General features: G+C 38.9%; 4 protein-coding genes across 4 annotated transcripts; 2 read left to right on the plus strand and 2 right to left on the minus strand.

The window, feature by feature from the left end:
• Positions 1-32,025: 32,025 nt before the first annotated feature.
• On the plus strand, positions 32,026-42,817 carry LOC142181075 (uncharacterized). Its single transcript, XM_075253207.1, has 7 exons — positions 32,026-32,100; positions 32,263-32,511; positions 40,049-40,341; positions 40,692-41,178; positions 41,510-42,049; positions 42,386-42,408; positions 42,568-42,817. The coding sequence occupies exons 1-7, from the start codon at positions 32,026-32,028 to the stop codon at positions 42,815-42,817; spliced, it is 1,917 nt and encodes a 638-aa protein (XP_075109308.1).
• A 5,645-nt stretch (positions 42,818-48,462) lies between these two features.
• Positions 48,463-49,776, minus strand: LOC107828764 (akuammiline synthase 1-like). The gene has a single exon (XM_016656135.2). It carries the CDS (start codon positions 49,774-49,776, stop codon positions 48,463-48,465), a length of 1,314 nt encoding a protein of 437 aa, XP_016511621.2.
• Positions 49,777-52,296: 2,520 nt separating this feature from the next.
• On the plus strand, positions 52,297-55,669 carry LOC107828766 (bZIP transcription factor 17). The gene is made up of 2 exons (XM_016656137.2): positions 52,297-54,481; positions 54,905-55,669. Exons 1-2 carry the CDS (start codon positions 52,480-52,482, stop codon positions 55,339-55,341), a joined length of 2,439 nt encoding a protein of 812 aa, XP_016511623.1. The 5' UTR covers positions 52,297-52,479; the 3' UTR covers positions 55,342-55,669.
• Positions 55,670-56,061: 392 nt separating this feature from the next.
• LOC107828765 (cytochrome P450 CYP94D108) lies at positions 56,062-58,520 on the minus strand. The gene is made up of 2 exons (XM_016656136.2): positions 57,982-58,520; positions 56,062-57,286 (listed from the first exon to the last, which is right to left on the minus strand). Exons 1-2 carry the CDS (start codon positions 58,438-58,440, stop codon positions 56,231-56,233), a joined length of 1,515 nt encoding a protein of 504 aa, XP_016511622.1. The 5' UTR covers positions 58,441-58,520; the 3' UTR covers positions 56,062-56,230.
• Between the last annotated feature and the right edge of the window lie 13,569 nt (positions 58,521-72,089).

The raw sequence follows: 72,089 nt of genomic DNA on the forward strand, positions 1-72,089 counted from the left end.
TGGATGCTCCAATAAGTTTTATAGTTCATAAATGTTAGTAACTCAAATAAATCCTAAACCAAAATCAAATCAATACTAATGCTAATAAAAGACTTGGAATTCAATTGTACTATGAATGAAAATAGTGTTGGATATCTTTTTTTAGTTTTTTCATGGTTTAGATAAAACGCATAACCTATTTTTTTTAGTGTTTAGTTATGTAAATAATAGTACTTATTAGTTGTACTTATTTTAGCAACTTAGTAATTTTAAATTATATTTTTTTTATTATAGCTTATTAATAATATTTATTTTATGCAATTTTATTATCTTTATTGTTGAATATTTTAGTACAATGTCATGACTCATCTCATATTTATGTCATTTTATTGAAAAATACCTTATATAGTCCTATCTTACTAGTATTAAAGAAATATTTGGAACACAAATTCTATGTTTTGTGCTATGAAGACTTGATGAGAAAAAATGGAAAAACCCCAAATTTAAAAACAACCCGAGGAAAAGTCGAGATTAAAAAACCCGACTTTTATTGATTTAGTTTGGTCTTTAGATTTAATAACCCGACACAATTGGTTTGATTTGATAATTGGAAAATCCGAACTAACCGACCTATGTACACCTCTAATCAACGCCCTGGCATGACTGTTCCTCGTTTTTTTGGCAATTTACGGTCATAAATTGAATTCCGCCCGATTCTCATATTTTCGTGTGCTATATATTGCGCCTTCCATATGGGCCTGGGACCCCAGACCTGGATCGTCTAAAAAAATTTCAGGCCGTAAAAAAGGATCTAAGAAACCATAGTCACCGCCCTACCATGATCATTCCTTGTTTTGTAGAATTATACGTCCATAAAATTGAAATTCCGTGCGATTTCAAAATTTTCGTGTGTTATAGCTGTTGACATCCAAATCCACTACTAAAAAATAAATGGACACGGTCGCATGTAATATAATTTACCCAACTATGAGTCGGGGTCGAATCGCACAAAGAACAATATATGGGCGATTAGGCGTGTAAGAGAATTATCTCTTGTTATGCTAAGCCAAACACTTAGAATGGTTTTTAGAAAATATTTATAACTAAATGCAAAAATGTAAACTAACCTAGAAAGCAAATAAAATGATCAGTGGCTACAAGCATGGATACACGGGGAATTACACTCAAGTAACGATCCAATATATTTCACGATTTTACAAATATGAGTGAGTTTATATTAATTAGTCTCGGGTAATAATTCTATATTAGCTTCTTCCAAAGACAAACAAGACTTCCTAATTGAATTATCCCTAAAATAATTAAGAGATTAAGCACACCCGAATATGGCTACAAGTAGTTCAATCCTATCCCTAGGTAGAATCTATAAAATGAGGGTTAAAGCCTCAAGTTCTTGTTAATTAATCTTTTCCAAACCCAAATTATCTTTCACAAAATTAATTCGAAGTAAATGGTCAAGTCCTAGGGTTAGTTAATCCCTTTGTAAACATTAAAGAACAAGAATAACTAAAGAAACAATAACTCACTTCATAATAAATAAAAATCGTTCAATACATAAGCACAACAAGATATTTAATCCACACTTTAAATATGAATATTCCTATAAAAAAGATTCAAGTGTTGGAATAAATACTACACACTTAGATATGCAATACAAAGCAAGGAAATGAAGAAATGAACATAAATGGGTAAGAAATTCTCAACCAAAAGCTTCAAATCTTCAAGACCCAAGTGCGTGTGCAAGAACCCTAGCTTCAAAACTTGTGTTCTCTAGTCCAAAGATGTCCAAAGACTGCCAAAGATACCTTTCCAATAAGTTAGGGCATCTATTAAAGGTTTAGGGCCAAAAAGTATGACATTACATAAGTACCCAAAACTGAAGCGCGATCTTCATATTTGCGAACAATGATAATCCTGTTGACCATCACATTTGTGAAGTTGATTGTCTAGTTTGATTTCGCATTTGCGAAGCCTTTTATCGCATTTACAAAGGTTGCTTGCCTGGGTTGACTTCGTATTTGCAAAACCCTTTTTCACTTTTGCGAAGACCGCTTGCCTGGGTTGACTTTGCATTTGCGAAACCCTTTTTCGCATTTGCGATCACTGCTTTCTTCGCATTTCCCACATCTGTGTCGCAATTATGACATCTAAGGCCATTTTCTAGATTTTTTATTTTCAACTTCTTTTTTGACTCTTTTTTACTTGGTTTCTTCATGATCACTTCTAAATGACATAGAACCTATAAAATAGAAGTAAACGATGTTAAACACATGATTTCATCACTCAAACATAGCAAAAATCTAAGCTTAAAGACAAGATACGTTGGTAAAATACCAACTTGTCAAACTCCCCACACTTAAACTATTGCTTGTCCTCAAGGAATAAAAGTGACAAAATCTCCTTCCAAGTATTTAACTCAATATTGCATCAATATAATGCCAAGTCAAAAAGGTCTACTTTAGGCACAAACGCATGACTTCGATTGGTACCTGTTGGTCTAAGTACAGGTGAAGTTTTGAAGACTGACAAAAGAACTCAGACTTAGACCAGGTCCATCTTGTGAAGCACAGTCATGATCAACCCGAACATGTGAGATGCACGTGAAGTAGATAAATCTAACTTATCAGAAGTAATATCTCCTGATCTGATCGAAAAGGTTGCATATTGGATAAAGAGAGAAAGACTTCTTACATTAAGAGAACACAGTTTAGGGAGAAGATAATGTTAGAGTATGAGATCAACTAGAACTCTTCTACGATAGAAGAGTAGTATCTGAATCCCAATCAATCTCTAATTACTAATCCATTAAATATCAGTGTTGTTCTCTTTTACAGGTAATGCACATAAGCAGAAGCTAAACTTAAATTGAGAGCAAAAGAGCAAGGTGATTTTGCAAGCAATTTATATGTGATTCAAGTGTGCAATCCTGAAGCTACTTGAATGAGATAGAAGAACCAGTTCCAAGTGTCTATCTTTTATTCTAGTTCAATTGTAGTAGGTGATTTTATATTGTACCTTTCAGCTTTTATAGAAGCAGTTATATTAGGTACTTAGAGTTTTCAAGTTAGATTTAACTTGAAGTTATCGCAACAGCTGAGGTTGTGTGCCACAACGGGATTAGAGTTAATCCTAGGTTTACAAAAGAGTTTTTGTAAATGCAGTTTTTGGCTCAGTGATTTTAGTGGAAGTTTGGGAAAATCCTACTGAGTAGTAGGTCGTGGTTTTTCACCTTTTGAGCCAGGTGTTTTCCACGTAAAATCTCTGTGTTCTTTATTTTCTTTACTTATTATTTCGCAAACAGTAGTAGTTGGAACACATAGAAAAACCAGGTCCTTCTATAGTTCAGTTAAGCGAAAATTGGGTATCACACAAATCACCCCCCTCTTGTGTGGTATTGAAGTATAAAACATCAATTAGTATCAGAGCGGGTTATCCTTGAAGATGTTAGAACCTTAGGAAAAGATCAAGATGAGTGCACCACCTGGAAACTGGGAAGGGCAATCCACTGCTAGGCCTCCACTCTTTAATGGTCAGTACTATTCTTGGTGGAAGAACAGGATGAGAGATCACATCATAGGAGAAGACTATGAACTCTGGGACATAGTCGTGGATAGTCTCCTGGCTACTACAAAGAAGAATGCTGGAGGAGTGGACGTGCCAAAGACAAAAGCTGATTGCACGCTGAAGATTTAAAGAAATGGAAATATAATGCCAAGGCCAAGAAATGGCTTGTATGTGGACTGGGCCCAGACGAGTACAGTAGGATTCAAAGATGTACCACTGCTAAGGAGATATGGGACAATTTACAAGTGGCTCATGAAGGAACTCCTCAAGTAAAGAGATCAAGAAGAATACTGCTATATTCTCAATATGAGAATTTCACTATGAAGGAAGGAGAAACTATCCAGGAGATGTACACAAGGTTCACAACACTAACAAATGAACTTAAATCTCTTGGGAGAATTATCCTTGAAGAATACAAGGTTGAGAAAATCTTGACAAGGGTCTTACCAGTGACTTGGGAAAGCAAAATCACTGCTATTCAGGAATTAAAGAACATTGCTACTCTCAAGTTGGATGAACTGATTGGAAATCTCACTGCCTATGAACTGAGAAGGCAAACCATAAAAATGGATGCACCTAAGAAGGAAAGGAGTCTGGCTCTCAGAATAGCTGAAGGTGTAGATCTGGAGGATGATGAAATGGTCATGATCACAAGGAATTTCAGAAAGCACCTAATGAGATGAAACGGTTCTTTAAGAGGTACAACCTTCAACAAACCAAGGGCTCCTGAGAAATAGACCAACGAGGGTTGCTACAAATGTGGCAAGACTGATCACATGATCAAGAACTGTCCTCAGTGGGAAATTGAATGGAAGGAGGAAAGGGCTGAATGAAGGAACAAGAAGAAGGAACAGGTTCAACCCAAAAGGAACAAAGAATCAACAAAGGCTATGGTTGTTGCTTGGGGAGAAACATCAGATGAGGATTTAGAAGATGAAGCTGGAGATGAACAAGCACTTATGGCCATCGGAGAATTAGAATGATGAACAAGAGGTAAGTGTGATTCATCTCAAAGATAAGATTAAAGTTTTGTCCAAAGAAAGGTTATCTGAACTATTGCTAGACTTCATCGATGAGTCTGAGATAATTAACAATGAGAAGGAACAACTGTCTATGGAGTGTGTGATCTTAAAAGCCAAGTGCAAAAATCTAGAATCTAGGGCTAATGAGAGTGACAGTAAAAGTGCTGAGTTGAAGAACCAGGTTCTTGAGCTCAACACCAGTTCCTAGAACTTAGGTCTGAAAATTTAAAACTAAAATTAGGAACGGGTAAGAATAAAGTTGATCACACACATATCACCTTAGAAGAAAACCTAGGAAAAATAAAGGATGAGATGTACAAGAAAGATGAGCAGATAAGAGTCTTAAAAGAAGACCTAGGGAAGGTAAAGCATTAACTAGACAGAACTTGCAAATGGATAAGGCTTCTAATGCACTATCCTGGCTACAAGAACATCACATTAGCAACAAGAGAGGACTTGGCTATGGGACCAAAGCACCTAAGTGGGACCCCAAAAGTAAGTACATCACTCTTCCTGAAAATAAAATCTGCACACACTGTGGCAAGACTGGTCATTACAAAAATGAATGTAATCCAAAAAAAAAGGCCAGTCAAAAGAATAAAACTTTTGTTCAAGAGAAAAATAGGCTGTCTGGGTGGGCTAAAAGGAATTTAATTTATCCTTTTGCCTATAGAAAGGGACCCAAACTAGTTTGGGTTCCTAAGACTAACCCCTGATTTCTTTTTGCAGGTCCAAGTCAAGGGAAGTAGCCAAACATGGTACATGGATAGTGGCTGCTCAAAACATATAACTGGAAGCAAGAACCAGTTCATTTCACTTGAGGACCTAAAAGGAGGTAATGTCTCCTTTGGAAATGGGAAGAAAGGTAAGATTATTGGGGTTGGAAAGGTAGGTAAGAGATACTCACATTCCATTGAGAATGTCTACTTGATAGATGGATTAAAATATAGCCTAATCAGTGTATCACAACTGTGTGACAGAGGTAGCCTTGTAGCATTTACCTCTACCAAATGCTTTGCGATTAATCTTACCACTAACAAGATTGTTTTGCAGGGAAAAAGAGTTAACAATATTTACATTGTAGATTTGTCCACTCTTTTAGAAAATAAACTCACTTGCCTGAGTGTATTGGACAAGGGGTGCTCATAAAAATCCGAACCAAACCAAACCGACCAAAAAACCGATACTTTTTGGTTTGGTTTGGTTTTGGTTTTGAAATTTTGAAAACCGATCAAATTTGGTTTGGTTTTGGTTTTAATAAAAAAAATGAACCAAACCGAATATAGGAGTAGCTATTTTAAATTTATTATTACACCTATATATTTGCGTACTTTTATACAAAGTTTTAAAATTTTTATAGTAAATATTAATCGTTTTCACTTTTAGTACAGTTCTTTACCTTTACATTCTAGTTTAATTAGTAGTTTTCTTTTGTTAAATTTAAGAATCTATTTCATGTTAAAAATAATAAATTTTTAATTGAGTCCTTAAATTATTCATCACTATTTGATTCAATTATCATCAATATATCTTGGTAAATAATAGATTTCTCAAAGGGCAATTGATTTGATAGTGTTACGTTAAAACTGTGGTCGCCGAAATGTGTGTTTGGTAGTGTATGTCTTATATTTAAGAAAAAATCGATAAATAACCGAAAAACCCGAAAAACCGACATAAACCGAATCGAGAAAAAACTGATTTAATTGGTTTGGTTTGGTTCTAATATTTGAAAAACCGACTTACTTGGTTTGGTTTCTTTTTAGGGAAAAACCGATCTAAACTGAACCATGAACACCCCTATATTGGACAATGATCACCTCCTATGACACAAAAGACTTGGTCATGCAAGTCTGAATCAACTCAACAAACTAGTCTCCAAGGACCTGGTGATAGGGTTACCTAACATCAAGTTCAAGGAAGACTAAGTTTGTGAAGCATGTGCAAGGGGGAAGCAGGTAAGATCATCCTTTAAAAGCAAGAAAATGGTAAGCACAACCAGGATGATGGAACTGGTTCATATGGATCTCTGTGGTCCAATGAGAACTTGGAGCAGAGGTGGTAAAAAATATGTGATGGTACTTGTTGATGATTACTCTAAGTTTACCAGGGTACTGTTCTTAACATCTAAGGATGAAACATTTGACATGTTTACTGCCTTTGTTAGAAAAACTTAAAAACAACTAGGTAATCAACTTGCATCAATCAGGTCTGATCATGGAACTGAATTTGAAAATGCTAAGTTTGCTGAATTTTGTGATGATCATGGTATAGATCATAATTTTTCTGCTCCTAGGACTTCTCAACAAAATGGAGTAGTTGAAAGAAAGAACATGACTCTTGAAGATATGGCTAGGACTATGCTTCTTTCTAGTAAACTGCCTCATAGCTTCTGGGCAGAGGCTGTAAATACTGCATGTTACATCATTAATAGATGCATGAGTAGACCTCTTGTATAGAAGACTCCGTATGAGTTACTTAAATGGAGAAAACCAAATATATCCCATCATAGGGCATTTGGATGCAAGTGATTTGTGCACAATAATGGAAAGGACTCCCTAGGTAAGTTTGATCCCAGAAGTAATGGGGGAGTATTCTTGGGATATTCCTCACATAGCAAAGCTTATAAAGTGTTCAATAAAAGAACTTTGTGTGTAGAAGAAAGTGTACATGTAGTTTTTGATGAAACTAACATTCTTTCTGAGAGACAGGAATATGAAGATGAAGCAATTGGGCTGGTAAAAGATTTGAGTGAAGTCTCAGCTCAAGCTAAAGTTGCACCAAAAGAAGGAACAGGTGATGGAACAGGTTCTTCCATCCAGGGCAACCTGACAGGGGGAACTGAATAAAGAGTAACTAAAACCAATCCCCTAAAGGAACCGGTTCATGGCCCTGTTCCTCAGCAACATAACATGGGAGAAACATCAAGCAGAAATCAGTTGGTTGTAAAACCTCACAAGTATCAAAGTTCTCATCCCATTGAGAACCTAATCACTGATCCAACCTCTGGAGTTAAAACTAGATCACAATTAAAGAATCTGTGTGCTTTTGATGCTTTCCTATCTCTTATTGAACCTAAAAATGTTGTTGAGGCTTTGCATGCAGACTGGGTAAATGCAATGCAAGATGAACTCAATCAGTTTGAGAGAAGTCAAGTTTGGCATCTAGTTCCAACACCCAAGGACATATCAGTAATTAGCACTAAATGGGTCTTCAAAAACAAGCTTGATGAAGATGGAATAGTTACAATAAACAAGGCACGACTGGTGGTCTAAGGTTATAGCCAAGAGGAGGGTATATATTATGATGAGACCTTTGCTCCAGTTGCAAGACTGGAGGCAATAAGACTCCTCACAGCCTTTGCAGCACACATGGAATTCACTCTTCATCAGATGGATGTAAAAGTGCCTTCCTGAATGGCTACCTAAAAGAAGAAGTGTTTGTTAAACAACCTCTAGGGCTTGAGAGCAAGGAGTGTCCGGAACATGTGTACAAATTAGACAAGGCTCTCTATGGACTCAAGCAGGCTCCTAGAGCATGGTATGAATGATTTTCCAAATTCCTGCTTGAACATGGCTACAAAAGAGTTAAAATTGACAGTACTCTATTTCTGAGGGATAAAAGTAAAGATCTTCTTGTGGTACAAATATATGTTGATGACATAATTTTTTGGGCAACCACTGACAAACTAAGTAAATATTTGCCAAATTAATAGGGAGTGAGTTTGAAATGTGTATGATAGGTGAGCTTAACTTTTTCTTAGGCTTACAGATCAAACACAACCCAAATGGAACCATGATCCATCAATAGAAATATGTAAAAGAGTTGATCAAAAAGTTTAAGATGGACGAATCAAAGGAAACAGACACTTCCTTTGCAACTGCTACTAAATTAGATATAGATGAACCTGGTCCATTTGTTGCTCAGAAGTTGTATAGGGGTATGGTTGGTTCACTTTTTTACCTTACTGCCAACAGACTTGACATAGTTTTTAGTGTAAGGCTTTATGCTCGTTTTCAAGCTAATCCAAAGGAATCTCACTTGACTGCTGTCAAGAGGATATCGAGATAATTGAAAGGTACTACTGATCTGCGTCTTTGGTACCCTAAAGGTAGTAATTTCAATCTAGTAGGGTATGCTGATGCTGACTATGCAGGGTTCCTTATGGATAGGAAGAACACCTCAGGTATGACTCATTTTCTTGGTTCATGTCTTGTATCATGGGCCACTAAAAAGCAGAATTCAGTGGACTTATCCACTGCTGAGGCTGAATATGTTGTTGCTGCCTCTTGTTGTGTTCAATTGCTGTGGATCAAACATCAGGTAATAGATTTTGGCATTGAAGTTGGTTGCATTCCTATCTTCTGTGATAACACTAGTGCTATAAGTATGACAAAGAACCATGTTCATCATAAGAGGACTAAGCACATAGATGTTAGACAACACTTCTTAAGAGATAACTATGAGAAAGGATTGATCACCATAGAATTTTGTGCTATTGATAAACAAATTGCTGACATCTTTAATAAAGCACCGAGTAGAGAAAACTTTAAAAGGAACAAGTTGGAATTAGGGATGATTAAGATCACCTAATGGGACCAGCTCAGAATGCACAAAGAAAAGAAAAAAAATGAAAAAAATTCAAAAAAAAAAATTGGCTAGGAAATCTGAACTTGTGTAAATATCTAGATTAATTTTTACTCAGCTTCATACTATAATTAATATACTCCTCTGACATGTGTTAATATGACTCACTGATCTCTTATAAAATTTTCTCTATTATGGTTAATCGAGGCATGGTCAAGAGACTTCTAAATGAAGAACCTGGTTCATCAGTATTGGTTCATCCGAATGCTAAGGAATGTTTTTTATACTCTGCACAATTAGAAATATAAATATTTAAATCATGAGCAGAAGTCCTACAATTGTTCAACTCCTTAGAAAATTCTATCCGTTCATTTTTTAACCAGTTCCGTTAGCTTTAGAACTCTAAACCACAAAATTTGCCTAAAATAAAGGGAAGCTTAACCGTTCATTCAAACCTGAAATTTCAGGTTGATTAGACCTCTAATTGACCACTGCTAAAGCTGCTGTTATACATTAAATGTGTATTTCTCTTTAAATACGCACCATTACCTCCTGCCATCTTCATAATTCTAAACCGTCAAAAACACTTCTTCACTTTCAATTGCTTTCTTCACCAAAGTTCTAACTCACCAATTCTCTCAAGAAATCAGCGACAATGACAAACCCACAAGACAACCCAGGAACTCCTCCACAGCCCACTCCCTCTGATTCATCTACCCCTCCTCCACCTAGCCTGACTCTCAAACCCAGGCTAAGAAGATTAAAAATGCTTGCTCGCAAAACGGTGATATCTGGTGATCTCTCAAAGAAATCGAATGAGCAATTAAAGGCAAGTCAGGCTCAAAATTCTGATTCTACCTCTGATTCTGAGTCTTACAAATTTGCTAGTAAGCGGGAAGGACCTGGGTCTTCTGAATTTGAGAAGGCTCAAGAATCCCCTTCTAAGGTGAGTTCTTCTTTGACTGAGAATTTAGAAAATAGGTTTATTTTGGTTGGGTCTATTAGGGATGTGGAATTACCTAAGTTACGAAGGAGTGGAGGTAAAAAGAAATTTAAAAAAGAAAAGGAGAGAGAGGGCGAATGTGGTGATGTGAGGGAAAAAGGGAAATGAGTGGCTGATTACTCACCCACTATTGTATTGCTTTTACCTGTTATTTGTGGGGTTGCACAAGACATTGTTGAAGAAAGTGGCAAAAAGTCAGGGGGAAGTGGTTCTGATAAAGCTACTGAAGGGTTAGTTAATCTAAGTTCACAGGGAGATGAACCTGGTTCATCAGTTGTAGAGACCCTAGCAAGCCTTTTGAAAAGGGTAGGTGCAAGTTACGATCCAAAGAAAAGGAGAACTCCCACACCAGAACCCCCTAGTGCTCCTAAACCTTCAAAGAAACAAAAGGCTTCCTCTCCAACACCTACTGAAACTTCCTTGCCAAAGGGAAGAGCCACAAGAAGCAGGGTGAAACAGAGTGAGAGTGATCTACAAAAGGCTCTGGCTAAAAGTAAGAAGAAAAGGATGGCTAAAGGAAAGGGTAAGGTTGCAGAGTCCTCAGAAGCTATTGATATTGAGCAGATGGAACAGGTCCATTAGGAGGAAGTTACAATAGTGGAGGTTCAGACCCCCAAGCCCAAAAAGCCCAAGACTTCTTCCAAGAAGTCTTCCTTTGTGTCTGAGGCTGTTGAACCCTCATTGGCCAAGAGGACAAGGTCTGTAGTAAAAAGTAAACAAGTTAGAGTTTCTGAAGAGGAGGAATGGAGTGGTGAAGAAGAAAGTGAGTCTGATGGTGAACAAGACAAGCTGGCCAAGTTTGGCAAGAGAAAATTTTTGAAGGGTAGATTGCTGAAAGACCTGATGGAACCAAGAATGATTAGACTGGTGGATACCTTAGCTGCTCAAGGCTAGAAGGACATAGTCCTTCAGATGGATGGAAGGCTGGCCAGGAATGAAATCATTGAGTTCATGGCAAATGTAGAGGTTAAGAATGATAGAGTTAGCAGCCTGGTGAAAGGAGTTCAAGTGAACTTTGATGCAAAGAAGCTAGGTGAAATCCTTGACATACCCTCTGAAGGGTATGATGACTATACAAGGCAAAGATGGCCATGTCTGGACTCCCTTCCTACTTCCCTTGAAATTACCAGAAGGTTCTGTGATGCTACAGATGCGAAGGAGGCTAGGGCTGTTCAGAAGAGTGAAATGAGGCCACAACACAAAGTCTTGTTTGAATTTGTCAACAAATGTTTGTTGCCTCGACAGGAGAGGAGACACATTGCTAATTACACGGACTTGGTGCTGATGGAGTGTTTTGAAAGAGCTAGGCAGATCAACTGGCATGCATTCATTATCAAGCTGCTGGGCAGGGTTATCAATGGCTCCAAGGCCCATGCTACTCCTTATGGGTTCATTCTGACTACTGCTCTTGATCGCTGCAAGGTGCCACTGAAGAAGTGGGAAATGGCCTCAAGCAAAGATCACTTTGGAATCAACACTTTGGTTGCCTGTGATTATAAGATCACTGCCATTCCCAATGAACCTGGTTTATCCAAGAAGACACCTATAAACAGCAAAGTCAGAGCCCTAGTGCAGGAGAGTGGAGCAAAAGATGCTAGGATACCTAGGCTAAAGGCTCGCTTAGCAGAGGTTGAACCTGAGAGGGATTCTCTCAGAACTGAGCTCACCAAGGAAAAGAAGAAGAATGATGGGATTCTTCATAATATGTTGACCCTTCTCCAAGCCCACAACCAACCTTCTAGCTCTCCCAAGCCTTAGGAATTCTAGCCTTTATCTCCTGAACCTATCTAGTACCTTCAGTGATCCGGATTAGGGATTTTTCTCTCTTTTTGCTCATGTTTTGAATGTTTTTGCTTTCTGGTTGTGGATTGTGGTAGCAACATATCTTCTATCAATGATATCTACTGTTTTTGCTTTTGTTCAATATTAATCTTTCCTTGATAGTTTTAAATATGTTTGCTTGATTACCGATGATTAATCCATGATTGCACTTGCAGTTGCCCCAGTAGCCATGAGTACTTATTAAATTCTGGGACGCACACTTTGTATGTAACTTTTCGATAATGCCAAAAGGGGGAAGAGATATTATGCTTTACATATTCTGAATATGTGATATTTATAACCTAATTAACCTGGTCCTTGATGATAAGTGAATTTTTTAAACTTTGTATTGATGGTTAAGCTGAGTTCTTATAGGATCCAAGTAAGTAAAAAGCACAGAGTTTGTCATCATCAAAAAGGGAGAATTTATTGGTCCAAGTACAAGTGAAGTTTTGAAGACTGACAAAAGAACTCAGACTTGGACCAGGTTCATCTTGTGAAGCACAGTCATGATCAACCCAAACATGTGAGATGCACGTGAATGAGATAAATCTAACTTATCAGAAGTAATATCTCCTGTTCTGATCGAAAAGGTTGCATATTAGATAAGGAGAGAAAAACTCCTTACATGAAGAGAACACAGTTTAGGAAGAAGATAGTGTTAGAGTATGAGATCAACTAGAACTCTTCTACGATAGAAGAGTAGTATCTGAATCCCAATCAATCTCTAATTACTAACACATTAAATATCAGTGTTGTTCTCTTTTACATGTAATGCACATAAGCAGAAGCTAAACTTAAATTGAGAGCAAAAGAGCAAGGCAATTTTGCAAGCAATTTATGTGTGATTCAAGTATGCAATCCTGAAGCTACTTGAACGAGATAGAAGAATCAGTTCCAAGTGTCTATCTTTTATTCTAGTTCAATTGTAGTAGGTGATTTTACATTGTACCTTTCAACTTTTATAGAAGCAATTGTATTAGGTACTTAGAGTTTTCAAGTTAGAGTTAACTGGAAGTTGTCGCAACAGTTGAGGTTGTGTGCCACAACGGGATTAGAGTTAATCCTAGGTTTACAAAGGAGTTTTTATAAATGCAGTTTTTGGCTCAGTAATTTTAGTGGAAGTTTGGGAAAATCCTACTGAGTAGTAGGTCATGATTTTTTCACCTTTTGAGCCAGGTATTTTCCACGTAAAAATCTCTGTGTTCTTTATTTTCTTTACTTATTATTCCGCAAACAGTAGTAGTTGGAACACATAGAAGAACCAGGTCCTTCTATAGTTCAGTTAAGCGAAAATTGGGTACCACACAAATCACCCCTCCCCATCTTGTGTGGTATTGAAGTATAAAATATCAGTACCAACAATTACTCCAAAGTATATGAAATACCAAAAACTTCTCATGAATTTTATTACAATTCAAGTGCTCAAACACTATATAGATCAAAGCAGGGATCAAATCATAGGAATAGGATTCATCACCGCCAATCGAATGAGAAGAAGGAGGAGGATAAAATAGAGCTAAGGGAGCAAATACAGGTATTGCCATTTGATCCAAATACGGGGGTGCCATATGATATTCTAGCTTTTATTTTTTATGATAAGTATATATCATGTATTAATTGCTCGAATGAGTTGTAAACGGTTGTCTTATTCTTAAATTGATCCTGGATATCTAGTTTGCCCTCCCACTATTATTAACTTGTAATCAACGAGAGATGTGATTTGGATATGTCGATCTGCTAGTTTAATTTTTCTGATCATCAAGCTGCTAATATTAGTAAACAAGCTAGCACGACTGACACGAAAGATTAACTAATTAAATAGCCTATCTAAATGAACAGATCAGATTGTTGGCAGATCATTAATTTTTCTACTTTTATGTTTATAAATCAGCATGTTTATGATCTCACAGATAAATATTCAACACACATATCACACAGCTCTTTCTATAGTGCCATAACACTAAATCGAGATAGAACAAACATCCAGGAGAAGACAAAGGCAGGAATTAAAATGGGAATGCTTAACAGCTTGTTTGGATGGCTACATGTCGTCATTTCATAATGTATCGTATTGTATTGTACTATATTGTATTGTTTGATGAATATAATATTTGGATAAATTGTATCGTTTGTCGTCGTTTCATGATGTCACGCACCAAAAATATAAAGAATAAAATTGTAATATTACTAAGAAAAAATAGAATACGAAGTAGAATCATTATATAAAAATATAGAGTAAAGGTAAAATATGTCTATTTAATAATAAAGAAGGGGAAAATGTGAGAAAATAAACAAGGTAACGAAACGACTGTTTGACCAAAAGATATTGAAACCTTTTTAATTTAAATCAATTAAAGAAGTTGAAGAGGTAAATCTTACTCAAACATAGTAAACTCCAGATCTGTAAACAAACCAGAAAATGATGCGTAAAAATGAAATAGGAGCAATAAATGGCCGAAACCTTTCATTTCTTCTTTCACCAATCGGTGAAGATGACTGTTGTACATAATCAATGGAAGATTGTTTTACTTTCTTTTCACTAAGGAGATTACAGAGGAGAGGGAGAGAAAAAGCCCCCACCCCCCACCCCTTTTAGGAAGGCCCCCTCCCTATATATATAGTCATGGAGTCCTTGCTATATTTTCGGGCCATAGCCCCTTCGTACCGTGCCTGTTTTCATCGTCCTGCGAATACATGGTTTGGAGTAAGTCATGGCGTCTTTCCTTATCCCGTTGTTTGGACGTGGTCCCGATTGGGTCGACCACAGCGGTCAGATTTTGACCAATACAGTTAGTCCCTCCGTCTGCCAGGGTCGTCCCTTGCCGGGCCCAGTAGATGAATGATGATTTTCGCTTATCTAAGAGAAATCTGACTGTCTACCCCTTGGGTATGATTTTCATAACCAAGTAGCATAACAGCACCCTTTCGATATCTCTGAACCTTTGCGGCTGTTTCGGAACCGAAACATCGTTTAACTTGAAAGTTGTTCGTGGTTGCCGCCATTATGACACACGTTCCCAGGGGATTGAACCGTTTCGTGCCCCATCAGCTTCAATTGGCGACTCTTGGGTTTCGTGCTTGGGGAATTTATGTCTCTTATATAGAAGGAATGCAACATTCGAGTGACGAACTTCCTTGCCTTTACTTGAAAGAACTTTGTGAATCTTCCTTTCTTTTGATACTTCGGATTTTTGATTTTCTTCGGTTAGCTAAGAACTTTCATCTTTTCTTTTCTATGCCTCTTTCCTTTATCAAACCGATACAAATGGCTGGTGATTCTACTCGCGCTGACTTCCCCGCCACAATTCCGGCACCGGAAGATGATATTCTGGCCACTTGAGGAGTAGAAGTGGCAGAAGATGAGGAGGTCCCGTCGGTAGCTGAGATCTTGCCTCGCCCTGGGAAAGCATGGACTGATTTCCACAGTGCCGCCGGGGAGAAACCGAGACCTGCTTCCTCCTTCATAAATGAGGAGGGGGTTGCAGACTTGAGGGCTAGGTGGGGAATTCCTCACTATGTCGAAATACCGCCGGCGGTGGAGAACGACAGAGTCCATTTTGACCGCCCAGGGTATTGTGTGTTCTACGCCTACCCCATTATTGTTGGGTACACGCTTCCTCTCCCTCTCTCAGTGATAGATTTTTGCCGCTTTTACGAGGTATGCCCGGCTCAACTTACGTCGTACCTGTATAAATTGTTCCTCATGCTGCTCAAATTTGAGGAGCTTGCCGGTCGTGAGATCACTTTGGGGCATATGCTCAATATCTTCTCCCCTCAACTCATTTGTGGCACAATGATTCACATGCGCCACCTGTCACACCTCCTTTTTACTACCCCGGAAGGGGTATAAAGGAGTTTTTCCAATTTAAGTGACAATCGAAACGGGATTATTTATATTAAATTCAGAGTAGCCACTTGGGATAATTTATGGTGTCCCAAGTCACCGGTTTAAAATTCCGAATCGAGAAAATTGACTCTTATTTATGGTCTGCGAACACAGAAATCTGGGTAAGGAATTATGTTAACCCGGGAGAAGGTGTTAGACATTCCCGAGTTCCGTAGTTTTAGCACGATCGCTTTAATCATACCTGGCTAATTAAATTGTCTGATTACTTATTTTATAACCTATGCACATTTTCCTTTTTACCGCTTTTAATTAAGAAATTAACCCGAAACGAGTCACGCATACGTGTACTCATTTTGTTCGGCGCATCAAGAATCATGTTACGCGTACGTGTACACAATTAATCACACTTTATTAATATTAAGAAAGTTTAGCCGAAGTTGCGCAAACGCATACCTCGATTTATTTTGGGAATCATAATTATATCACACGAACGTGTACATAATCACGATAATAAATTTAAAAAGCTCTCTAACGGTGTTTATTATTCTTCCTAAATGTTGAGATTATTGTGATGTCAAATTTATGAACGAGATATTATTGGGTAGTAAATAGGCTAGCTAGCATGATCTATTACTTGACCCAAATTCCTTAGGGTTCAAGATCCAACTTATGGACCATTCTTATTCCTTGCCAAGAAAAAACAACTTCAATTTCTATCTACCAAATTAAAAGTATTTATTCAAGAACCAAGACTGCATACATCCAAATCGAAATAAAAACTAATTAAAACAATTTAAATTTTAAAAAAAAAAACTAAAACATGATACTCAAAGAACGTAGAATCACAAATCAACCAACACGCGTATCAAGCTATCATAACACAATGAAATGAGAATGATAATTGAGAAATGGACCTTTTATTGGTGAACAATGCTGAAAATTGCAAATCAATCGGACTAAACAAAGCAACAATCCTTGGACTGAGATACCGGAATTACAAATCAAAACCTCGAATCGACACCGAAAAGCTCGAAACCCAAATCGATCTCAGTCAAACGATAAACTAAAACCTTCAACTATCCGACAACAACAAATCCATAACCATTGCAAAGTGACAAATTGCAATTGATAGCACATATCTGAATGCCGAAAAGTATAGCTTCTTCTTAATATTTTCAAATATTGAGTGCACTGTTGCTCTTGCAAATACCAAAATAAAAGGCTCGTGTTTTGAAAGATCACGAATGTCGTTTACAAGGTTTTTGAGGTCGTGCGGATGTGTGAATTCAATTCACGGCGTTACGGGCTGGAGGATGTGATTATGGATGTGGTCGATTAGGAATGATTAAGTTAGAATCTATTAATCATTGATTATTCCCCCAACGAAGAAAATTGGCAACTGGTTGTGCAGAAACAGATTACAAATGCCAAATAAAAGCTAGATAGGGTAGATTCAAGCTAGAATAAGCAGAGATAAATAGGTTCAGGCAGTAACACAGCAACAAACATCTTCCATTCCAAATAAAAACCAGCTTTGGAACCCAAGAAGACAATATGGAAAACCTCTTTCAATAAACAACAAACAACCAATCGATTTGTGTTTTCCAATTCAGTTTTAAAGCTAGAACAATCACAACTCAAAACAAGGGAATTTTGATTTTTTTTCAATCGTAACTTTCAACTTTGCCTGTGAAGAGAATGAAGATGAATTCTCTTTAAAGATGAGACGATGAGAGTCAGAAAAATCAAAGTCAGTGTATGTGAGAATGCCTTCAAGGGTTATGCGGCTGTCCTCTTTTTGAGTATAGGAAATTTTTTGTCTTAGCTAGGTCTAGGTCTAGAAATTGAAAACTTAGGGTAGGCTTTTTATAATTGGGTATTTTATATGGAGGTGAGAAGAGATTATGGCCATTGGATTAGAAGAAAATAGATGGCTAGGATTAAATCTTGCACTTAAATGGGCTAATGGGTTGGGAAGAATGGGCTAAGGGTAATTGGGTTGGACCATATATTTTGTGTTTGAATTTAGGCTACAAAGACCAAATAATACAATGTATCTATAAAAATGTAAATACAACAACAACACAGTATAATCCCACTAGTGGGGTCTAGGGAGGGTAGTGTGTACGCAGACCTTACCCCTACCAGGTTTTTTTTTTATCTATAAAAATGTTAATATCACTCTAAATTAAAATAAACTAATATAAAACTAAATACTACGAGTGAAACTAATTTTTTTGTATTTTCAAAAATTATAATACTATAAATATAAATATACTAATTGACTTTAACCTAAAGATAAAAAATATTTTTTGTATTTTTTTTATTTTTTCATGATAAAAATAAAGTAAAAGAGTCAACACTAATTAGATTAGCGATACTAAACCTAAATTAAATATTTACGCTAAAATGTATAAAATCTTGGGGAGGGTCACAAATTACATGTCTACACCACCGAGGGTGGAAGAGCTTGGTGGTAAAGATGGACGCAGAACCAACCGTCTCTTCACAAGAACTACTTTTATGTGCGGACCGAGCATCTTGTGGCGGATCCTACGGGGTTCCCTGAGAAATGGAACTTTGCACGTAAGTCCTTATACTTTGGGTCAGAATGGTACCCGTCTGCTTTCCTTTGAATAGTACTAAAACTGTTTATGTTTTTGCAACCGCGAAACTGCCTCATGCACCTGTTGATAGTATCCGCGAGTGGGTGAACGTCATCCTTCCTCATACGGCGAGGGTCCGCATATGGTCGTCCTTCTATGAGAAATGTGGACGCAAGCCCCTTACTGGTGAGTAATATCATTTTCGTTCGTTGTTCTTCTTCCTACCCTTTTTACTTTGTTTTTTATGTGATGTTCGTCGATGTCAGGGAGAGTACGGAGAGCGTGGGCTCCTCCACTAGCCTTTCGTCAGCCTACATTGTTTGCTCGCCCTGCTTCAGCATCTACTGTTCGACCTTCGTCGAGGTCCGCCTCAGTTGAATCTACGGCCGTGACTGTACGCATGGAGGCCACCCCTAGAACTAGGGATCTGACCCTTGTCACTTACCCAATGGAGGGATCTACCCGTGCCACAGAAGGGGAGGGGTCGTCAAAGAGACGGCGTGTGGAGTATGAAACAGCTCATGCGGCCGTGATACTTCTAGAGGAAGACCTTCCCCTGACGGGGTCTGAGGCGGGAGTTGATGCCACTCCACCCGTGGAGATAGAGCCAGCCGTGGAGGTCCCGATTGCTATGATTGACTAGCAGCTTGCCGCGATGGGGGGTCAGACTCCCGAGACCGATGTTGCTGCTTTGGACGGGCCGTCATCTTCAATGCAACGTCGTGCTTCCTCATCGGTCGCAGAGAGGGGAAAGGGTGTCGTGGTCGACGACTACGAATCTGAGTCTGACCTTGATCCTGATGATGTTCGGATGTTTGAAGAGGGTCTTACCCGTTCGGTGGTTCATTCGGGAAGCCCGTCCCGTATTCTTGAGATCTTGTCGGATATCAATCCCCTGGGGGACACGGAGGACCTGGTGCCGCAGTTCGACATCTTGTGCTCTGCTGCCGAGAATGCGGCTCTTCGGGAGGTTCCCAATATTTACTTGATGAATGAAGTGGCCGCTATGGGCCTGAGAGTGCGTTACACTTTCTTTTCATGTTCCTTTCGTTTTTCTCGGTGATATGGTCTTAACCCATTTTCTCGTTTTTCAGACGTACATGCTGGAAATTGAGAGTGCTCGCCGGGCTAATATTCGGGCCAAGATTTTCTTGAAGATGTTGGAGAAGTATCGGCGCTATCGTAACCAGTGCCGTGAGATGCACGAGCGGCTGAAGGCGAACCTTGGTGATCGATCTCTTGGTGAGGAATTGGAGAAGAGGGATCGGGAATTAATGCAGGCTATTCGCAATAAAAGCGTACTCGAGGAGCAACTTCGTGCAAAGGACGAAGAGCTTGAGATGGGAAAAGGGGTCACTACGGAGCGTGAATATCTTCAGGGGAAGCTGCGGTCGATGCAGTCTGAGATGGATCAGAATCTTGTCAAGGTCGAGGCGATGAGCGCGGAGTGGATGGAAAAATTGGCCGAGTTGGAGAGAAAGGTAACCGGGTTGGAGAACATCAAGACTGCCTAGTCGTCGGCGTTGGCGAGGGCGGCGGACCTAGAGAACACTATCTGGGTCCTCCGCTCCGAGCAGGAGTCAGAGTGGGCGACGACCACGCTAAGGGAAGCAAGGCTCGAGGAGCGCATCGGTGAGATCGACTGGGATGCGTCGTCCTTAGGAGACCGGGTCGCTGCCTTTGAGGCCGAAAAGGAGCAACTGTTGGCTCAAGTCGAATCTTCCTCTACCGCTGTTCCCCGTCATTTGCACGAACTTTAGGTTCATGCTGAAGCCTAGGGGGGCATATATAAGAGTTTGTGGGAGGCGGGCAATGTTACTGAGGCAGCATATGAAGGAGCACAGGTGAAGGCACGAGAGGCTCGTGTTAATTGTGGATATGACTCCGCGACGCCAGAAGCTGATGAGGGAGCGGATGACAAGGGAGGACTTCCTGGAGATGGTGGTGAAGAGGGTGGCGATGATGACGCCGAGTGAAAGAATTGTTGTCTTTGTCTATTTTCTATTTTTTTGTTATTCGTTGTTTGTTGTTGTTGTTGTTTCTTCTCTTTTTTTAGACTCTATTAGTTCAAGTCGTATGTAATCTGCGACTATTTGCGTAGTGACTTTGTATAAAGAGGAATTTTTCATTGTCATATGCCCTCTGTACTTTTTCCCTGTTTTTCTTTTCATAACTTTGGTGCGAAGTAGATTCCCGCATGATGAGTTCCCTACTTTTTGGGAATTTAGCGTCATACGGATTGAATGGGACCTTGATGACGGCTTTGGCTGGCGAGACAGTGTTTTCGAATTTGTGTCGAGATGTTGTCCCATCATAGTCCGAATGGTATCTAACTCTTTTTCTAATAACGACGCCGAAGGGATGTTACTTTCGGGCTTACATTGAAGTATTATCACGTCGTAAGTCCCAGTCCTTCTTTCCCTTTCTTTTTTTTGATGGCCCTTGGCCTAAGGGATATTTTCGAACTCTCTCTTCGGCAATGGCTTTTGGCCCCAAGTGTGTAATTTCGAACATTTGTCAAAGTATTACCTGTCGTTGTTCGATCGAGGTTGAAATTTTCTTTTTGGCGAAAGCCCTTGGCCTTAAGGGTGTTATTTCGAACTTTCTTCGAAATAATAACCCCCCATTGTTCGATCGAGGTCGAACTCTTTTCTTTGGCGAAGGACCTTGGCCTTAAGTGTATTATTTCGAACTTTCGTCGAAATATTAACCCGTTGTTGTTCGATCGAGATCGAACTCATCTCTTTTGGCAAAGGCCCTTGGCCTTAAGGGTGTTATTTCGAACTTTCATCGAAATATTAACCCATCGTTGTTCGATCGAGGTCGAACTCATCTCTTTTGGTTAAGGCCCTTGGCCTTAAGGGTGTTATTTCGAACTTTTGTCGAAATATTAACCCGTCACTATTCGATCGAGGTCGAACTCATTTCTTTTCGCGAAGGCCCTTGGCCTTAAGGGTGCTATTTCGAACTTTCGTCGAAATATTAACCCGTCGTTGTTCGATCAAGGTCGAACTCGTCTCTTTTTGGCGAATGCCCTCGGCCTTAAGGGTGTTATTTCGAACTTTCGTCGAAATATTAACTCGCCGTTGTTCGATCGAGGTCGAACTCATATCTTTTGGCGAAGGCCCTTAGCCTTAAGGGTGTTATTTCGAATTTTTGTCGAAATATTAACCCGTCGTTGTTCGATCGAGGTCGAACTCATCTCTTTTGGCGAAGGCCATTGGTCTTAAGGATGTTATTTCGAACTTTCGTCGAAATATTAACTCGTCGTTGTTCGATCGAGGTCGAACTCTTCTCTTTTGGGGAAGGCCCTTGGCCTTAAGGGTGTTATTTTGAACTTTCATCAAAATATTAACCCATCGTCGTTCGATCAAGGTCGAACTCATCTCTTTTGGCGAAGGACCTTGGCCTTAAGGGTGTTATTTCGAACTTTCGTCGAAATATTAACCCATCGTTGTTCGATCAAGGTCGAACTCGTCTCTTTTGGCGAAGGCCCTTGGCCTTAAGGGTGTTATTTCGAACTTCCATGGAAATATTAACCTGTTGTTGTTCGATCGAGGTCGAATTCATCTCTTTTGGCGAAAACCCTTGGCCTTAAGGGTGTTTGATAAGTAGGGATTTTAACGAGTTTCATGCTCCTTCTTGCTTATGCTTTGATTATAAATCATTACAAAATAGTCCCAAAAGGCTCATAAGTTGTGCTTGATTGCAGGTTTGATCGACAAAGTGATGAAATGTCAAATATCGGCTCAAAAGGAGTGAAACCTGCTCAAGTATCAAAGACAAAGTAAACTGAGGGCAAACAGGCCTAGTGCGGACCGCACAAAGTCGAATGTGGCCGCACTAGGTGATTCAGAGAGATGGCAAAACCAGGCTTCAGGCAACGCGGCCGCAGTCCACATTGCGTGGTCCGCGGTGAAGGTTTCGCGGCTGCACTGCCTTTTTGTGCGGTCCGCGGAAGAGATGGAACATGCCAATGCGATCCGTGGTCATGGTTGTGCGGACCGCGACAGCTGCCTCCGCGGCCGTGGTCCATTTTACGCGGTCTGCGGAGCCCAAGTCAAAGAGTCCAAAATTGAAGTCCAAGAGCCTAGCGCGGCTGCGGTCCATTTTATGCGGCCCGCGCTGACCCTGTATGGGTATTTTTGTCCGGTTTTTTCAACCTAGTATAAATAGAACATTTTACTATTTTTAGGTCATCAGATATATCCAGAACTTAGTTGCGCTCATGAGAACTTCATCTGTAGCCATTTTTGGCATCTTAGCTTCAAATTAATGGTAGATTCTTGTATTTTAATTTAGCATTTAATTAATATGCCTTGTTCTTCATCTATTTCTCTATTTTCTCCTTGAAGCATGAGTAGCTAAACCCATTAGCTAGGGTTGTGGCTCAACCCTAGTGTGGGTAATTGATGGGTGTTGCCATCTATTATTAGATTGACTATGGGTGTTTGTTATTTGGGTTAATTTTATGGTTTAATCTATAAATTGGTGGTTGCAAATAATGGTTTGTGCTAAGTTGACTTGGCTCTTCTTGAGAAAGAGAGTCTAAGTCTCCAAAATTGACCCAACAAAGAATTGGGATGGACTCAAGAGAATTGATAGTCCCAATTAAAGGGTTAAGCCTCGAGAGAGTAATTACCCAACTTGAACCCGAGTTGATTGAGCTAATTTGCCTACCCATTTGGTCTCGAGTGAGTCAATTGGGCATGATCACTCTCTCTACCGAGAGGTGTGAGAGTGGGTAAAATTGTGCAACGGTTATAGCATAAGCCTCAATTATGTCAATCAAACCTTAGTAACATCCACCCGTCAATTAGCCACCTAGGTAATGTCATGACCCTAGTGCCCTTCTTCTCATTTGATATAACTTAGCAATTATCTCGTAGCATAATCTAGTTTCAATTAATAGTTTGATAATAGTAGTTTATAATCAAAAACCCAAAAATGTATGGAAGTGACATTAGGAACAAATACACAACTCTAGTCTAGATAGATGCTCGACTCCATTCCTAGCTCCCTGTGGAAATCGATCCCGATCCTCATATCGGGTAAAAGCTATTGCGGCCCTCTTTTCCTACCTTTTAGTAGTGTGGAGTTGGCAGTGATCACTTTTTGGTGCCATTGCCGGGGAGCTAACGGTTTTGGCTATCTATTTAGTTAGTTTTGTGTATTGTTCTTCTTTCATTCTTTGTTACTTACTTGTTTGTATCATTACTCAGGTACCAACATGGCTTTAAACAATGCTAATGATCCTCTTGGAAACGTGATAGCGGGGGAAGAGGTATATGATCTTGAGCAAGATGAGGTGCCTCTTGCACCTCAAGCTCAACGGAGAGGCCGTAATGCCAATGCTAATCCAAATGACAATATTCCAGACCTTCCCCCGGTTGCTCTAAGAGTAGCTCCCAGAGTATTATCGAACAAGGGCTACGCAAGTGCTATTGTCCCACCCCGAATCTGGGCGGGCAACTTTCAGATAACCAATGTGATGTTGACCTTACTTGAGTAGCATGGGTACTTCACGGGCGCTGCAAATCAAAATGCCTACAAATATCTCAAGTGGTTCATAGATACATGATGGGGGAGCAAACAGACGAATGTGTCCGAGGATACGTTGAGATTGAGACTTTTCCCGTTCTCACTTCAGGGAAAGGCATTGGATTGGCTCGAGAGACTCCCCAACCATTCCACCACAACTTGGGATGAGTTGGAGGATAATTTCATTGCCAAATTCTTCTCTCCTAGTCATATGGCGGTACTTCGTGATGAAATATTAACCTTCAAGCAAGAGCCAACGGAACCTTTGCATGAGATTTGGGAGCGGTATAGAACGATGGTGAAAGAGTGCCCAAATAATAATATGACCGAGGTCATGATCCAACAAACCTTCTACCGAGGTATAAATACTACAAATCAATGCATTGTTAACCAATTGGCCGGGGGCAATTTTATGAAACTTTCTTATGAGGAGGCATGTGATGTACTTGATGAAATGTCGGACACTTCTTCAGCATGGCAGAGTAGAGCAAATGTGTCTCAAGGTGACCCTACTGTTATCCATTTGCACAAGGAATTACATGATCACGGGCAAGCGATAGCTGAACTTACCACTACGATGAATCAACTGGCTAAGGCACAGTTGCAACAAGTTCAGAATCCTCGCCAAGTGAATGCCATGGAGGGTGTTAGTATGCTTGTCAACAAGAGAAGGCAAAGGAGGCAACAAAAGCAAGGAAATTCTGAGTAGTTTGTTGATGAATATGATGGGTGTCAAAATGATGGTTATGATGACCAAAGTAAAGAGGTACAATATGTCAACAACTATCAAGGCAATAGAGGCAACTCTTCAAACCAACAATGGCGACCCCAAGGAAATTGGGGCAATCAACAACAAAGTGGTGGCAATTGGAACAACAACCAAAACAACAATTGGGGTAATCAGAACAACAACCAAGGTAACTGGAATGGAAATAACAACAACTGGGCAACAACAACAATCAAGGCGGGTGGAACAACAATGGAAACCAAGGCAACCGGAGGCAAGGCTTTCAAAGGCCCCCAATGTACCAACAATCGAACAATCCACCCTCTTTCCCTTCTCATGGTCCTAGTTCTTCTGGTAATGATATGGGTAGAATTGAAATGATGTTCGAGCAGATGATGAAGAGGAATGCGGATTCGGATGCACAGTTAGTTTCTCACAACACCTCTATCCGAAACTTGGAGGTGCAATTACGCCAAATCTCTCAGTCATTGAATACTCGCCCGAAGGGTGCTCTACCAAGTGATACGGTAGTGAACCCGAAGGGTGGAAATAACAATCATGTGATGGCGGTTACAACAAAAAGTGGGAGAGGCGGTGATGTGAATGCCTCAAAGCAAAAGCAAGTTGTGGATGAAGATGTTGAGTTGAGGGATGATGATGTACCTTTGATTGTTGAAGAGGTGGTTGAAGAAAATGTGAACAATGATGTAAGGATTGATACTGGTGAGGGCGATGTAGAAACTCAAGATGCCATGAACCCGTCTAGGGAACACGTGATTGACATGCCCGAGCCGGTTATGCCAAAAGCCAAGGCTCCTCTACCAAGGCCGCCTCCACCTTATCCTCAAAGGCTCGCAAAGCAGAAGAATGATAATAAGTTTAAAAAGTTCATTGACATGATGAAGAGCTTATCTATTAATGTGCCTCTGGTGGAGGCGCTTGAACAAATGCCAGGTTATGCGAAATTCATGAAGGACTTGATTACAAAGAAGCATTCTATGGACTGTGAAACTATAAAGATGACTCACCAAGTTAGTACTATAGTGAATTCAATGGCCCCTAAGCTTGAAGATCCCGGTGCCTTCACCATTCCTTGCACCATTGGAAGTGCGGATTTTGCCAAAGCTCTTTGTGACTTGGGAGCTAGTATCAATTTGATGCCCTACTCGGTTTTCAAAACTTTAGGTATGGGGCAACCTAGGCCAACTTCAATGAGACTTCAAATGGCGGATCGATCGATGAAGCGACCTTTGGGCATTATTAATGATGTGCTTGTACGGGTGGATAAATTCATATTGCCGGCCGACTTTGTGATTTTGGATTGTGAGGTGGACTATGAAGTTCCTATTATCTTGGGAAGACCTTTCCTTTCAATGGGGAAGGCATTGGTTGATGTTGAAGCGGTGAACTCACTTTCCGAGTGGGAGATGAAAAGGCCGTTTTCCACATTTGCAAATCTATGAAGCAACCCAATAGCACCGAGGTGTGCTCATTTGTACACCTTGTCACAGTTGTGATTGTGGATGATACCAGTGCTATGATCAATGTGGAGGATCCTCTTGAGGCCGTGCTTTTGAACATGGATGTCAATGATGATGCTAGTAGAGTGGAATTTGTTAATGCCCTATATGGGATGAGCTCTTATTCTTATGAGTCGAGGAAGCTATCTTTGGATCTTGAAAACCGGAAAACTCTACTAACAAATCCATCAATTGTGGAGCCACCGGTGTTGGATTTGAAGCCACTTCCTCCACACCTCAGGTATGAATTCTTGGGTTCAAATTTTACTTTACCAGTCATTCTTTCTTCTTGCCTTACTAACATGCAGGTTGAGGCCACTTTGGCGGTGCTTCAAAAGTGAAAAAGGGAAATTGGATGGACTCTAGCTGACATTCGGGGAATAAGCCCCGCATTTTGCATGCACAAAATCATCTTGGAGGAGGATGCAAAGCCTTCCTTGGAGCATCAAAGAAGATTAAATGAGGCGATGCAAGAAGTGGGGAAGAAAAAGGTTATCAAGTGGTTAGACGCTGGTGTGGTTTATCCTATTTCTGACAGTTCTTGGACTTCTCCGGTGCAATATGTGCCGAAGAAGGGTGGTATGACTGTGGTGACCAATGACAACAATGAACTCATTCCTACTCGCATGGTCACCGGGTGGAGAGTATGTATGGACTACCGAAAGCTAAACAAGGTGACCCGAAAAGATCATTTCACATTGCCATTCCTTGACCAAATGCTAGATCATCTTACGGGGCATGCTTTCTATTGCTTCTTGGATGGTTACTCGGGGTACAATCAAATTTTAATTGCCCCGGAGGACCAAGAGAAGACAACTTTTACATGTCCCTATGGCACATTCACTTTCTCTCGAATGCCATTCGGATTGTGTAATGCTCCGGCGACTTTCCAACGTTGCATGATGGCAATTTCATCGACATGGTGAAAGATATCTTGGAGGTTTTCATGGATGATTTCAGCATGGTTGGGGATTCTTTTGATAAGTGTCTGAAAAATTTGGATAGAGTATTGGCCCGGTGTGAAGACACAAACCTCGTACTTAATTGGGAAAAATGTCATTTCATGGTTGAAGAGGGTATAGTGTTAGGTCACAAAATCTCGAAGTGAGGAATTGAGGTTGACAAAGCCAAGATAGAGGTGACTTCAAGGCTTCGTCCCCCTATTTCTATCAAAGGGGTGAGGAGTTTTCTTGGGCACGCGGGTTTTTACCAGAGGTTCATAAAAGATTTTTCCAAAGTGGTACACCCTTTGTGCAAGTTGCTAGAGAAAGATGCAAAGTTCTTGTTCGATGAGAGTTGTATGCAAGCATTCGAGCTTCTCAATCTCAAGTTGACTTCTACCCTCATCATTACCGCACCAAATTGGAGCTTGCCTTTCGAGCTCATGTGTGATGCTAGAGACGTTGCGGTTGGGTCTGTTTTGGGCCAAAGAATCAACAAAATATTTCATTTGGTGTACTACGCAAGCAAGACCATGAATGAGGCTCAAAGGAACTATACAGTCACCGAGAAAGAGTTGTTGGCTATTGCTATGGAAAAATTCTGACCTTACCTTATGGAAGCCAAAGTTATAGTGCATAATGCTCATGCTGCCATTAGGTATTTGATGACCAATAAAGACTCCAAGGCAAGATTGATGAGATGGGTGTTACTTCTTCAAGAGTTTGATCTAGAAATTATTGACCGGAAAGGTAGTGAGAATCAAGTGGCGGACCACTTGTCCCGTTTGGAGGAGGAGGGGAGGCCTTGTGACGGCCTTGAGATCAATGATTCATTTTCCGACGAACAACTCCTTGCGGTGTCAATGAAGGATATGCCATGGTTTGCTGATGTTGCCAATTATCTTGTGACCGGAATAATCTTGTGTGAGCTCTCTTCTAACCAAAGAAATAAGCTCAAGCGGGATAGTTTGGATTTCTTTTGGGATGAACCATACTTGTTCAAGATTTGCACGGATGGTGTGATTCGTAGATGTGTCCCGGAGGAAGAACAATTAAGTATCTTAGAGGCTTGTCATTCTTCACCCTCTGGTGGCCATCATGGTGGGGTGAGGACCGCCTCGAAAGTTTTTAGTTGTGGATTCTATTGGCCCACCGTGTTCAAAGATGCGGGTGATTTGGTGAAGAGGTGTGATGAGTGTCAAAGAGCGGGCAGAATTTCAAAAAGAGATGAGATGCCTCTCAATACGATTCTAGAAGTGGATATCTTTGATGTTTCAGGCATCGATTTCATGGGTCCATTTGTTAGCTTTTGTGGGAATACTTACATTCTCGTGGCGGTTGTCTATGTCTCAAAATGGGTTGAAACCGTGTCTTTGCCTAATAATGAAGCCTGGAGTGATGTGACATTTCTTAAAAAGAGCATCTTCACAAGGTTTGACACTCCTCGTGCGATTATTAGTGATGGGGGGTATCACTTTTGCAACAAGGCTTTCGACACGTTGCTTTCCAAGAACGGTGTCAATCATAAGGTTTCTACCCCCTATTATCCTCAAGCTAGTGGTCAAGTGGAAGTCTCCAACAGAGAATTTAAGAGCATCTTGTCAAAAAGTGTCAATGCTATAGGACCGATTGGTCGAAAACGTTGGATGACGCTCTATAGGCTTATCGGACGGCTTACAAAACTCCGATTGGTATGTCTCTGTATCGGTTGGTGTTTGGAAAAGCTTGTCATCTTCCGGTTGAGTTAGAGCACAAGGCCATGTGGGCTTTGAGGAAGTTGAATTTGGAATGGGATGTTGCGGCAAATCTTCGTGTTGAACAACTCAATGAGCTCGATAAGTTTAGATTCTATGCCTACTCAAGTTCATCCTTGTATAAGGACAAAATGAAGTACCTTCACGACAAATATGCTCGGGGTAAGGAGTTCAAGGTTGGAGATATGGTTCTCTTGTTCAATTCCCGGTTACGTCTGTTTCCGGGTAAGCTCAAGTCAAAGTGGAGTGGGCCATTTGAAGTTGTGTTTGTGACCCCATTTGGTGCTCTTGATCTAAGGAACAAAAATGGTGAAGTTTTCAGAGTTAATGGGCACTGGGTCAAGCATTATCTTGGAATATTTGATGACAGCCACGTGGTGGCACTTCTTCATCTAAAGTGATGTGATGGTAACATGCGTCATGCCGCGACATTAAATCAGGCGCTTCTTGGGAGGCAACCCATGTCTTTTTCTTCTTGTTTTCTTTGATTTTCTTTGTAGTGTAGGATTGATTTTTGAGCTAATTCGTTGTGAAATGTTGCGGGGATTGTGTTGATACAGTGCAAAACATTTTGGAAAAATTGAACAGTCTCTGAAGTTGCTAGTGCGGCCGCATTGCACATTGTGCGGTCCGCACTGGTGAATGCCAAGTGAGGTACTCTCTGAAGATTGCCACCGCGGCTGTATTCCATTTAGTGCGGACCGTGGTGGACCTCCGCGACCGCGGTCTGTTTTGTGCGGACCGCAGAGGTTGCCTTATCAAGCTTCTTCTGAACAAACCCAGCGCGGTCCGCGGTCCGTTTTGTGCGGCCGCGCTGGTAGGCATGATCGGGTCCCACATGTTTTTCTATAAATAGACCACATGGGTCATCGGTTACCCTTTTCAAAAAATTGATTCTCAGATACCTAAAAATTATTGTTCATCTTCCCTCTTCTTCGTACTAGCTTGTTTGCATTGTGTTTATTCACTTCTTCTCAATATCTGGTAACAATTCAACCACTTCTTGTTATTTTAAGTATTTAATTTCATTTTATGTCATTTTCTATTAACTGTGTAGACTTCTTCCCCCCTGTAATTCTTCAATTTTGATGTTAGTTTAGTTTAACTGTTAAGTTTTGTGTGCTTGAGGAGTATTATTAACTGGGTAAATTGAGTAGGGACAAAGTTAGGTAAAAACTTGAACAAAAAGGCAAAACCCATGAACCCTAACTCAGTGCCTTGACTAAGCACCCTCCGCCGACCGCGGTCCTTTTTGTGCGATCTGCAGTGCTCTGATGCGGTCCGCGGTACCACTTTGTGCAGACCGTAGTGCTTATGTTCTGAAAGATTGACTTGTTGCCCAGCGCGGCCGTACTACGTTTTGTGTGGTCCGCACTGGCCCACTGCGGCCGCGATGCCACTTTGTGTGGAGCGCGGTGGTGAGATTCAGAGGATGAATTTTTAGCCCTTACCCCCAATGCAGACCGCGGTTGCTTTTATGCGGTCCGCGGTGCCTTCAGTGTGGCCGCACTCCTTTTTGTGCGGTCCGCGGTGCACTGTGTCTACAATATCTTTTGCAACTTTTGGGCTTCTGTTCTGCAATTCATTTTTCACAACTGATTCACTACCTGTGCTGATACTAACAAAGCTAGATGTTTGTGCTTGCAGACAATGGTTAAACAACGAGGCAAAGGCTCGAAACAACCCGGTCTAGGTGATTTTTCCCGGGGAGGGAAGCAAAGGATGGTAAAACTCACTCTACAGGCTAGAAAAAACATCAAAGACATGAGAAAGGCCATAAAAGCGGCTGACAGAGCCATTGACAACTCGGGGAGTGAGTACGAGCCTTCCCGGGAGATCTCTTCGGATTCAGTCCCATTATACATCCCTTATCCGGAGAGGGCCATACATAAAGACACTCTCCCTCTTCCCCCGATGCTCAAGATTCAATCAACATTTCTTCTGGGTCGTTTGAGGGCTCAGCAGCAGGTAGTGGGGATGAATACTCTACCTCTCCCACAGCTTCAATATCTGGAGAGGGTGCTAGAGGTGATGAGGGAGATGGGGAGTTACCTGGGGGTGGTGTGCCTCAGGTTGGGGGTATTGACCGGACTAGAAATCCCGCTGTTTGGGAAGATAGATTCATCAGCCAGGTGGCGTTCCACAAGTTTAGGGAATGGTGGCCGGCACGAAAGTTGATTCTTGAGAGGAGCTTCATTGACAGAGACCTTCTACCCCTACACCCCAATGTACATAGACAGTTTCGAGCTCGAGTGGGTTGGGAGCACTTTAAAGATAATTGTGTGAAGGCGAATGAGCATATGGTCAAGGAGTTTTATAACAATGTGGCCCACATCTTGAAGGGCACTAAAGTGACCAAAGTGCGAAACAAAAATGTGGTATTTACCGGGAAGGCACTAAATGAATACCTGGGGTTCAATGAAGAAGATGAGTCCCTTTACAATGAAAAGTTGGCAATGGGCGAGGAGGTTCGTTCGTGGTTAGCTTCATACCTGGCACTCCCGGGTACGGTTCCAGAGTGGTTGCAAGCAGGGGCCAAAATACTTCGGAGGACCTTCAACTTTGAGGCTAGGGGGTGGTTGACTTTTGTGTGCAGTCGACTCGACCCCACTACCCATGATCAGACTATTCCACTTACCCGGGTTGTTCTTGTTGCATCTATTATGGCGGGATACTCAATCAATGTGGGCAATGTGATGTCCCGCGTCATTTCTGCAGTGGGGGTTGAGCATGACCGGAACTACCCTTTTCCCAGCACCCTCACTATGTATTTCCGGGACCTGGAGGTGGAGAAGAGACCTTTTGACATCAAGGTCAAACATGTGGCTCCGTTTTCGTGGTATAGTTTGAAGGGGTCAGACAACCCCAAGGACAAGAATTATAAGCCGCGTGCTTCTGCCCCAACTGGCCAGTCTTAAGAGCCGGTTATGGTAGAGCCCTCCACTGAGCCTGCCTCCACAGTTGCTGACATGCCTCCCGGACCTTCCACTACTGCTGGCCTCTCTACTTCAGCTGGCCCGGGAATTCCATCTTCCCGGGCCCATCCTATCACCTCCCACCAGCTGAGTCAGACACTTCATAGCTTGAACAACTGGATGGCGACTGCTTCGTCCAAGTTGTTTACATTGACCTCCACCATTACGGCTCAGTCGGCACCACAGCCAGTGCAGGTGCCCCAGTCTATCGAGGATTCACTTAAGTAGATTCTTGCCAACCAGCAGAAGATCCTTGATTCTCAGGCTGCCTTGGCGAAGGCAGTGGATTCACATGGCAAGGCCCTGAAGGATCTTGCCAAGGAGCACAAGAAGCTGCGCAAAACATGGGCTTCCAAGGAGTCTGTGAAGGAGCTTAGAGCGGATGTGGACAGACTGAAGGCAGACCAGCTGCCTTTAGATTTGCTATTTGAGGACCCAGCTCCAGCAACAGTACTAGCAGCAGAGCCACAGCAGGAGCAGACACAGAGGCTTCCTAAGAAGAAGAGGAAGTTCCCTAGTGCAGATGAGGCGATCATCCAGTTGGCAGACCCATCGGAGGCTTCCTCCAGTCAGCCACAAGATGTTCCTGATATTCAGCCTGTCCAGGTCGGCAGGAAAACTCGCTCTACACCTCAGGGACACCTGTACATGCACACACGGTGCAGAGAGTAATGTGAGTACTCCGACCCAGTGAGTAATAATAATAAATAATGGCTGACAGTATGAAATCACGTAAAGGCACTAAGCAGTTTTATATCAAAGTAGTAAAACCATTTAAAGAGCAAGTAGTAAAGAAAATTGAATGAAAATCTTTGAACCAGGTGAAAATAGGTAGTTTGACAGGCATTAATCTAGTATAAATCCGCTCTTCGAGCATTTCTGTTCATTTACTTATTTCTTACCCTCAATACTCAATTCATATACTTCTCACAATAACCGAAATCGAAACATATATATACATATACCGTTGCGGCGTGCAGCCCGATCCTTATATCGCTGTGGAGCACAGCCCGATCCATAATAATAATAGTCAACTGCGCTCAATGGGGGTGTGCAGACTCCGAAGGGGCTCCTACAACCCAAGCGCTATATTGCTGCGGCGTGCAACCCGATCCATATATATATATATATATATGTCCATATAAGTATTTGTTGCGGCGTGCAGCCCGATCCAATATATGTATTTGTTGCGGCGTGCAGCCCGATCCAATATCATATATAATATCCTCACTATTGGGTCCTCAACCCCTCTCAGTCATTATAATCACAGCCTCTCGGGCACAATAATATAAGGTAGGGATCTCAGCCCACATATTTCTTTCATTTATGATTAACATTTCATAACCCGATTCATATCATTTTTAAACAATTAGAAACATGATTGAGGATATGATTTTTAGCAAATAAGTGAGGAAAATCAGTCAAATATCCCATAAGGGTTCTACAGGTCGGCACAAAGCCCCAAACATGGCAACTAGCCCAAGTCATGATGACAATACATAAGTCTCAGTAAAAATGTAGTGAAAATATCAATTGGGATGGACCAAGTCACAATCCCCAGTAGCAATGAACCCCACGCTCATCACGCAGCGTGTGTCTCATCTCAGTATAACACTATGTTGTGCAAAATTCGGGGTTTCAAACCCTCAGGACATCATTTAAAATCATTACTCACCTCAAACCGGCCAAATCTCTAGCTCGCTATGCCCTTGCCTCTCAAATCAGCCTCCTCGCGCATCGAATCTGACCAGAACGAATACGTCACAATATGCTAAGGGAACAAAACCCAATCAAAAACAATCAAAAAATATCAAAAATCCCAAAATTAGCAAAACCCGAGCCCCGGACCCACTTCTCGAAATTCAGAAATTTTTACATCAACGGGTTCCTTATCTCCCCACGAGTTCATATATACCAAAAGTTCTCAAATCCGACCCCAAATGGTCCTCCAAATCCCCAATCAAAATCTCAAAATCCCAAGCCCTATTTCTTCCATTTTTAGCAAGAATTCAATGATTTTCTAGGTGGATTTCACAATATAAATGAGTTTTAGGTTCGAAATTCTTACCTCCAAACGTTTCTCCTTGAATCCCTCTTCAATCTCCTTCAAAAAGCTCTCAAAATGATCAACTATGGCTGAAAAGGGTACCCAAATCGCGGACAAGAGGACTTAAAAACATTCTGCCCAGGCTTCATCGAGGTGTACCTTGCGCTGTGCAGGTTGTACATCCTCTTACCATTTTTCCTGATGTACACCTCCCGTTAAAACGCCTATAACTCCTTATGGAAATATTCAAATGACAAACGGCTTGAATATTTAAAAACTAGACTCTAAAATCTTTCATTTGATAGGTTGTACACCATATAACTCTTTATATATTCCGAGATATGAGCTTCTAAAATGCATCAGAAAATTCTGTCAAAACTGATCCACCAGCCATATTCGCTTCGTCATAATTTTCTGATAAAATATCAAAATCATGAATGGTTTAACTTTCTGAAAACTAGAATGAAAGGGCTACAACTTACATGTTTTGCACTTTTTCTGATTCCTTATATATTTCAAGAAATGAGCTTCCATACTGGACTCCTCGCACCAGAAATTTTCTGGTGCACAGCTGAAGCTAAAAAAAAACTACAACTTTTCCAAAGATGAAATAGTCCGTTTAACCACCCGAAACTCACCCAAGGCCACTGGGACCTCAACCAAACATGCTAACATATCCCACAACATCATTCAAACTTGTTCCAACCTTCGGAATGCTCAAAACAACATCACAACACCAAATTCGCATCGGATTCAAGCCTAAGAATTTCAAAATCTTCTAAATTACCCTTTTGATCAAAAACTCAACCAAACCACGTCCGAATGACATGAAATTTTGCACACACATCCCAAATGACACAACGGAACTACTGCAACTCTCGGAATTCCATTTCGACCCCTATATCAAAATCTCACCTATCAACCGGAAAACGCCAAAATATCAACTTCGCCAATTCAAGCCTAAATCTACTACGAACCTCCAAAACTCCTTCCGATCACGCTCCTAAGTCATAAATCACCTTCCGAAGCTAACCGAACCATCGAAACTCACATCCAAGCCCTCAAACACATAAGTCAACATCCGGTTGACTTTTCCAACTTAAGCTTCCTTAAAAGAGACTAAGTGTCTCATTTCCTACTAAAACCACTCCAAATCAACTCGATCACACAAGATACGGATAATGAAGCATAAAGAAGCTGAAAATGGGGGGAAACGGAGCGGTAACTCATGAGACGACGGGTCGGGTCGTCACACAAATGATGATTGTTGAGGTTACTTTAGGATAGTTGGAAATACTTGGATTTTCCCTTAAGGGGTGAGTCTTATTTTGTTTGCTTCAGGACAAACAAAGGCTTAAGTTTGGGGGAGTTGATAAGTAGGGATTTTAACGAGTTTCATGCTCCTTCTTGCCTATGCTTTGATTATAAATCGTTACAAAATAGTCCCAAAAAGCTCATAAGTTGTGCTTGATTGCAGGTTTGATCGACAAAGTGACGAAATGTCAAAAATCGGCTCAAAAGGAGTGAAACTTGCTCAAGTATCAAAGACAAAGTAAACTGAGGGCAAACAAGCCTAGTGCGGACCGCACAAAGTCGAATGCGGCCGCACTAGGTGATTCAGAGAGATGGCAAAACCAGGCTTCAGGCAACGCGGCCGCAGTTCACATTGTGCGGTCTGTGGTGAAGGTTCCGCGGCCACACTAACTTTTTGTGCGGTCCGCGGAAGAGATATTCAGAGAGATGGAAAATGCCAATGCAGTCCGCGGTCCGCGGAGCCCAAGTCAGAGAGCCCAGAATTAAAGTCCAAGAGCCTAGCATGGCCGCGGTCCATTTTATGCGGCCCGCGCTTACCCCGCAGGGTATTTTTTCCAGTTTTTCCAGCATAGTATAAATAGAATATTTTACCATTTTTAGGTCATCAGATATATCCAGAACTTAGTTGCGCTCGTGGGAACTTCATCTGTATCCATTTTTGGCATCTTAACTTCAAATTAACGACAGATTCTTGTATTTTAATTTAGCATTTAATTAATATACCTTGTTCTTCATCTATTTCTCTATTTTCTTCTTCAAGCATGAGTAGATAAACCCATTAGCTAGGGTTGTGGCTCAACCCTAGTATGGGTAATTGATGAGTGTTGCCATCTATTGTTAGATTGACTATGGATGTTTGTTATTTGGGTCAATTTTATGGTTTAATCTATGAATTGGTGGTTGCAAACACTGGTTTGTGCTAAGTTGACTTGGCTCTTCTTGAGAAAGAGAGTCTAAGTCTCCAAAATTGACCCAACAAAGAATTGGGATGGACTCAAGAGAATTGATAGTCCCAATTAAAGGGTTAAGCCTCAAGAGAGTAATTACCCAACTTGAACCCTAGTTGCTTGAGCTAATTTGCCTACCCATTTGGTCTCGAGAGAGTCAATTGGGCAAAATCACTCTCTCTACCGAGAGGTGTGAGAGTGGGTAAAATTGTGCAACGGTTATAGCAATAAGCCCCAATTATGTCAATCGAACTTTAGTAACATCTACCTGTCAATTAGCCACGTAGGTAATGTCATGACCCTAGTACCCTTCTTCCCATTAGATACAACTTAGCAATTATCTCGTAGCATAATCTAGTTTCAATTAATAGTTTGATAATAGTAGTTTATAATCAAAAACCCAAAAATGTATGGAAGTGACATTAGGAACAAATACACAACTCTAGTCTAGATAGATACTCGACTCCATTCCTAACTTCTTGTGGAAATCGATCACGAACCTCATATCGGGTAAAAGCTATTGCGACCCTCTCTTCCTACCTTTTAGTAGTGTGGAGTTGGCAGTGATCAGTGTTATTTCGAACTTTCATCGAAATATTTACCCGTCGTCGTTTAATCAAGGTTGAACTCATCTCTTTTGGCAAAGGCCCTTGTCCTTAAAGGTGTTATTTCGAACTTTCGTCGAAATATTAACCCGTCGTCGTTCGATCGAAGTCGAACTCATCTCTTTTGGCGAAGGCCCTTGCCTTTAAGGGTGTTATTTCGAACTTTCGTCGAAATATTAACCCGTCGTGAGTCCTGGTTTTTTGGAGAGTTGGGTATTTTCTGGGGAAGTCCTAGTTCGCCTGATTTTATTTACATCGGGAGTGTGATATCGGGGAGCAGAAAACACTGCTGCTTTGCTCACACTCGTTTCACGTGCATATTGGAGTTTCCCTGTCTAACGTTTTTACTTTCCGGTCTGGAAATGTCATTGGCGGGCGGGACGATGAATTACACTTTGACTCGGGGATTTCCCCCTCGTCGGCCGGGTTTTTAGGTCCCCAGGAAGGCCCTCTTTGGAAGCCTTCTTGGCGAGGGTGAGGGAGGACCACTCAAGGGGTATCGTTTCCTAGGGGTTGGGTTTGTTTGGTGGATGACAACCAAATTGTTTGGTAGTAATTTCCCCTATTTCAGTTGAGTTGTTTCCTCGCTCGCTCGCGTGGCGCCTGCGTTCTTGTTCGAGTAATCGGCAGAAGGTGGGCCAGGATGATATTTCCTTATTCCGATTCAATGAGTTGGGGAATGAAGGTAGATCTGTGGCGTTGCTCGTTTTGCTTGGCGCTTTAATGGTTGATGGGGGTGATGTTTTCTGAATTAGGTAACCGTATTCAGCTCTCTTTCCCCTCATTTGGTCACGGAGTGCTTAATTCTCCTTTTTCGTCTCCTCCATTTTCTTTGAAACAGTTGCAAGCTATCATTATCGTTCTCTTTGGTGGGTGGCCATGTTTCCGGTTTTTGATCTAGAGAAGACTAGGAAGTTTTCACTAAGAAATCCCCACAGACGGCGCCAAATTGTTTGACCAAAAGATATTGAAACCTTTTTTATTAAATCAATTAAAGAAGTTGAAGAGGTAAATCTTAGTCAAACATAGTAAACTCCAGATCTATAAACAAACCAGAAAATGATGCGTAAAAATGAAATAAGAGCAATAAATTATCAAAGTCTTTCATTTCTTCTTTCACCAATCGGTTCACTAAGGAGATTACAGAGTCGAGGGAGAGAAAAAGCTCCCCCTCTCCTTTTAGGAAGGTCCCCTCCCTATATATATATATATATATATATAGTCTCGATGTCCTTGCTATGTTTTCGGGCCATAGCCACTTCGTACCACATCCATTTTCGTCGTTGTGAATACGTGGTTTGGAGTAAGTCATGGCGTCTTTCCTTATCCCGCTGTTTGGACGTGGTCCCGATTGGGTCGACCACAGCGGTCAGATTTTGACCAATACAGCCATCACATCAAATCTGTCGTTACATAAAGTGACATTTTTCGTCATTACGTAACGACGGATTTGACAGTACGATACAATAAAATTTAAGTAACAATCAAAACAAACATTATATTTAAAGTAACAATATGATACAATACAATAGGTAACAACCATCCAAACAAGCTGTAAGCAAAAATAGGAAAAGAGAAAATTACAACAGCGGAATGTTTAACAAGACTTCACAACTTATAATTGACCTGATAATTAAAATTGTCAAACTACATGTAGATGAGCTTTATTCTACTACGTACAATAACAAGAACGGACACTTGCATACTTATAAATTCCAAATCGACTCAGGGCCAGCTCTAAGCTTATCACAAGTAAGGCTTATGCCTTAGCTCCCAAATTTGGGGGCCCCATTTTTTTAAAAAATAATTGGTTTATAAGTATTTAAAAATAATACTAACATTTAGTACTTTTAGTACAAAAGTAAAGTTTTTCTGCAATAGTTGCCTTAAAGAAAATAAGTTTTTTAAAATTAAAATTGATAAAATCGTACCTAAGACCAACAATGTCTTAAGAAAAATTAAATAGATTGACTATATTATCAATTGAAAAGGAATTATTAGAAGAAATCAATTATAAAACAACTTTGCTTCTCAAAACAACAACAACAACAACAAACCCAGTTTGATCCCAACATGTGAGGTCTGGGGAGGGTAGTTTGTACGCAGACCTTACCCCTACCTAATGCAGGTAGAAAGGTTGTTTTCAATAGACCCTCGGCTCAGAAAAGGAACTTTGCTTCTCAAAAAGCTAGGAAAATAGATTTCAAATAAAACAAACATCATAACATTCTTTTAAAAATTTAGACCACATTTAATATGACTTTAGGCTACATATGTGCTTGAGCCGCCCTGAATGAACTACATGAATTTCATCTTGTTTTATTCATCATAGACAACACAGAAGATTTAACAACTAAAGTTGATGCAATCCTGTGAGTGAAAGCATAAAATGTTCCGTGAAATGGTGAGGTTTGATAGAAATGGTGTAAAACTTACCCGCACCAGGTGTTTACACCCGGCCATTAAACAATCAACATGTAACTTTGTTTAACTAGAATTATTAGTATTTAACTATAGTTAACTAGTTTTGAGATATATTAAATATAATAATATTTTACTAAAATACTTAATGTTTTCACATCTCTGTTATGCTAACAGTAACATCAAATCCGGTACTTTTTTTTTGGAGCAAAAAACATAACTAGGCAAAATTGTAGGAAAATTTCCGCACATATAGCAGCATTATGTCTTTTACATATAGGCAAGCAAATATTTATATTCCTAGCCAAAACTCTTTAAACATGGTAACTTCAATCACGCATTTCAGTTACCTACTACTACTTAATTAAGATAATTAGTCATTATTGTCAGCAAATCTTATTATTTGTAACTGCCGCATTCCATAAGCCCTATAGTATTACTTAAACAGATGAGCAGCAACGAATAGGTAGCAAACAACTGAAAAATCTCATATACTTCTTCTGCCATGAATAACAGAATCACAATTTTGGTTCAACATAGCGGTGAATGGGATATGCAACACAAGTTTAAGAATTTTAGCGTCGATGGGGTATTGATCAGTATGGATTGCAATTTTAAATCGATTCGTTTGGAGATATCAAAGATACTTGGAGTCGACGCAAATATTGATATGATGGATATTGAATATTCCGTGAAAGTTTCCACCCATGAAAATATACGACGAAAGGAGTTTGGGCTTGTACTTGGAGTTGAAAAGCAAAAATTTATCTTTCACGGATTATCCATTGTGTATAACGTTTAAAGGGCAGGGTAATGACGCTACATACTCGATTCCTGTTGTTAACAAGGCAAACTCCAGTCATTTTCAGAATTTGCCAATGGTTGACATTAATATGGAACCGGTTGAATGGAATAATTCCGAAAATAGAGAGGACAATGATGTTATGCATACCGATGAAGAGTGTATAATCGGCATCAGTACACATCAAGAGGGTAATGAAGGGCAGTTGTACAAAAATAAGGATGTACTGCAAAACGCTATGAAACATCTTGCAATCCGAGAGAAGTTCCAGTTCAAGGTTGATCGTTCAAATAAAACAAGGTAAATGTAAAGTTATCGAATAATCTTATATAAATTTCACTCATTATCTACATATGGCCGGCTGAAGATACGTGCATATAGCTAATTGTAGCAAGTGTACTTCATGTCTTGTAAATTTAGTATTTAGTAACTGTATATTCACATATACTACTGTTAAATGGTATAAATTTAGTATAATATTTGGGTAAAAAGATTAAACTGATGGTTTAGAGCATATGCACGAAATATACATGGAATGGTATATGTATGATTTATATGTGCCAGTATATATAATTCGAGTTTTTAACCAAGTTACTAATTTAATTTTTGTATTTGAAACCAAAAAAGTAACTAATGTATTTATACTGCAGGTATTATCTTGTATGTGTGGATGATCAATGCTCATGGAATCTTAAGGCATCAAGCCTAAACACCTCGAATATATTTAAGGTGAGAAAGTTTAAGAAAGTCCACACATGTGGAAATAATTCCAGATTATTTTCACAGCCGCAGGCTACCTCTAATCTCGTTGGAAGTTTGATAATGAACAAGTTAGATGATCCAAAGTTGGAGTATACTCCAGCAGAAATACAACGTGACCTCAAGGGGGATTATGGAGTTGATTTGAACTATATGAAAGCATGGAGGTCGAGGGAAAAAACGTTTGAACTGTTGAGAGGTAAACCAAGCGATTCGTATAATAAGCTGCTGGGTTTTTTGTATATGTTAATGCATACAAATCCTGGGTCAGTGACAAGGTTAGAAAGATCAGATGACGGGTGCTTCTTATATGTATATGTAGCACTCTACTCATCAATTAAAGGGTGGGAGTACTGCATGCCTAATGTTGTTGTCGAGGTTAGCTTTCTAAAATCAACACACAGAGGGACGTTACTAACGGCTTGCACCCAAGATGCTGATTGAATATAATAATCGTAATGGAAATTATTTCATCTATAACGTGCATAAATTATCCGACTATTTTGGTGCTATAGCAGCTCTACATTTAGTATAACATATCATATCGTCATACCTTTACAACAAATCCGCTTTATCGTATTTGATATGTTGTATAATTTAAATTTTAAAGAAAGTTAATTTTTGTGATGTTCAATAAGGTAAAATATTCCCGATCGCGTATGTTGTGGTTAATTCGGAGAATGATGCATCATCGGAGTGGTTCTTCCAGAATTTGCGAGAAACATATGGTATAGGAGAAGGAATGTGCATCGTATCTGACAGGCATGAAAGCATTTTGAAGGCAACGTCAGTTGTGTATCCAAAAGTGCCTCAATGTGTATGCATATTCCATCTATGGAACAACATAAAGTTGAGGTTCAAGAAAAGCCAAAAGAAAATAAGGCCCTTATTTTTTGCTATGGCTAAAGCATACACAATTGAGGAATTCAACCAATACATCTCAGAAATATGTAATATTGATGGGAGAGTTAAACCGTACTTATTCAACATTGGATATGATAGGTGGTCGGCAGCGCATTCAATCGTTAACAGGTCCATGGTGATGACCTCAAATATTGCGGAATCCATGAATTCTGTGAATAAGGCAGCGAGGGATCTACCTATCTACGATCTGCTTGACTACTTGATGAAGCTCGTTGGGGCTTGGAATAACACAAACAGAAACGCAGCATTGGCAACTGGTACAATGCTTAGCACAAAGTATGAAATAATGCTGAGGGAAAAAATCATTGCGTTGAGAAGCATGACGGTAAGTTAAATTGACATACAAGGTATAATCTTAGAATATATAATGAAATTAGAGTGTACTGATAAAAACGTTACTACATCATAATACATATTAAACTATGTAAAAATATACCGCATATACTCATTTCATTGTATAAACTTTTTACAATGAAATATGGATTAAATGGTTTCATTCAATGGTTTCCAATTTCCTTAGTACTTGGATAAGTTATGCTCAATTTTTATGAGTGAAAAAGTTGACTGTACGGGCTCTTTATAAAAATAGCCGGAAATAATGATTAAAATGTATAAACTTTATACAATTTATAAAGTTAATATTTTACTTTTCTTAATGTAGGTTACTCCATCAAATAAACACTTGTATACATGATAGGAGGCGATTTGTGGTGTGCATGCGGGAAAGAAAATGTAGTTGCAGAAGGTTCTAACTGGATGTGATACCATGTGAGCATGCATGGGCGATTGTGACAAAATACCACATGGATGAATACCAATATTATATTGCTCGGCATACTATAGCAAGGATTACATGATGAAGACCTATGAATTTCCGGTTTATCCAATTCCTGACGAAAGTCAATGGGAAATCCTCGAAGATGTATTAGGGGATGCGGTTAAGCCACCAAAAGTAAAAGTTAAACCTGGAAGGCCAAAGAAGATGAGAATCAAAGGTGCCGGTGAGTCCGAGGCTAAAAGGTGTAACATTACATGTGGTTTGTGTGGACAACAAGGTCACAACCGGAAAACCTGCAGAAATCCTCCAAAATAGTGCTTAGCTCTTATGCTAGTCTGCTTATGATGTCTTTAAAGAAAAGCTTTGTTCAAGTTGAAACAGTAGTTTAGTAAAAATGCATTATGTATTATGGTTCATATAAATGTTGTTATTTCCGTATTTACTTCTTATGTTTCTTGTTTTAACTTTGCCATTGTTGCATATTCTATGGAAAAACAGTTGGAAAGCCTAATAGAAATAATACAAAAATAGATATACAACTCAAATATATATATATACCATTTCTATGGATTGTGGGTTTATTTGGAGAGATTGATTGAGCAAATGGATGAAATCATGGTCGAAATCTCCGTGAAATATTCTTCAAAATTAAGCGAAATCCCAAACAATTGAGCGAAAGGATAAGAAGAGTGGAGCGAAATCTTTGTGAATTTTTGGAATGATTGAGCAAAATCTCCGTAATTTTTCTGAACAATTAAGCGAATTCCGAAAATCCATATTATGGTACCATGGCAAAAGGCACAAAGTCTCCGTGATTTACAATTGTGGATCGACTGAGAGAAATATGCAGCCTAATTTATTATATATTTTGATAGTTTGAGTGATTGGAGAAAAGAAGGAGATACTATGAAGAGAGAGTGCATCTGATTTCTTTTAACGATGAGAGAGAATGTGAAATTGCAAAGATCCCATGATCTGTGCCTTTTGCCACGGTAACTAATTATTTGGTTATCTTTAAGATATGCTCTAAATGTAAAAAAAATATTCCCTTTATGTAATAAATAAAGATTGCTAACATTTTCTTAAATATTTTTAAAAAAGTGACGTGCCATGTATATTTCTCTTTTTTTGGGCCATCATCGGCCATTACGCCATTACCAACATAATTATTTTTTGCTGTATGTATTTTAGCTTTTATCTGGAAAAGAAATTTTTACTTCTGTTTTAATATCGTAGTTATATTTGTAATTTTTTTTTACTGTGTAGTTACAACTAATAATATATGCTTACCTACAAAACTTGTTTCTTATAATATATACTTATGGTTCATGAGTTCATGGCAGAATACTTTGCATTACTTTTCCAATAACTATCATTGTAAAGGTAAATTCAATTTAAATTGAGCAAAACACCATTATGCTTTATGAAAGATTCTTGCCATTTAAAAGTATAAAATATAAAATCTTAAATAAAATTTCTTTATGTTATGGCTCTTAATATGAATGAATAGGCTATTGTTTCGGAATACACAAAGAATGAAGAAAGAAGGACTCTTAGGTCTCATTTGTTTTGTTAAGATTAAGACGTCTGAATCTGAATACACATCTGAATATCAAGATGTGTATTAAGATTAAGACATTTAAATCTGAATACACATCTGAATATATTAAGATGTGTATTAAGATCTGAATAGAAATAATTAAGACTGTTTGATTTTTAACATCTGAATGTATAAAACTTATCTTTATTTAAAAATTAATAGATATAAAATTCAAATGAAATACTAACTAATCCAATATTCTATCAATAAAATATATAATTTTTTAAAATGTGATAGTTGTTGGTGGTGATGGCTAACGGGTGAATGCCGACTAGAGGCGGTGGTTTGTGGTAGTTTTGGTTGATGATGGTGGTTCGTGCTAGTAGCTAGTAGTGATTGGTAGTGGTGGCAATTATGATTGAGGATGGTGGTGATGGATGATGATAGTTAATAATGACGGGTGGTGATAGTAGTTGTGACTGAGGAATGTGATGGGTGGGTGGTAGTAGGTTATAATGATGGGCAGTTCCAGCTAGGGTTGTTGATGGTGATGGAGTGGTCATTTGTGGTATTTGATGTGGATGAATGTTGATTGTGGATGAGAATGCTATATGGTGGTCGGAGTGGTAGGGATAGTGGGTGGTGATGGTCAATAATGTTGGAGGCTATGATTGAGGATTATGGTGCCGTGGTGGTGGTGGTTGAGTATGGTGGTTGTGGTGGCATAGTGATAGTTGATAATGGTAGGCGGTGGCGACAGTTAATAAGGAATATGTGATAGCATCTTAATGAAATTAAGTCTATGTTATAGATCTTAATCAAACAGACATATTCAGACCCATTAATTGGTTGTGAAGTAAAAAAAACACACTTAATGATTAAGATCAGAATAATTAAGATTCAGACTTTAAAAACAAGGCAAAATACCTTAAATCACCCCTAAAATTGGCTCAAATTATTAGTGTCCTCCCTGAACTATGCCCGATCCTAATTACCCCATACACTTGACTATATAAATGTAGAAACCCTGATCTGCCACATGGCATAGCAAGTGGGGGCAGATGCACTTAGGCGCGTGAGAGAGCTCTCAAACACCAAAAACAGGCCCCCAAATAACATCCCAACGGCTACAATCCTTCTTCTTCCTATTTATAACATCCTCTATTGAAGCCAAACTCAAGTTCCTTATAATTCTTGATTTTCTTTTTTATTAGTTAAATTACTTAGTTCCATTTTCAGATTTCTGTCCTATTTTTCTCCACCATACCCCACATTAAAGATGAATACACTTTGTTGATGTGGATATCCGGCATGTGTAAAAATTTCTTGGTCAAATGCTAATCCCGGCAGGAGATTTCTTGGATGCAGAAACTATAAAGTATGAATACAGTCATATTATTGCTATTTAGAAGGTCCAATTTTAGTATATTTTTGTTGGGTTTGTTATATATGTTTTCTTTTTGTCTATAATTTTCGTCCATTGTCACCTAACTCTACTTGGGTCATTCTTGTATTTGTCCAACTGAACCCCTTTCTTTACAGCATACTTGCTCAAAGCCTCTCTAAACTCACTCACATTTTCAAAGACTTGACCAATTTGCCAAATAACCTTCTCACAATCTGGATCATATACTACTCTGTTGCTTTTTCTCCTTTCCCTGAAGTTCCCTCCTCCTACTTCATCATCACTGACAGCTTCACCATCAGATTCACTAGCAAAACTATCTGCATCTGATGAGTCATAATATGGCTTATCATCATCACCTCCCAATTTATCTTTTAGATTTTTTTTTAACTTTATCAATATCTTCATAACCTTCATCAAGACCAGCCTCACCTAGAAACCCATCTGGTTTTTCTTTCCTATCATTTTTTCCCTTTTTTTTTGTTGTAAGCCTTCAGATCTTGTTTCACAACCCTAAGTTTTTCATGAATATCACTTCCATAGTCATCGGAAAGTTCAAATTCAGATACTGATGAAGTATTGGAATTTTCTACATCACTACTAACAATATTTTCTCCCTGTAAATCATCACTGGCAGCATTGACAATATCTTCTACTAGATCTAGATCTATAGTTGGTGTTTGGGGATTAAAAATAGGGCCACATTCCCTGCTGCCCCCATTTACATTTGTTAATTCACTACCACCTCCTCCCTCACTTGTCACATGTTGATTAATATGCCCCACATCCTCAAAATTAGAGTCATTGCAGACAAGAATATCTATTGTGTCCCCATCATTTAACAATACTCCAAGGTCTAATAAATCCCTGTCCTGTTTTAATTCTACCACTTTGCCACCCTTAGAAGGTACAATATAAGTTGTCCCTGACTTTTTAATCCCAAAATCTTTAGCAATATCTACTGGTTCTGGATAGACAAGTGATCAAAGTCAATGTTGAAGGAATATTCAATCCTACCCCCAACAAACAGTGGCCCTACTTCACTCATCAACATCCCCCCAAGTTTCCATCTAAAATTAAAGTATTTTGAAGCCATTGGACAACCTACATCCAAAAGAAATGACATTTAAAGAGAACATCTAAAGTTAGCAGTAAAACAAGAGAAACAACTAAAATAAATATAAAATACAAGTACTATACATATAAAACCTTCACTTTAACAGAGAAATATATTACTATATTTTGTTATAAACTGAAATGGCAGGAAAAGCCTTACTCTGTCTCCAAAATAACTAAAATATTCCAAAATATACATGTAGACAACCCTAAATATAAAAATCAAAAAAGCCCTAAAATTTGTTACTTATAACAGAAAAACTTTAAGGGCATGCATGCACAAAATCAAGTTTTGTAGATATAAAGTGGCTATTTAAAAGTTCTAGTTCATCTTCATTTAAGATTGAAATCATTATCTAGATTCAGCTCTATCCTATTTCAACCCTAATCAAAAAATCAAGTTTCAATCACTAACCTTTAGATATGTCTACTTGAATATACGGAGAAAACTGCTGAGAAGCACTTCAAAATTGGAGAAAAAATCGCAGCTAATCGGCAAACAATCGGGAAACATTGAGAGGATTTGAGAGAAAGTGAGAGAGAGAGAGAGTGGGGAGAGGAGTACTGACAACTATGTTTGGAGAAAAATGATCGACTATTCCTAATACATTTACGTGAAACTGTTTGACTGACCACGATTAAAAAATGAATTTTTTTGGAATTTGTGGTCCTAAACAAGTTTAAATGGGCAGAGTATTTGTGTGGTTATAAAAGCTTATCATTAAGAGTAAAGTTATAACTTTAAGCTAAATTGTTACCAAATTTAGAAATTGTTCATTCTTCTTGAAATGGACCAAAAAGGAAATAGGTTCACATAAACTGGAACACAGTGATTATTATGTTTTAATTCTTGTTTTTCTTTTGATTTGTGTATATAAAATAAAATAATATTTCTTTGTCCTACGTGCAGAACACATAAGGTAAATTTTCCAACGTGGCCAGCGCGTGTAAGCACTGAAGTAGGCTATATGAGCTCGGGGGTTCTACGTTCATATAGTTGCATGGGGTAATTAGGACCGAGCATAATTTAGGGATACACTAATAATTTGAGCCAAGTTTAGGGGTGATTTAAGGTATTTTGCCTAAAAACAAATGTACTTAATATCTGAGATGTGAATGATTAAGATTCAGACCTCCATTAAATGCAATTAAATGAGGCCTTAGATCTTACTCCTTTTACGTTGTTATTTCTTTCTTTTTCTTTTTTTTATTTAAAATAAGGCTCTTAGATCTTAGTTGTCTTCTATGGTTAACTTAATTATATTGGGTGTAAACACCACGGGTAAGTTTTTTCCCTAATTATATTGAAAACCTTTCCCTTTCTTTGAATTAATTCTCTTCGTCTCATCACTAAATATTTCCCTAAAATTTCATCTCCACCATTTATTTTGGGATTTGCCGTTTTGGGTTAACATAAAAGCATAAACTGAAATAAGAGAACTTTGCTTTGCAATAAAAGTTGAAGGAAACTTCATTTGCTAAGCCTCTGTTACCATCATTTCTTTTTTCTATTACTTTTGATTCCTAAAGTCTCTTTTTCTCACGTTTCTTTGAGAATTAAAATTTTCAAACAAGTAGATAAGCTTTATTCTACTATGGTACAATAACAAGAACGACGGTTACGCGGCGATTCCAAATTTTACATGAATCGTTCATATTCATCTTGCTCTAATTTATTCGTCACAGACAACATATATATATATAAATATATATATATATATATATATATATATATATATATATATATATATATCCTTTGTTGGAACTATTGCTCCTTTGATAATTCGAACGCATGACCCTGGGGTTGTAAGTTGGGGTGCTGACCATCTGAGCAACTTCCTCTTGTCGCCAACACCTAAGATAACAACTAAAGTTGATGCAAACTTGCTGAAAAGGTCTTCAATTTTTGTCAAATCCAAATGCTAGCAGCTTAAGCTCATGCTCAAAAACTTCCATTTCTTTGTCCTTCAAACAAACCCATGCGTCTATTCCACCACCATCTTTTGAATCCATCAAGAAAATAACATTTTTGTGACGTTCAATTGGACTAACCCACGAAGATTTTCCCCAACCAAAATCAATATCATAAAATTGGTAACCACACCAGCTATTAAGGTATATATCTACCTCTCGACGCCTAAATGCTCTCGTGAGCTCCATGCTGTCGTAGGGAATGGCAAAAATTGCCTCATCTCGTTCTTGTTTATTCTTATATTTGAAACTCAGTTCTAATAAACCTTTTCTTATACAAGAGACCAAGGTAGGCAAATCACAACAGTCATTCTCACCTTTACGGGCTACGCTAACTGCAACAACATTTCCTACACAATGTTTTGGCATTGGAGGAACGAACCGCTTTCTCATGTTGACATTTTGAATCAAGTATGACGACCTTCTCCCAGTCGGCCCTGATGAAGTAGCGGCCATGACACATTTCCATATCACAGCTGAAACAACTTCAACGCGTGTTGGCACTGGCACTACATCGCTGATGGCTTTAGCCTTGAGCGATACAATAGTAGAAGCATCAAAGACAAAGATTTTACTAATATGTTGGTTATTATCACATGAGGAGATTTTTTGTGATTCAAGCAATGTAGGCAAAACTCGAGGATTAGGAGGTGGCAAGAATTTTGCAGCAGCAACAAATTCTGGAACTGCACATTTGGTGCCAACTCGAGTAGTGATTGCCCAGGCATCGATCAGGGCGCACGAGGAGGCACGATCAGCAATTTTGTGAGAAACACGCGTACTAATAGCCATGCTTCCACATTCAAAAATGGTGACTTGTACGAGTAATGGAACTGTACTATAGGACAATAATGAGTTGTCTTCGACAGTAGGAAGGAAATGTACATCCACATCTGGTTGTTTAAGAACGTCTTCCAACTGATAATTATGAGCAAAAGCCTCATAAAAAGGCACCCCATCGTCGTTGCATTCAATTGAGCTGTTCTTGATTCGACCAGCAAAAGGGTAAAAGCGAGCAAGTATTTCAGACAAAGATTTCTTCAAAAGAAGTAATCTTGATGAATTAGCTGCCCTAGCTTCGTCGCCACCATACAGAGGAGGAGGATAAAATAGAGCTAAGGGAACAGATGTAGGTGGTGCCATCTGATCTAAATAAGAGAATTCAAAGCATCTAAGGTGATTGGGAGTGGGAGAAAGAGGTCTAATGAACTCCATAGAAACTATTTCAATCTTTCTTTCCATTGCTAACTTTGGTTTAATTTCTGGCTTAGATCGCAGGCAATTATATATGCCACCATTTTGTTTATTCTGTTTATATAGTGATGTCACAAGTTTAAGTTGTGATTTCCATCTATTATCAACTTGTCATCGAGAGATGGGTACCATGTGAGCTTTAGGACTCGTTTGTTGCGAGGGATAATGGATATAATTAATTCCAGGATAAAATTTGAGATGAGTTTATTTTTGGTTGAGATAAAATTACGGTATAACTAATAATTCCGGAATTATAGTGTTATTTTTAGGGATATTATAACTTTTAGCCTGCGCCGAAAACTATTTACATCTGATAGCCGAAAAAGTGTATAAAATTTATATAATTCTTGTATATAATATACAGAATGTATATATACACAAAAAATATATAAAAAAAAATTACTCCCTCCATTTCATATTAGATAGGGTACTTTCCTTTTTAGTATGTTTCAAAACAAATGACACATTTCTAAATTTGGAAACAATTCAACTTTAAACTTTTTCATTTTACTCATTTACCCTTAATGAGAAGCTTTTATAACCACACAAATGTCATGGCCCCACAAACCTTTTACTCATTAAGCTTTTAAGACCACAAGTTTCCAAAAGAATTCTTCTTTTTTCTTAAATTCTGTACCGAGTCAAACTACCTCATCAAATATGAAACGGAGGGAGTATACATTTTTCCGGCTATATAGTATTATTTTTCTTTATTTTTATCCTTATGAGAGGGTGGGATAACAACCATACTATCCCAACCAAACGATCCCTTACTTCTTAAATAGTATACTACTAGTATTTTTAGTAAGAAGTCAAACTGTATATCATGTGGAATGGGTTGTTAAAGTTTGCTTTTGAAGGAATTCGGCTGAATTTTCGCTCCAAAGTCGTGCTTATTACACTACAGAAAAATATTTCCCATATTTTTTTAAAAGATTGTTAACTAAGCGAATGAGGAAAAAAAACTATTGAAGTACAATGCAACTTTATATTAGTGCATGTTATTTTAAAGAGTCGTTACAACATTATCTGTTTTTTTCCCCCATTGGCACATTGAAAAATACTACGTTAACTATTTAAAATCGTTCATAAGCTTTACATGGATTTGTCACGAGTAAAAACTCCCCTTCTGTGATCACATCTTCTCGTACTAGGCAAATATAGAATTAAATTTTATGGATTTAAATTCACAATTCTACCACAACAACAATGATCCTGTGAAATTCCATTAGTAGGGTTTGGGAAGGATAGTGTGTACGCAAATCTTACCCCTACTCCGAGGGATAGATAGGCTATCTCCAAAGACAAAAAGAAGACGAAAAAGGCAATATATTAGTACCATCAACAGAAATCATAGAACAAAGAATAGCATCACTAAAACTAGAAAATAGATGAAAAGCAAAATAATAGATAAAGCTTGGCACTAAGAGGTACGAAAGAGTAGTGTCAACTCAACATTAGCCACTAACAGTCTAAGACCAAGTCCAAACAAACTAGCCTCACTCTGGAGCGCCGTAGAGATATGCCCAACTACCTCCTAACCTATAACCTTAATGCTCGACATCCACAACTTCCTCTCTAGGGCCATGTCCTTGGTAATCTGAAGTCATGCCATGTCCTGTGCCTGATCACTTGTCCCCAATATTTTTTAGGTTGCCCTCTACCTCATCTCAATTCTACCACATCTCATCTAATTTAATGAATTCGAAATTTATTATTTTGTACATATTTAACGATTTTTGAAAGTAAAAATATACGGTATGAGCGAAAGATATGAGTTCAGTTGAACCCATAAATTCTACACTAGATAAGCCTTTGCCTACTATCAAATCTTTGTTATGTCTCATCCTTTCATTTGCCAGAAAATCTGTATTTTTATTTGTCTTCCTCCAAACGAAGATACTTCCTCTGTTCTAATTTATGTGAACATGTTTGACTGAGTACAGAATTTAAGAAAAAATGAAGACTTTGAGAGTTTGTGATCCTAAACAAGTTAAAAAGGGCCTAGAGTCTTTGTGTGGTTATAAAAGCTTCTCATTAAGGGTAGAATTGTAAGTTTAAGCTAAATGTTTCCAAATTTAAAAAGGGGTCATTCTTTTTGGAACAGATCAAAAAGAAAATAAGTTCACTTAAACTGGAACGAAGGGAGTAGTAATCGCCTTGTTGACTTCCAACAACTATTTATATTCTTCAATAATAGCCCTAAGAAGGTGAAATTGCATGCTTTCCTCTTTAATTAGCTTTGACAGCCAGTAGGCAATCCGTTTTCACTTCCAATTCAGCATATTTTATTTCTTTTTTTACTAATTTTAAACTTGATGTAGGTTTTATTTTAGTTTGGCTTTCTTTGAATATAGAGGTTTTCATAGCGTAATCTATAGTACTATAGTAGTAATATGTATGACTTTGAGTGAGTGTTCAAATACAATAACACGGTTATCTGTTCTGGAAACATCTAATCCAAATACAATTTGTGTAAAAGCCAAAAAAAAAAAGAAAAAATACTCCGTACAATATAAGTATCTTAAAAATATTTTTTTTTTCCTTGAAAGAAAAGCAAGAGCGCGTAATCCAATTTTAATTCTCTCTATCATCTCAGTTTCTTCTCTTAACACCCTCCCCCACCCCCCGCCAAACCCACCCACCTCTCTCTCTCTCTGATCAATTGCGGGAAATTGAAAAACTCCAGACATGGCTGGCCCGATTTTGGCCGATCCACCGCCGTCTGCAGCGGCGAATTCCACTGGTGAATTTGAGGGTCTTCCAATTCCACCGCTTGACCCTACCTATTTTGCCCAACACATGACTGCAGCAGATCAAGGAAAAATCGACGGGTTTCCAATGGAATTACCGGAGGGCGATGAATTCATGCTTGATGACCTCGATTTCGATTTATCCTTCGATGATATCTTCCTTAATAACGGTGATGCCGTTCTCAACCCTGATTTCCTGGCCGATTGTCTCGGGTCGGATACGGATCGAGTTGACCCGAGTTTTTATGGTCAACCTGGGAATCAACTGATCGAGAATTTTGATAATTCTTCTGGAGAGGAACCTCCGGGTTCGAAATTTGTTCCAGCTGACCTGAATTGCTTTGGTCAACCTGGGAGTCAATTGGTTAGGGATTTCGACGATTCTTCTAGATATTTCAAGTCGACGTCAGCGGAATTCTGTGATTTTTCCGGAAATCAAGCAGCTGGAGGCGTTATGGTTATGGATACTTCATCGCCGGAGCTTCGACAGAGCTCAAGCGGCTCAGATGTTTTGAATGCAACGTCGTCGACGTCGTCCCACCAGGTTTCTGGCGATGTCGCCGGGTACCTGAACGTGCCATCGCCGGAGTCCAATGGATCCAACCATGAGGGTTCTCGGGAGTCTGCTAATGACAACAAGGGTTTGGGTGATGCTAGGGTTTTGAATTGCCATTCGCCGGAGTCGCAGGGTTCAGGCAATTATGGTTCAAATGTCTCAGAAGGGCTGAATTATCCGTCAGATTCGAACAAATCGGTACATTCTTCTCCTAATTTTGAAAATAATTCAATAAAAAATGGAGCTGTAGAAGAGAAAATCAAATTAGAGGGTGTCAATGCTAATATAAGTAAATGTAGCTCCTTGTTGAAGAGGAAAAAAAGTAGTGAAGATTCTAATAACATAAACATACACCAAAAATTGACTAATGTTGCATTGAGTGACAATGTTAATAATGATGAGGATGAAAAGAAGAGAGCTAGATTGGTTAGGAATAGGGAAAGTGCTCAACTGTCAAGGCAAAGAAAGAAGCACTATGTTGAGGAATTAGAAGATAAAGTTAGAATAATGCATTCAACAATTCAAGATTTGAATGCTAAGGTAGCTTATATAATTGCGGAAAATGCTACTCTAAAGACGCAGTTGGGGGGTGCTGGTGTACCTTCGCAGGTGCCACCACCACCCCCTGGGATGTATCCACATCATCCTGTGATGTATCCGTGGATGCCGTATACACCACCTTATATGGTGAAACCGCAAGGATCACAAGTGCCATTGGTTCCCATTCCTAAGTTGAAACCACAGGGTGCAGCGCCAGCGCCAAAGAGTAGCAAGAAAGTGGAGAAAAAGAGGACTCAGGTGAAAACTAAGAAGGTTGCAAGTGTTAGTTTCCTTGGCTTGTTGTTCTTCATGCTGCTATTTGGTGGGTTGGTTCCTTTATTAAATGTGAGATATGGAGGAACGAGGGAACCATTCATGAGTGGAGATTCTTTTTGGAGTGGGTCTTATGAGAAACATCAGGGAAGAGTCTTGGCTGTTGACGGACCTGTGAATGGGACTGGTCACTCTGGAAAGTACGGTGGAAATGATTTTAGCTCACATTGTAGTCGGAGAGGTCAGGATGAGAGCGCTCAGCCAAATGTCAATGGCAGTGACCCTCTAGCTGCATCCTTGTATGTCCCAAGGAATGATAAACTTGTGAAGATTGATGGAAACTTGATAATTCATTCTGTATTGGCAAGTGAAAAAGCCATGGCATCTCATGGAGGTGCTGATAAGAACAATAGAGAGACAGGCCTCGCAGTTCCTGAGGATTTAGCCCCTGCTATCGCAGGAAGCCATCCTCACCTTTATCGAAGTACGGCAGTGGGACAAAGGGTTCTTGGAACTGGAGAGGAGAATGGAAAGTCAACTGTGCAACAGTGGTTCCTTGAAGGTGTTGCTGGTAAGTGCTAATCAATCTAGACCTACTCTGTTAATTCCTATCTTTGTGATATGACTGAGTGCTGTTAAGTACCTCATATCATTCAACTTATGCTTTGCTGATATTTTCCCTGTTATTGTGGATGGAAATGTATTTTTCTTGCACATTATACCATAAAACATATCCATGGAGTCGAATCTGGCTTTGAGTTGCTTCTCTTTCACATGTTTGCTTTGTGGAGCTACGAATTCTGAGTTACTGGGAATGACTATCTTCTCGTACAGACCCTTTCTTAATTTTGTTTCTTGCACAGTCCCTTTCTTGATTCTCTATCTGTCCTCACTGTACCTTCCTCTTCATAGTGCATGTTCCAATTGAATTGATGATTTGAAGAAGCCTTCCCCTTTCCAGTAGTTTAATGCTTTTGTGTGTTCATTTGGTCAGGGCCTTTGTTGAGTTCAGGCATGTGTACAGAAGTGTTCCAGTTCGATGTGTCATCTTCTGCTCCAGGAGCCGTAGTTCCTGCTACCAATACGAGGAATTTATCTATGGAAGAAAGGCAGAATGCTACACGCGTCCACAAGGTTAGAAATAGAAGGATCCTCAATGGTCATTCCGTTACCCTTTCTAGACCCTCCCACAACATTTCTGAAGAACAAACTGGAAAGCAAGAGAACTTCAGTGGAAATAAGTCACTTTCTTCCATGGTTGTATCTGTGCTTGTTGATCCAAGAGAGGGAGGTGATGGTGATGTTGATGGCATGATGGGTCCAAAGTCCCTCTCTCGGATATTCGTCGTTGTGCTGATTGACAGTGTCAAGTATGTCACCTATTCTTGTATGCTTCCATTTAAAGGATCTGTTCCTTTAGTGACTACTTGAAGATGGAGCATTCATGTAGCAGAGGCATCATGGACAACCAATTTTGTAGATAGCATAAGATCAGATGGTCCTCACAGTTCACTTAGCTTCAATAGTAACATTAACTTTTAAACAGCTATCATACTTATATAGGGCGACGGTCTTCTTCTTTATGTGATATATCTGCAATAATAGGTTATCGCTCTTCAATTATCAAAGAAGAAAGGCAACGCTCCTTTAAGTTCTCTGTAACTGTGGATGTATGCTTTTTTCCCATCTATATTATGTTTGTGCTCCCTAGGTTTACTTTGTTCATATGGTGACCGAAATTCCTACTATCATTTTTAATGCTTTAGGTGTAAATCAATACGGGATGTATTTTGGTTCGCTCTATTAATGTTGTATTGACGGAGGTCATATTCTGCCTTCTTTTTTTGTGGGAAAAATTGAGCTCCCCTATTGATGTTAGATTATGGAGTCTCAATGCTCAACTGTTGACAAGCCATTGCTAGGTACTAACCAAGGCGTTTACGTTGTGTGGTGTCCGAATTATCTTTTGCGCACCTTGACTATCTTGTTACAAACTTTATTTATTGTCATCATTCATTTCAATGCTTAAATGATTGTTGTTGAGTTCGGTTGCCTACATAATTTATGTATAGCAATCATCGATATAATGAAACGCAAGGAAGTCACATTTATGACTTTAAATTAAACTGAAGAATTGTTCAGCACTCTAAATTAAACTTCAGATTGTAATCACATTATATTATTCAAATCAATGATCCACATATATTCTTACCAAAACTTTCCCTTTCTTCCAAAGAAAGCAAATTACCAAGAAACATGCAGCAAACTTTTATTTAGAATAAGCTATACTGTACTTGTGACCAAAACCCGAAACCCAAAATTAATTATTGGTCATATATCTTTCTTTTACCTTCACAGGTAATCCTCCTTTCATTCTTAGAGTCAAAGATAACACATACTCAGGACATTTTCCATTCTCTAATTGAACATCTAATTCAAACTTTTCTAAAACAGAAGCTGCAATTGACTTCATCTGAATATAAGCCATGTCTTTTCCAAGACACATTCTTGGTCCAGCATGAAATACTGGAAATTTAAATGGACTTTCTTGCTTATAAACTCCATTTTCATCAATCCATCTTTCTGGTTTGTACTCACCACAATCTTTACCCCAAATATTTTCCATTCTTCCCATACTATAAGTTTGATAACTAAAAAACCAATCTTTACCAATAAAAGTCCCATCTGGTAAAATATCATCTTTCAAACATGACCTTGTATCAATTGGTACTGGTGGATATAACCTCATTGCTTCTGAAATAGATGCATGAAGATACTTCATTTCTCTTAATTCGTCGAAATTATAAGCTTCACCAATCTTTTTCCCATTTCTTCGACGAATATCTTCTAATTCTTCTAATATTTTTTCCTCTATATCTTTCCTTGACGATAATATCCAAAAGAACCAAGTAAGCGCCGATGATGTCGTGTCTCGACCAGCTAATATGAAACTAATGACTATGTCCCTCAAGAATTTAGCTGAGAATTGATTATCCGCCATGAATCTTGATAACAAGTCTTCATCTTTATTCTCAGCTCGTTCTTCCATTCTTGAATTTATGATCTTATCCGCGAATTCATGTACTATCTTGATTGATTTTTGTAGCTTTTTTTCTGATCCAATGTTCAAGAATTTCTTGATTTTGTAAAGGAAGGGAATAGCATACATAAACCTACCTGAACTTAGAGTTGTTGCAATTTCAAAAGCTTGCATGAATTCACTTTCAGCTCCACCTAAACAATTTGGATCAACATTGAATGCGAGCTTGATAATATTATCAAATGCAAATCTTTCTAAGATGTCTTGAATGTCAATAATTCTATCCTTTTTGGCTGCTGCTTCAAGAATTGGAATCAAACGTGTATGTATTTCCACCTGTTATAACATTAATAAATTAAAACATTTCTTCTAAGTACTTAACATAAATGAAGTGACAAATTCAATATACAATCAAACCTCTCTATAACAACCTCATGTGTTTTAGATTTTTTTGGATGTTATAGCGAAGTGATGTTATAGAAAACATATATTATAACATAGTATGAAAATTGGTTCCATAATTAAAAAATTTGGCTTTTATAATGAATTGGCTCTCATATAGCGATGTTGTTACAGAAAACTGACTGTAATATCAAAACACCAATGCACCACCTATAATCAAACAAATAGTGCTTTCACATTTAAGAAAAAGAATGAGGACCCACTTTAAGTGACTTGTTAAGTAGTAGTGCTTTGATAAATTACAGAGAAAAGGTCCAAATTTACTATTTACTAATGCATGCGAAATATTTCAATCTACCCAACTCATTTGATTTAGTAGATTCAAGAGAAAATAAGTCTTATTTGACCATTGAATAATTCACAATAAAATAATACATATTAAAGTTTAGTAAGAGTTGGAGGGGTTAGATTATGATCCAAATTTTAGGTCAACTTGACCTAGTCCATCTCAGCCTAAATTACTTTTGGGCGAAATAACCCGCTCATATATTGACTCGATTCATTTTGACCCGCCCAAAATCAGCACAACCTACCTATGTGACCCCCTAACAATGACATTAAAACATTACCTGTGCAGTTTCCATGACGAAATTCCTGAGAGATCTGGTGCTAAATTCATAACTAGCAGATTTCCTTTGAATTCTCCAAATTTCACCATCAACATTAAATATTCCATCACCCAGAAAATCTTCAAGCCGAGTATAGAAACGGATGCCTTTAGGAAAATTCTCAAAGTTGGTTTTAAGCATATGCTCAACGTTGAGTGGATTGGCAGTGATGACGCCGTGAACATTACCAGGACGGTAGAAGACGGCGGTATTGGTGGTGCAATTGGAGAGTACGTCGGTGGTCCATTCAAGAAAACGGTGACGGTTTAAGAGGAACTCCGGTAAAGCTCCGACGAGTGGGTAGATTTTGAAGCCTGGTTTTGTGGGTTTTTTGAGATTTTTAAGGAGAAATAAGAAATAGTAGAAAAAGAGAGAGATTAAGATAGCGAAGATAAGCGTTTGAAGTGAGAAAATTTCCATGGCTAGGAATTTGCAAATGGAATGGTAGAGGACGAAAATGATAAAGAAAACATATTTTTGTTGTCCACTATATGCACTGTGTATTAAGTAAAACCAAAAAAGGAGAACTAATTGTTTGAAAATATTTCAGTGCTCTTTAATTAGGAAGAATTAATTTAAATAATTATTATTTATCTAGCCGCTTAAATTTAAAAAATATTTGTCGAATGTGTAAGATATGTATAACCTTGTAAATTAGTGTATAGTATATAATCTATGTATACCATTAATCAACAATGAATCCAGTTGGCTTTTTGTGTAAATATCCTTTTAATTATTAGTGATTTCACCATCAATCAAATCGAATCCCCCTCAATACCTTATGGGTTGAACCTGCTTAGTGCAGTTTAAATTTCATGTATGGTTTGCAGGCTATTACACAGGGGGAGGTTTATCCAGTGTACACAAAATGTTCACCTGAAGGACAGAGATTGTAGCGGCTGTGGGTTTCCTCTTAAATTTTTTTTTTAGGTTGTTAGTGTATGTAAGTTAGATCTTATTTATATACTTTATTTACTAACTTTTATGTACAATTAATGTTGCTAAATAAGTAAAATTGAGATCGATCAAATTAACTTCACGCATGTGTAGATCCAAAGAATATTTAAATTAAACTTTTCTTTACGTAAAAGTTTAAGGAGGTTTAAGAACTAAGACTTGGTCTTCGGCTCCTTAATTGGAGAGGCTACTGAAAAACAGAACAAATATAGTTATTGCTAATCATATTTATACGGAGAATTACAACTAAATCGCAAAAATTACGTAAAGTATACCTCAAATCTTAATATTCCATTGTAGGTTAAGATACTTAAATTTGAATATGCAAATTTGTCTTCAACAAGAAATCATGTCAGTTTTTCAAAATTTTTGCTTTCCAACCCGAGAATTTTGGTTTTAATTTAATATAGGTCACCAAATAAACCAATATTTCGGATGATTTTACCTCGTGATAGTTGTTTACTTGCTTATAAAAAATAAAGACTAATAAACTTTATTTTGTGGATCACCTTGACAATTGTAGAGATAACTTAAACATGCAAAATGCCCTTATCACGAGTGCGTAAAAGACAACTTTAATACGTGGATGTTTTGGGTACATAAAGAAATGGAGATGAAGTGGAGGAGTTTCTGTCGTCGTTTTCTATATATCTTGTTAGTAACTTACACGTTTGTGGCTCTATTTGGACGAGATGATTGATAATCCAAAAGTTACCTTCCCCGTGTTACTGATCAAAGGTCAGTAGTTGTGTGTGTATATATGTATATATATACTTTCTTGTTTCATTTTTAATTGTTCACTTTTGACTTTGACTTCTTTTAAAAAAAAAAAGTAAAGTATGTATTTTATAATTTTGCTCGTAATAATGATAACATTTTCAAAGTTTTGAGAAACAGGAAAAAAATGATTTTTTATTTATTTATTATAGTGAACAAGTAAAAATGAACGGAAGTAAGGATAGGCATTTGGTACTGTTCGATATTTGTTGTTTGGTTTCGGTAAACAACCAAACATTCTCGTTTTGGAATAAAGAATAGACCTTTGTCTTAGTCTCTCGCCGCGAACATCCAGACTCATTGCTGTAATTCTCGTTTTGAAAAATTTGTAGAATTTGCAATAAACTCCTAGTTGACCTAAGCAAAAGGGGGTAAGCTACTGACTACTAATCCGTAAGCCTGCCTAATTGCCTAAGGAACTAAGGAAGGGAACTAGGAAATTAGGGGGTGGGAGGGTGGGTTGGGCAGTTGGGGTGTTGGGCTTAGGCTTATTAGGCTGAAAATAGAAATAAATGTGGGCTGGTCAGTATACTATATAGGAATTTTTACCTCCTATAACAAAGGTTAACACCTTATTTATTTTAAATAAATACCATTTAAAAAAATTATATTCTATAGATACCTTTTAAGGTTTATAACAAAATATTAAATTTTGGTTACCTCCTAGCCCTAAGCCACTAAATACGCTAATCAGTTACACTATTTTCTTTCTCTCTCTACTTTGATACATCCCATTCTCTTCCCCCATCCCATTAAAATTTCTGATCTCCTCCTCCTTCCACCGGATTTGTGCAAAGCCCACTTCAGAAATTGCTCCGGCTCCCCGCATCCGGTTGAGAGAAACCCAGTTCAGAAACCTCTTTGTCTAAAGTTTCTGATCCTAAAATCTCTCTTCTTTAAGCTTTGATTTTGATAGTCACGACATATGGGGCTTATCATGTTATTCACCGTAAGTTCCCTAAGATTTTATTGCAATTTAGTGATTTTAGAAATTTGAAGCCTGTGGTGTGATTGGCCTTTGAGAATTTTGGTGGGTTACATCTTTGGTTTTGGTTGGATTCTTGAATCAAGACAAGAATAATAGGTTTCGACTTTTTCTATGTTTTTGATTCTTCTGGGACCTTCGTTTGTGGTGGTAGTTTCAGCAAATACAGTGATTTCCTTATCAAAGTCAAACAGAGTGTACAGAATCTTCAAATACAGTGAGATACATTCAAATTGCTTATGGAATCATGGTCGGAATCCGATGGGTCGTCGGAAAATTGTCGACTAAAATAGGTCGTCTGAAGTTTGGGGTTGAGCAATTTGAAGATTCTATTACCTTTTTTTAAGAGCATTTCAATGCATCTCGCTGTATTTCTATGTGTTTCATTGTATTCACTATCTTTTTTTCATTGTAATTCAATGTATCTCGTTATATTCCATGTATTTCATTGTATTCAGTGTCTTTTTTTCTCATTGTATTTCAATGTATCCCTGTGTATTCTATCTATTTCATTGTATTTTGCGGTTGAGAATCTTTTTTATAACTGAAAAATACAAAATTTGTGTGTTATAATTGAGTTTGTTAAGTTATATTATGAGTTTATTATGTTAATTGATTCATTTTCCGTTTTAAAAATAGTGTAATCCCCTATTTCACGCCATGGATACAGTCGAATACAGTCGAATACAATAATCTGTCCAGCTGTAATCTCATGTTTCACTCCATGAATACAGTCGAATACACTTGAATACAACAACTGATTAGCTGGACTTCCCTGATTCACGCCTATTTTTGCTACTATATTCATGAATACAATAGCTTAAATACATCTTATAACCACAGAAAAGGTATCTATATTCCGTAATATAGTAAATGATATCTATAGATGGCTAATTATTACTAAAAGATAGTGCTTTATGAAAATTTCTCTACTATATATAAAGGCGTAATGGTTTCCTGGCCACTTAAACTTGCATGGTTGTTGAAAGTCGATACACAAACTTTCATCTTTCCCATTTAAACACTCAAACTCGTGAAACCTATAACTAATAAACACATTTGACCGTTGACTCATCCCATGTGGCGTTAGTTGGTCCTAGTCAGCCTGCTGCGTGAGTCTCACGACGTTTATGAGCATGAGAGCCCCCTTCCCAACGCCCAACGGTAAGAAATTAGGCCTATTTAAGTGGGTTCTTATTCCTTCAACATAAAACATATTATCCCTCTATTATATAGCATTTGAAGCTTCATTGCTTCATATTTCTTAAAATCTGAAGCTTTTTTAATTGTTTTTTCTTTTTTCAGACTGTGATAATGAATCAAAGTCCTGTATTTTGTCATTGTGGAGTTGAAGCTCATATTTGCGTCACTTGGAAGCAAACAAATCCAGGAAGAAGGTTTTATTGGTGCTCAAACTATGGTCGAGCCAATTCTTGTAATTATTTAGGTGGTTTGACCCACCTCTTCCAGATCACCATAAACAGGTGATTTCAGGGCTGTTATCAAGAATTAGAGAGAGAGATCGACTACAGCGTAGGAAGAGGGTGAAGATCATTATAACTTTAGTTGTTGTAGTAGCACTAATAATTGTAATTTTCTTCTTAGTCTAGTTAGCACTAATCAGTGTCTTCTTAACCCTATGTACAATGATAATGACAAAATGAATGATGTATTTTTTGTGGAATGAAAAGTAATTTTTACATAAACAAGCACACATATATAAACAACCAAGTTCGATCAGCCTTCTTGGTTGACAAAATTAGCACTAAACTGCTGCCTAGTACCAGAAATAGTTTAAACATTGTTCTAAAAGAAAAGTCATTGTTAAACAGACTTAAGTTAACCTACAAATTAAGTTCTGCAACTAACAGACTTAAGTTATCACAAAAACAAACATTCAGTCATCTTCAAGGTTGAGAATGGTTGATGTTTTGCTGAGATTGGCTCAAGTTTGGACATGGAGACTGGCTTGGCTGAGATGAAAAATGGACTTGAGGTTGACTAAGGCTTGCTTGAGTTTGTCTTCTCCTCAACTATTGTTGAAGTTGCCTTTGTGATATAGCATTTCTTCTTTGCCACCTTAGTCCAGGTGCACTTTCTCCAAGATCGATATTGGTCTGCCCAACATTCAATACTTTTGTAGGAGCAGAATGTACCATATCTCTTCAAGCCAAATTAGCACCCAAACTACTAATATATAAATAAAAATTCAAATCCTCAATGATTTTACCCTTTTATCGCTGTTCATGTATCACTAAACAATATACCAAATTCAGTAGTTCTTGGTCTTCCTCGAAGTCCACTACCTCTTGGCCTTCCTCTAACACTAGTTATAATATCCTCAGAAGTTCTTAATCTCATACTTCCAGTATCCTTATGTAAGGTAAAATACTATCTAGTAATTTAAAAATCATGGTCCTAATATAGATTAACTAAATTAAAAAATAAATACTTATAGATGTACTTGTAACAGCTAATGGTTGAGTATTTCTGGTCCTGGCAGTTCTAGAATCACTTGTAGGACCTGATTGTTGAGTTGTTGTTTGAGCAGCCTGTAATGGTTGAGTGGCACCAGCATTACTGGTTCATGCTGTTCCAGATTCTTGTCCTTTATAAAATTTCCAAAATATAAAATGAGATATAGAAACAACCAAAGTACAAGACACAATAAAAAACAAATTGAATAGATTACCAGGATAGAACATCCCTTCTTGTTATGGCCTACTGTCTTACAATTAGAGCATGTCATTAGTATCCCTTTCCTTGATCTCTTACCAAACTTCTTTTTAGGTTCATCTTGAGCTCTTTTTCTATTTTTCTTAGGTTTACCAAGCATCTTGGTAATTACAAGAGGCTCAACAGTTGGATTCTGTGTTGATGGCCACATCTCCATGTCGGTTACTGGCTGTACGTAAAAACTAAAAGCCTTCAGGTATGTTTCTTTCCTGTACCAGTGGGTTAGATAGTCAGTGATTATGTCCAACTCCAGTCTTAAAAAGGATAAGCAGTTGTTGAAAATATAATCCGGTCTATAAGTCCGAAGTTGAATCCCATAGAGAACTAAGGCTTAGCTGCAGTTGTTCAATATTTCTAAGAACCACAAGTCCAAATAATTTCCTAATTATAGAGATTATAATATTTCTTTCTAACTAGTTAACTAACACTATTATAAAGCAGTAAAATTATCAACTAACAATGATGAAATTTGAGACAAAACTAAGGAGGTCTAGAGTTATGATTTCCCCAAATGTTGGAATCCTTCCCGCTAAGTTCCTAACAATTTCGCCTATGTATTCTCTACTGATCATGAGCACTTTAGGTGTCGTAATTCTCTCTCGTACAACTACAACAATTTACTACACATATTCTTTCGAACTATGCTAGTTGGCTTTATCTAACCGCTCATTATGACCATGTCAAGGCTTTGTTATTTCTAAACCTACCTTTAAACCCGCTGTATTGATTTCTCACATACGCTAGGAGTGACGTTGTTCAACAACCACCTAAATATGTATCCTTTCTCAAGCAACACATAATAAATAGGCACAGTCAATTGATGGTCATTCAATCAACAACAATAAACACGTAGTTAAACAAGTACAGAAATCCAACGACTTAATTATATAAAAACATAACAAGAATTTATCCTACAAAATGTTCCATCAAAACCCTAGATAACAAATTAGCTATTCATAATAGTATGTAAAACTACAATACTAAAAGTCATAACCAATAATGAAAAAATAGGAAGAGGTAGGAAAAACTCGTAGAAGAATTCCCCGCCTTGCTCCTATTGTGTCTCTGCCTCCTTAGGTCGAATCTGTGTCAAAAGAATGTCCAACCTCTTAAAATACCATTTTTCCATGTATATATACCAAGTAGGGTCGGGCCCAAACAATTATACCTTCTCCTACGCAAAAAAGGACAATTTTTCAGGTCTGGACGCTCGCGGTCGCGATCCGGGTGCGGTATTTTCACAGTGTACTGCCTCAGTCTGCGTGTAGGTCAGCGATCGCGGTTTTGACTGCATTTTTTGCCTTGTTCCATTTGGAATTTAGAAAAACGTAAAACATATAAGTTGTATCCCCTTGAGTTATCTTTCCAACTATATATTATATAGACCAAATGGAGTTCGGAGCAAAAGGTTATGTCCATTTTACTAGACAGTGCGCAATATGCCTACTCGAATCTTCGTTCGTTCTTAACTATTAAATTTAACCCCCGAACACGATCTTGGCTTAATTTCTTGGGCTTTTACTCAGACTTCAAAGCTCAAATCACTTTAATTCATTCCATAAGATCGATATAGCTCAAAATCACTCCTAAAGGCATAAAACACACAGTTAGTGCAAAACACTAGCAATTAAAGCTCAAACTCAATTAAAGTGCAGTAAATTAGAGTGTAATAAGCGACTAAAATACGCAATTATAGCCTATCATCAACACCCTACACTTAAACCATTAGTCTTCCTCGAGTAATCAAACTACACTTTATATAGACACGATCCTTTTTTAAAACAATTCTCCTAACTCATCACACTAAGAATATTTAAAATAGACTAAGCACAAAAACGTAACATCTTCACCTCAAGATTTGACTCACAAGTACCACGCATTATTCACAACTCACCCACTTACTCTAATATAGAGGTCACTGATATTACTTTTCCTTCATGAATCAAGTGCCCTCACACAACAAAAGAGAGTAGTTTCACACAATAAAATTTAAGAACACTTAGGAAATCAAAATAGAAAGAATTCACTCACTCTCAGAAATAACATTCATATGCCACAAAAGATGCACCATAGGCTTGCCCATAGTGTACTACTCTACTAATCGAGCTCATTCAGTCTGGGATCAAGTAGGACTTTATTTGGTTGTAATGTAGGATGCGGGACGGGTAGGATACATTTAGATATAAGAGTGACTACACCTCCCTATGCACTTTAATATATATACTTTAACATTCAACCCCAATACTTATGTCAAACCAAAACTCCACCTTCACATCAATGTATATTACCCCATTCTTCTTTAAGCACACTTACATAAAAAGCTACCACTTATCAAGAATTTTTTTTTACAACAATCCAATTATTTTTTTTATCAAATTCAAGTGGCTCTTACTTTTTCAAAATAATTCACATTTCTCCTTATTTAATTAGTTCCACTCAAAAGCCAAACCAACCACCCCACACTTTAACTCTTACAAAGTTCATAAACAATTCAAGTGCTCATGAGAGGTTACAATGGTTCAAATACATGGTTAATTCAAATAAATAGGTAAGGCTTGTAATGTGGTTGCCAAAGAAATATGATTACAGGCTCAAAGGAGTTAACTGCGATACATAATAATTAGGCGGGTAAAATATACATATCTTGCTCAACAAAGAAATGCTTATATCACTTCCAAGACTAAAAAAACCAACTATTGCTTTGTAAATACACGGGGCAAGTTATAGACATCAAATGCAATGCACAGAATATAACAAATCCTTACACACACATGGCACATAACTCACTCAGGATTGGATTCACCAAGACACTTTAGTCAAAACAGTTAAGCAAAATTAAGATCATACAATTTAAGGTACTTATACAAGAGTCAAAAACTGAGCCTAAGCGTCACAACCAAAGTACTCACTATTCTCAAGGCATAACAAATTCAAGAGATATTGCATCAATTCAAAACACCTCACACTAGCTCCTACTCCTAAAAAAATAAAACAAACTGCACCTGATTCAAACAAAACCCTTAAAAAAGAACTGTTGTGTGATGACCCGGCCGATTATCTTAAGAATTAACGCCCTGATCCCCTATTAACTGCTTCCCCCAAGTTTATTTCTGCTAATGTGATTTGCCGGGATGTTCGATTTTGAGTTTCGGGGAGTTTTGGGACACTTAGTCCCTAAATGAGTGCTTAAGTGTTGGAAAGTTGACCGTAGTCGGAACAGTGTGAAGACAACCTCAGAATAGAAATCCAATGGTTCTTTTAGCTCCGTTGGGTGAATTTGGGGTTAGGAGTGTGTTCGGATTGTGTTTTGGAGGTCCGTAGCTAATTTAGGCTTGAAATGCCGAAATTTGAATTTTGAAAGTTTTCGGTTCGATAGTGAAATTTTGATCCGAGGGTCGGAATGGAATTTTGAGAGTTGCAATAGTTCCGTTATGTCATTTGGGATATGTGTGCAAAATTTCAGGTCATTCGGACGTGTTTTGGTTGGGTTTTTGATCGAAAGCGGAATTTAGAAGATTTTAGAAACTTAGACTTGAATCCGATGTGTTTTGGGTGTTTTGATGTTGTTTGAAGTGGTTTGAAGATTTGTACAAGTTTGAATGAGGTATTAGGTGATCTTGGTGCTTTTGGTTGAGATCCCGGGGGCATCGGGGTGATTTCGGATGGTTGACGGGAAGTGTGAGAAATGGATGCAGCTGCTGTATTTTTTTGCTGCTTCTGGTATTTTCGCATATGCGATTTGGGGACTGCAGATGCGGCGCCGTAGATGCGGCTAAGGGACCACAGAAGCGGATTTTGGCCTTTTCTTCAGGTTCCGCAGATGCGGAAGGGACACCGTAGAAGCGGTGTCACATCTGCGAAAATGTAATCGCAGATGCGGTTTCTGGGCATTTAATTAAAGTCGCAGATGCGACGTGGTTTCCGCAGATGCGGAAATCGCTGGGCAGAACATATAAATAGTTTCCTTCGCGAATTTGAGGGATCCTTTCATCATTTTCATCCAGGTTTGAAGCTTTTAAGAGAGATTTTTGAGGAAAACAAAGGGGAATCACTTGGAAGTAACATCCTTGACTTCATAACTCGTTTTTATGTGATTAAAGACCTAATTAGTGGTGAGAAATTTGGGAAAAGTGGGTAATCAGGGCTCGAGTTTGGTCATTTTACATAATTTCACGTATTAGCTTAGACTTTAATTGTAGATTCAGTTACTTGAAGTGTTATTACATTATGCAATTGAATTGGATAGATTTAGGCCATTTGGAGTCGAGTACTCATGGAAAGAGCGTGGTTTTAGGTTGATTTTGAGCCAGTTCGAGTTAAGTGGTTTGTCTAACCTTGTGTGGGGGACCTTCCCCTTAGGATTGGTATATTCAGTAATTGAAATGCCTTGTACGTGAGGTAACGAGTGCGTACTTGTGCTAATTATTGGAAATCCAATTTTCTTTAAGTAAATACTAGTATGTTTCCTTTCCTGTTTCTATTACTTGTACTATTAAGCATGTTGTTAGCTTAGGAAAGCATGTCTAAGTAACTTAATTAATTTATTTGATTCAACCTGCCCTACTTGAATTCTTTGCAGCATGCTAGGTTAGAATAACTTATTGCCTTAATATGAAATTTTGCCATTTCTGTATATCTTCTTGTTGCTGCTGTGTATTTACATTGGGACTACGGATGTGCGATTCCGGTAGCTCCCCCTTGTCTGTTTACTTTGGGACTACGGGTTAGATTCCCGGTAGATCCCCATGCACATTTACTTTGGGACTACGGGTTAGATTCCCGGTAGATCACCCTGCACAGTTATATGGAACTACGGGAATGCACCCGATAGATTCCCTAGTACTGGGTATTTAAATTTGGGACTACGAAATGGGATTCCAGTAGATCCCCGTGCAATATGAGTTGGACTACGGGACGTGATCCCCGGAGATCCTTCGAACATATATATGATGGACTACGGGACGGTATCCCGGGTGATTCACTAGATATGTAAAGATGGGACTACATGACGGTATCTTGGGAGATCCCCGATTGTTACTATTGGTGCTGAGCTGTATTTCTTTTCCATGTTTACCTTGTTCTGTATAGTTGTTGCTGTTCTATTCACCCTGTGTTATTTTACTGTTGTACTTATTTATACTATTCCGTTCTATACTGTTGATCTTTATTTTTTATTTAACCTCAGTAGGACCCTGACCTTCCTCGTCACTACCCAACCGAGGTTAGGCTTGGCACTTACTGAGTACTGCTGTGGTGTACTCATGCCTCTTCTGCGCATGTTTTTCATGTGCAGATCCAGGTACCGCTGATCAGGCCTACTATCATTGAGGTAGGCGATCGCTTCGAGACTCCAAGGTACATCTGTCGCGTCCGGAGACCAAGGAGTCCCTTTCTATTCATGCCTTTAGTATTAGCCTTTTGTACTTTTCTGTTCTTTGTTAGAAATTCCGGAGTTAGAGCTATGTAGTATTTCTTTTCTTAGCTTGTGATTCATGGGTTTCCGGGTCTTGGATTTATGTTTGGTATTAAGAGTTAAACATGGTGTATGTCGAGCGGCATATTTAGTCACTATTACTACTTTAGTTCTGTTTTAAATTGTTTACTTCCGCAAATTTTGGTTTTTCTTCTGCAAATTAGGCTTACCTAGTCGTAGAGACTAGATGTCATTACGATGGTTCACGGAGGGCGAACCGGGGCTGTGAAAAGTTGGTATTATAGCTCTAGGTTGATAGAAGTCATGGATCACAAGCCGGTTTATTAGAGTCTCGCTGATCGGTACGGAGACGTCTGTACTTATCTACGAGAGGCTATGCAACTGTTAGGAAAATTCCACTTCATTTGATTTTCTTGTCGTGCGATATACCATTCTAAACTTCTATTTTCTATTCTCTCATAGATGGTGAGGACACGTGCTACTTGAGATGATCAGGCACCCGCGCCCCTTACTACAGCCGTCAGAGGCCGGGGCCGGGGTAGAGGCCGAGGACACGCACGTAGTGCAGCCAGAGCACCTACGCAAGCTGTCGCCGAGGTACCACCAGCGGATCCAGCCGGAGTCCAGGCACCTGATATGCCTACTACTACTACCACTCCAACTCTTCAGAAGACTTTGGCACAGTTCATGAGCATGTACACCACTTTGGCTCAGGCAGGGTTGCTTCCTCTTGCTGCAGCTACATCTCAGGCCATGGGAGGAGCGCAAACTCCCACCGCCCGCACTCCTGAGCAGCGAGTGCATGTTGAGCAGGTCCCTAAGATTATTCCTGTACCGCCTGTAGTGCCAGCTCAGCCTGAGGACAGGGCAGCTACTTCCGAGGATGAGCAGTTGAGGCTTGAGAGGTTCAAGAAGTACAAGCCTCCTGTATTCAGTGGTCTAGCATCGGAGGATGCTCTGGGATTCCTTGATGAGTGTTACCGCATTCTCCGTACCATGGGTATCTCAGGATCGAGCGGGGTTTCTTTCACTACCTTTCAGCTTCGAGGATCCGCCTATGAGTGGTGGCGCACCTCTGAGCTAGACAGTCCAGATGAAGTTGCTTCACTGACTTGGACTCAGTTTTCAGATCTGTTCCAGAAGGAGTATGTTCCTCAGAGCCTTAAGGATGCATGGCGCGCAGAGTTTGAGAATTTGCGCCAGGGTGCTATGACTGTTTCAGAGTATGCTGTCCGTTACACCAGTTTGGCTTGGCATGCACCAGCCTTGGTTTCTACTGTTTGTGAGAGAGTTCGCCAGTTTATTGAAGGCCTTATTCCCAGAATCAGATCTAGCATGGCTCGTGAGTTGGAGATGGATATTTCTTATCAGCAGGTGGTGAGAATTGCTAGGAGGATTGAGGGTATGCATGCGAGGGAGAAAGAGGAGAGGGAGGCCAAGAGGTCTCGAGAGTCGGGCCATTATTCTAGTGCTCGTACCCCAGCTGCAGGTCGTCATGGTAGGGGTTATATAAGTTGCCCTATTCATTCAGCTCTTCCAGCAGCCAGTGGTATTTTAGCTCCTCCTAGACCTTAGGAGCCTTATTATGCAATATCGGTATCTAGCGCGCCACTTATGCGAGGTGCTTTCAGAGGTTAGTCCAGCAGACCTGGCCCGAGCCAGTCACAGCCACCACGTCCTCCCAGAGCTTGTTTTGAAAGTGGTGACACACGCCATATGGTGAGGGATTTCCCCAGACTTGGGAGGGGTGCACCTCCATAGACTTCTCAGCCACAGCTTGCTCCGCAGGGTTCTCAGGCTATAGTTACAACTCCAGTTGCTACCCCACCTGTGTAGCCAGCTAGAGGTGGAGGTCGGGGAGGTAGAGGTCCCTAGATGGGGAGGCCAGGCCAGATACTATGCCCTTCCTGCCCATACCGAGGCTATTGCCTCTGATTCTTTCATCATAGGTATTATATTGGTTTGCCATAGAGATGCATCGGTTCTATTCGATTCAGGATCTACTTACTGTTATGTGTCTTCTTATTTTGCTTCGCATTTGGGTATACCTCGGGATTCTTTCAGTTTCCCTATTTATGTTTCTACTCTTGTGGGAGATTCTCTTATTGTGGACCACGTTTATTGGTCGTGTTTGGTTGCTCTTAGTGGTTTTGAGGCCAAAGCCGATCTGTTCTTACTCAGCATGGTTGATTTTGATATTATCTTGGGCATGGACTAGTTGTCGCCCCATTATGCTATTCTTGATTGTCACGCCAAAATCGTGACGCTGGCTATGCCAGGTGTACAGTGTGTTGAGTGGAGGGGTACTTTAGATTACACCCCCAGTAGAGTTATTTCTTTTCTTAAAACACGGCGTATGGTTGAGAAGGGGTGTGACACATATTTAGCTTATGTGAGAGATGTCAGTATTGATACCTCTTCAGTTGATTCAGTTCTAGTAGTACGGAATTTTCCCGATTTGTTTCCAGCTGACCTTCCAGGCATGCCGCCTGATAGAGATATTGATTTTGGCATTGATCTATTGCCAGACACTCATCCTATTTCTATTCCTCCATATCGTTTGGCTCCTCCTTAGTTGAAGGCGTTGAAGGATCAGTTACAGGAATTGTTTGATAAAGGTTTTATTCGGACCAGTGTATCACCTTGGGGTGCTCCTGTCTTGTTTGTGAAGAAAAAGGATGGTTTTATGTGTATGTGTATTGACTATCGCCAGTTGAACAAGGTTACAGTGAAGAACTATTATCCTTTGCCTCGTATTGATGATCTGTTTGACCAGCTTTAGGATGCACATGTGTTTTCTAAGATTGATTTGTGCTCAGGTTACCATCAGTTGAAGATTCGGGAGCCAGATATCCCGAAGACTGCTTTCAGGACTCGGTATGGTCATTACGAGTTCCTTGTTATGTCATTTGGGCTGACCAATGCCCCAACAACCTTTATGCATTTGATGCACAATGTGTTTCGGCCGTATCTTGACTCGTTCATCATTGTCTTTATTGATGATATTCTGGTATATTCCCGGAGTCGGGAAGATCATGAGCAGCACCTGAGGACTGTGCTTCAGACTCTGAGAGAGAAGAAGTTATATGCTAAATTCTCGAAGTGTGATTTTTGGTTGGATTCAGTGGCATTCTTAGGCCACGGGGTATCGAGTGAGGGTATTCAGGTGGATCCGAAGAA

This window comes from Nicotiana tabacum, chromosome 5 (genome assembly GCF_000715075.1).
Source record: "Nicotiana tabacum cultivar K326 chromosome 5, ASM71507v2, whole genome shotgun sequence".
Classification (NCBI taxonomy): domain Eukaryota; kingdom Viridiplantae; phylum Streptophyta; class Magnoliopsida; order Solanales; family Solanaceae; genus Nicotiana; species Nicotiana tabacum.

Bases quoted from the DNA above. Each gene is read 5' to 3' on its own strand.
- LOC142181075 (XM_075253207.1), top strand. From the start codon at position 32,026: ATGGCGACTGCTTCGTCCAAGTTGTTTACATTGACCTCCACCATTACG. The intron at 32,101-32,262 runs GTGCCCCAGTCT...TGGGCTTCCAAG, and splicing joins CGGCACCACAGCCAGTGCAG to GAGTCTGTGAAGGAGCTTAG. The intron at 40,342-40,691 runs GTAAATGTAAAG...TTTATACTGCAG, and splicing joins GATCGTTCAAATAAAACAAG to GTATTATCTTGTATGTGTGG.
- LOC107828764 (XM_016656135.2), bottom strand. From the start codon at position 49,776: ATGGAAAGAAAGATTGAAATAGTTTCTATGGAGTTCATTAGACCTCTT.
- LOC107828766 (XM_016656137.2), top strand. From the start codon at position 52,480: ATGGCTGGCCCGATTTTGGCCGATCCACCGCCGTCTGCAGCGGCGAAT. The intron at 54,482-54,904 runs GTAAGTGCTAAT...TCATTTGGTCAG, and splicing joins GTTCCTTGAAGGTGTTGCTG to GGCCTTTGTTGAGTTCAGGC.
- LOC107828765 (XM_016656136.2), bottom strand. From the start codon at position 58,440: ATGGAAATTTTCTCACTTCAAACGCTTATCTTCGCTATCTTAATCTCT. The intron at 57,287-57,981 runs GTAATGTTTTAA...ATGTTATAACAG, and splicing joins TCGTCATGGAAACTGCACAG to GTGGAAATACATACACGTTT.